General features: G+C 43.1%; 4 protein-coding genes across 4 annotated transcripts in view; 1 reads left to right on the plus strand and 3 right to left on the minus strand.

The window, feature by feature from the left end:
* Positions 1 to 7,688: 7,688 nt before the first annotated feature.
* On the minus strand, positions 7,689 to 52,644 carry aacs (acetoacetyl-CoA synthetase). Its single transcript, XM_035784811.2, has 18 exons — positions 52,344 to 52,644; positions 51,052 to 51,155; positions 50,529 to 50,649; positions 48,393 to 48,506; positions 39,085 to 39,182; positions 37,513 to 37,627; positions 37,338 to 37,419; positions 36,895 to 37,045; positions 31,644 to 31,724; positions 31,231 to 31,355; positions 21,686 to 21,750; positions 20,287 to 20,409; positions 10,981 to 11,094; positions 10,440 to 10,565; positions 9,132 to 9,201; positions 8,971 to 9,029; positions 8,431 to 8,633; positions 7,689 to 8,067 (listed from the first exon to the last, which is right to left on the minus strand). Exons 1-18 carry the CDS (start codon positions 52,474 to 52,476, stop codon positions 7,930 to 7,932), a joined length of 2,022 nt encoding a protein of 673 aa, XP_035640704.1. The 5' UTR covers positions 52,477 to 52,644; the 3' UTR covers positions 7,689 to 7,929.
* A 3,504-nt stretch (positions 52,645 to 56,148) lies between these two features.
* bri3bp (bri3 binding protein) lies at positions 56,149 to 62,835 on the minus strand. Its single transcript, XM_035784815.2, has 3 exons — positions 62,510 to 62,835; positions 60,376 to 60,478; positions 56,149 to 60,234 (listed from the first exon to the last, which is right to left on the minus strand). The coding sequence occupies exons 1-3, from the start codon at positions 62,687 to 62,689 to the stop codon at positions 59,813 to 59,815; spliced, it is 705 nt and encodes a 234-aa protein (XP_035640708.1). The 5' UTR covers positions 62,690 to 62,835; the 3' UTR covers positions 56,149 to 59,812.
* Positions 62,836 to 63,027: 192 nt separating this feature from the next.
* The window catches only part of lifra (LIF receptor subunit alpha a), a 42,401-nt gene continuing 33,339 nt past the window's right edge, over positions 63,028 to 72,089 (plus strand). Inside the window, exon 1 of the mRNA XM_035784812.2 lies at positions 63,028 to 63,161. Coding sequence (XP_035640705.2) covers positions 63,039 to 63,161 — 123 coding nt within the window. The 5' untranslated portion in view covers positions 63,028 to 63,038. The remainder of the gene's footprint in view (positions 63,162 to 72,089) is intronic.
* LOC118392846 (zinc finger protein 771-like) lies at positions 68,891 to 71,314 on the minus strand. Its single transcript, XM_035784814.2, has 2 exons — positions 70,531 to 71,314; positions 68,891 to 70,271 (listed from the first exon to the last, which is right to left on the minus strand). The coding sequence occupies exons 1-2, from the start codon at positions 70,724 to 70,726 to the stop codon at positions 69,055 to 69,057; spliced, it is 1,413 nt and encodes a 470-aa protein (XP_035640707.1). The 5' UTR covers positions 70,727 to 71,314; the 3' UTR covers positions 68,891 to 69,054.

Below are 72,089 nucleotides of genomic sequence, written 5' to 3' on the forward strand. Positions count from 1 at the left end.
ACCAGAGAAGAAGAAGACTATCCATGTAACATTATACCAGAGAAGAAGAATACATCCATGTAACATTATACCAGAGAAGAAGAAGACATGCATGTAACATTATACCAGAGAAGAAGAAGACATCCATGTAACATTATACCATAGAAGAAGACATCCATGTCAACATTATACCAGAGAAGAAGAAGACATCCATGTCAACATTATACCAGAGAAGAAGACATCCATGTAACATTATACCAGAGAAGAAGAAGACATCCATGTCAACATTATACCAGAGAAGAAGAAGACATCCATGTCAACATTATACCAGAGAAGAAGACATCCATGTAACATTATACCAGAGAAGAAGAAGACATCCATGTCAACATTATACCAGAGAAGAAGAAGACATCCATGTCAACATTATACCAGAGAAGAAGAAGACATCCATGTCAACATTATACCAGAGAAGAAGACATCCATGTAACATTATACCAGAGAAGAAGAAGACATCCATGTCAACATTATACCAGAGAAGAAGAATACATCCATGTCAACATTATACCAGAGAAGAAGAAGACATCCATGTAACATTATACCTGAGAAGAAGACATCCATGTAACATTATACCAGAGAAGAAGACATCCATGTCAATATTATACCAGAGAAGAAGAAGACATCCATGTCAACATTATACCAGAGAAGAAGACATCCATGTTAACATTATACCAGAGAAGAAGACATCCATGTCAACATTATACCAGAGAAGAAGAAGACATCCATGTCAACATTATACCAGAGAAGAAGAAGACATCCATGTAAAATTATACCAGAGAAGAAGAATACATCCATGTCAACATTATACCAGAGAAGAAGAAGACATCCATGTTAACATTATACCAGAGAAGAAGAATACATCCATGTCAACATTATACCAGAGAAGAAGAAGACATCCATGTAAAATTATACCAGAGAAGAAGAAGACATCCATGTTAACATTATACCAGAGAAGAAGAATACATCCATGTCAACATTATACCAGAGAAGAAGAAGACATCCATGTAAAATTATACCAGAGAAGAAGAATACATCCATGTCAACATTATACCAGAGAAGAAGAAGACATCCATGTTAACATTATACCAGAGAAGAAGAATACATCCATGTCAACATTATACCAGAGAAGAAGAAGACATCCATGTTAACATTATACCAGAGAAGAAGAATACATCCATGTCAACATTATACCAGAGAAGAAGAAGACATCCATGTTAACATTATACCAGAGAAGAAGAATACATCCACGTCAACATTATACCAGAGAAGAAGACATCCATGTAACATTATACCAGAGAAGAATAAGACATCCATGTCAACATTATACCAGAGAGGAATAAGACATCCATGTAACATTATACCAGAGAAGAAGAAGACATCCATGTAACATTATACCAGAGAAGAAGAAGACATCCATGTAACATTATACCATAGAAGAAGACATCCATGTCAACATTATACCAGAGAAGAAGAAGACATCCATGTCAACATTATACCAGAGAAGAAGACATCCATGTAACATTATACCAGAGAAGAAGAAGACATCCATGTCAACATTATACCAGAGAAGAAGAAGACATCCATGTAACATTATACCTGAGAAGAAGACATCCATGTAACATTATACCAGAGAAGAAGAAGACATCCATGTAACATTATACCAGAGAAGAAGAAGACATCCATGTCAACATTATACCAGAGAAGAAGACATCCATGTTAACATTATACCAGAGAAGAAGACATCCATGTAACATTATACCAGAGAAGAAGAAGACATCCATGTAACATTATACCAGAGAAGAAGACATCAATGTAAAATGAACAACTTCCCACTGTGCAGAGGCCTAGAACAGAGATTGCATGTTAAGCACGGGCAATTTACAGAAGAGCATGCGTTTAACATTTCAATCAGATTGGGATATTGGCGAGGCGATAGGAAAGCTTGACACACCGTATCTGCCAGTGGGTGACCCACACCCGCCTCCTCTCTTTCTCAATAGGGCACCGAGCTCCAAATGGAACGTGTGTATTTGCCTGTCCTACTGCTACAAATGACAGCATTAACATGGAGAGAGCATCCCCTGATCTTTTGAAGCCGATCCTGTTCATCCTGCCTTTTTGATCACCGTGTCTGTCAGGAGTGAAAAAACACACAAGCGAGAGGGAAAGAGGGGTAGATGAATCATATTTGAGATTGCACAGACAAGATGGGTTGAGCGTCACGATTCCTTCCAATTTATTTCCGGATGTGGTTGTGCTGTCACTGACATCGCCTTGTCGAGACTCATCCTGCACCTTTCAGTTGGAGCTCTGTGGGCGGCTTTCCAACCGCAATCTGAATCTCCTCGTTTCTCAATCTGTCGATTTAGAATTTTAAACAAATAGCGAAGATATCGGATCCCGCTGTGCACACAAAACGCCATTTCAAAAAACAACATGGATACTCGTGTGAAATGTGGCTAGTAAAAAGAGTCAGAGGCTTGTAAGAATGAAATAAACTAATAGCACAGGATAACATAATACCTTTCAATAATGTAATAACGTATTGTCTGATGTGTGTGTGGTGGTGTTTCAGGGGACTGGGTACTGTGACACCAAAACATTCCAGTTGGCCAAACAAAGATGTGTTTCTGTGAGGATTTTAATTTAAAAGAAATCTCTTTCCATTGGTATTGAACACATGTGTGAACGATGGTGTGTTATCAATGCTGGTCTATACCTCCTTCAAGTAAAGTGTTGCTTGGTGTTTGTTTGGTTTTAGTATCCTTGTGACGACCAAAAGTTCTCAAAGATAGTAAAACAAATCAAATTCAAGTGGTAACATTTCACCGGTCCCCACAAAGAAAAGGGCTCTTTTAGGGTTAGATTTAAGGTTTGGGGGTTAAGGTTTAGGTGTTGGTGGAAAATAGGATCTTCAATGAGAATCAATTGTTTGGTCCCCACTAGGATAGTAAAACAAACTTGTGTGTGTGTGTGTGTGTGTGTGTAAATGTAATTGCATTTCTGTCACCCAAAATCCTCATTACAATTGAGTGGCTATGTCATAATTAGGTACATTCTGAGACTTGCCTTGTTAAATAAAAGGTTCAATAAATAAAAATAAATTCTTTGAAAAGGAACTAATTATCCAATTCTATGGCATATACTCCTAATGTCATTATATATGAATGTGCATGATTGTGTGTGTGTGCGTGTGTGTGTGTGTGTGTGTGCGCATCTGTGTTTGTATGTGTGTGTGTTTCTATGCATTGGGCCCCACTGAACACAGCCCTGGCTGCTCCTGTGGAAAAGCTGGACATGTTGAGCTGGCACACGGAGTCACATGCTGCATCTACAGTCTCCCAGCAGGCTGCATCTACAGTCTCCCAGCAGGCTGCATCTACAGTCTCCCAGCAGGCTGCATCTACAGTCTCCCAGCAGGCTGCATCTACAGTCTCCCAGCAGGCTGCATCTACAGTATCCCAGCAGGCTGCATCTACAGTCTCCCAGTAGACTGCATCTACAGACTGCATCTAGTCTCCCAGCAGACTGCATCTACAGACTGCATCTACAGTCTCCCAGCAGACTGCATCTACAGACTGCATCTACAGTCTCCCAGCAGACTGCATCTACAGTCTCCCAATAGACTGCATCTAGTCTCCCAGCAGACTGCATCTACAGTCTCCCAGCAGACTGCATCTACAGACTGCATCTACAGTCTCCCAGCAGACTGCATCTACAGTCTCCCAATAGACTGCATCTAGTCTCCCAGCAGACTGCATCTACAGACTGCATCTACAGTCTCCCAGCAGACTGCATCTACAGACTATATCTACAGTCCCCCAGCAGACTGCATCTACAGACTGCATCTACAGTCTCCCAGCAGACTGCATCTACAGACTATATCTACAGTCTCCCAGCAGACTGCATCTACAGACTATATCTACAGTCCCCCAGCAGACTGCATCTACAGACTATATCTACAGTCCCCCAGCAGACTGCATCTACAGACTGCATCTACAGTCTCCCAGCAGACTGCATCTACAGACTATATCTACAGTCTCCCAGCAGACTGCATCTACAGACTATATCTACAGTCCCCCAGCAGACTGCATCTACAGACTATATCTACAGTCCCCCAGCAGACTGCATCTACAGACTACATCTACAGTCTCCCAGCAGACTGCATCTACAGACTACATCTACAGTCTCCCAGCAGACTATATCTACAGTCCCCCAGCAGACTGCATCTACAGACTGCATCTACAGACTATATCTACAGTCTCCCAGCAGACTGCATCTACAGACTGCATCTACAGTCTCCCAGCAGACTGCATCTACAGACTGCATCTACAGTCTCCCAGCAGACTGCATCTACAGTCTCCCAATAGACTGCATCTAGTCTCCCAGCAGACTGCATCTACAGACTGCATCTACAGTCTCCCAGCAGACTGCATCTACAGACTATATCTACAGTCCCCCAGCAGACTGCATCTACAGACTATATCTACAGTCTCCCAGCAGACTATATCTACAGTCCCCCAGCAGACTGCATCTACAGACTATATCTACAGTCCCCCAGCAGACTGCATCTACAGACTACATCTAGTCTCCCAGCAGACTATATCTACAGTCCCCCAGCAGACTGCATCTACAGACTGCATCTACAGACTATATCTACAGTCCCCCAGCAGACTGCATCTACAGACTATATCTACAGTCCCCCAGCAGACTGCATCTACAGACTACATCTACAGTCTCCCAGCAGACTGCATCTACAGACTACATCTACAGACTCCCAGCAGACTGCAGCAGAATCAAAGTGAACACCGTTTCATAATCAGTTAAAGATACAGAACATTGTTGCCTCAGCAAATAATGTACCGCCTCTTTAAATGGGTCCTTCCATGTCAATTCAACAAGCCAGTCCAAATGCCATTTATTTTTTTGTGTGTGTGTTCATTTACAATAGAATTGGGGGCATCTGGGGGTTGTATTGTTGACAGAGCTTTTCATCACAAAGCATGTATCACGCGTCGCAGCAATCAATCATGGGGTTGGACACTATATATAGATCCTCTGTGTAGCCGTGGCCTTTTCCTGCACTTCATCCCCCTCTGATATGACACTGAGGAAGGACTGAAGCAGGAACAGGCTTGTGGGGTAACAGCGCTCCTCCACAGACTCCATTGTCATCAGGATGTAAAGCAGTGGTCACCTTTGCCTTTTGATGAATCAACAATTATTTTGTTTCTAAAAATAAATAAATACAAATAAATCCTGCAAGACATTTCACCTTCTGCTATACATACATTTTTTTTTATATATATATTTTTTAAATCAGCTTTGATTCTTGGTGCCACGTCACCCTACTTCAACCTTCTAGGCCAAGGGGACCGAACCAGCATCAATCAGTCTACAACTCAAGTGTGCTTTAAGTGGCGGCATCGTAGCCTAGTGGTTAGAGCGTTGGACTAGTAACCGGAAGGTTGCAAGTTCAAACCCCCCGAGCTGACAAGGTACAAATCTGTCGTTCTGCCCCTGAACAGGCAGTACACACACTGTTCCTAGGCCGTCATTGAAAATAAGAATTTGCTCTTAAAGGTACATTTTTAAAAAAGTGCCTGGTCGGTGAATGACATGAATTCACCCATGAATTTCCAAAAGGAAAACTATTTTTGAAAAGGATCCCTCATTCTCAAGGATACCCCATATTGAAACTATATTGAAATACTGTTTTTCATTTGATATACCTGAATGAATACGATACGGTTTGTGCAGTTCTGGTGCCATTTTCCAAAAGTGGTGTTTGACAACAGTATTTGAAACAATCATTTTATTTAAAACTTCAGTTAAGAACATTATTTCCAATGACTGCCACAGCCAAACCGGGATGCTGCCGAGCGTGCGCAGCCCTATGGGACTCCCAAACCAATGCCAGGTATGATACAGCCTAGATTCAAACCAGGGTGTTTGTAGTGACGCCTCAGTGCTTAAGTCTGCTGCGCCACTTGGTAACCCGTGCAACGGTGATGAAATTAAGAGTTGTTACATTTTATTTGATCACCAACAGGTGCTGTATTGAATAGAATATGCAGCTTTGTCCATTTATTGGTTACAGGGACAATGCAAAGTAGTTCACGGTACAAGAACACATTACATATCTATCTATCTAGTATATGCATCTATATATCCATATACTGTATCACAGTCAATGACACATTCATCATACATGGACCAATATAATTGTTTACGCAAAAACACGTTAAATTTTTAAAAAGGCTGTACCTTAAAATATATGAATCAAAAACAGATGAGGAAATGAACGCATTCAAATAGACATGATATGTTTCTTGCAGGAAGGTACAGCAACAGAAGAGAAACCAGATGAAAGAAGACTAAAATGGAATATTCTCAGGAATGTGAATCTGACGGAGGGTTCTGTCCCAAATGGCACTCTAAACTCCCGGTCAAATGTAGAGCATTTAGGATGGCATTTGGGACGTAGACAAAGAGAATTCATGTTTTGTGACCTAAGTGCTTAGTTGATTCCCTAAACAGAGAATAAAACCCTGTAGTAAAACCATGAAAGCTCCCCCACCCTAAACACAATTTACGAGGGTCTTAAACCCAACTCAGTCTCCGTCGAGGTCACTTTGGAACAATGTCCATATCAGTAACTGTCGATGACGTTGTGGAACTTGTGGTGAAAATACGCTGACAAAGGAAAAACGTTTGTTGACGTGTGGCTTGATTGAAACGTGCTAAATGTGTGGTGATTGGTTGAAATGGCAAGCTTTATTTTTGTACTGCAGTGATGGGTCAGTTTTATAAAAGGAAAACAGATGATTTGACTATTTTATGTAGAATTAGTGTAGTGATTGGTCAACTGACTACAGCACAACACCACCATCAATAGTGTTTAACTGAGGTGATTTCATGGCTCACCACAAGAGATAAGTATAGCTGTTTGGAGACATGCATCTAAACACGAATTTTAATATAAACTGACGACACAACAAAAAAAACATTAAAATCAAAGAAAAAAAAAAAGATCAAGGAACATCTCAGTGCCAATGACTAGCATTCAGTAGTGTCTAAAAATATATTTTAGAGTTAAACAAAGCCTTACTCTATGGGAGGGGGGGGGGAACCCCATACAGTATAATACCAGCTCAGCTGTGATCGCCGTAATAACATAAAACCAGGAAGTCTCTAGGGGGCTTGTTAATTGGCTAAAATCTGCTGTGTATTCATCACAGCCATTTCATTGGTCATTTGGAAAAGAGTCTCTTCCACCCACTGAGGAGCTGCCATAAATAAGGGTGAATAGCCAGAGTAATAATAACAGAGTCCACGCTCTTCTTTGCAACAAACCTAACGACGTTTGTGTGGGTGGGACTAGCAGGTGGGCACGACTACAATGTGTTAAGTGGGACGGGATGCTATTTTTTTTTTAAACTCTGTTTTGAAGATTGACTGGCTGTGTTCATTTAAAAAAAGTTAACAGTAAAGTTAAAATGTGATCAAAATGATCTTTCAACACCACTCCCTCATCCCTTTATAGCAATAAAGCTATACAAACAAAAAGGCAACGTTCTTTTAAAACACCTGGGTCCCATTGGCAGGTCCATACTTACTCACCTCCGTTTTATCATAATAAGTTAGGATGTTAGTACGTCGCATTGTTCTGGATTCCTTTTTTATTGGTCAGTCCTGAACCCAGAGGGAGCCAATGGGATGGCCAGGTGAGGTCACTGAAGAGTTAGAGGCAGAAGAGAAACCAGGGCCACCATTCAATGGCCTGTACCCAATGACCCAGCTCCTCTCCTCTTCAACTGGACAAGAGTTTCTGGGGGAACTGTCTTTTTCTCTCTCCTCGTTGTTTGTTTTTCATGTGTACTGTAGAAGTTCTCAGAAGTTCTGGAGCTCTGGTAGGTTCTTGTAGAGGTCAAGGGAGTCCGGGTTGGAGAAGGCCCCTCGCTGGGTCACCTCCCTCCCAGCGATCACCTGCTTCACAGCCACCTCCACCTTCTTCCCACTGAGGGTGTACTGGACAGACAAGAGAAAGCGTAACGCAAAGGGTCAGGGGACATATACATGTACCAAGCTTCTCTGAGTAGGAGTGCTGATCTGGCATCAGTTCCCACTTATGTCCATGTAATCTTATTCACTGTGATCTCAAAAGGCCAAACTGATCCTAAATCATCACTCCTACTCTGAGACAGTCTGTGAATACAGCCCCAGGGATGCATAACAGCACTTACGGGCCTGTGTGTGTCCTGGTACACACGTGTACAATAATGGAAATATTAGCATTACTCTGCCCATCAACATTAGGGTTCTTCTTCTCTATTTAAAAGCTCTCTTTGGGTGTGACTACATAACACATTGAAAGAAGAAGAATGTCCTCACGGGAATGTCTCTGGTCTCCAGGAACAGCGCTGGTACATGGCGTGCGGAGAGGGCTTTCCGGATGGCTCCGCGAATTTTGTGTACCAGCTCCGGGCCGAAGGACTGGTTGGGCGTCATCTTCAGGAACAGGATCACTCGCTCCTCACCGTCCCCATTGTACTGTGGAACGCAAAGGCTGTCGGACACTTCCTCAAAGGCCTCCACTGGAGAGAAGATGAGAACAAAAGCATACACATTTAGAAAATATCTGACAGACCGGCTGACACTTCAGGATTGGTGGCAGATATCGGTATATTGGTTGCGTCCAAAATGTCAACCTATTCCCATAGGCCTCTGGTCAACAGTAGTGCACTACACAGGAAACAGGGTGCTATTTGGGATGTAGCCTAGGCCCGTTAGTATTCATAAGGACAACAAGAACAACACCAGAGAAAGAAGAGGGCTGTTACATTCCGTCATATCAATGATGACCAGCTAAATGAGACTAAACTGATGTTACCACAAACCATTGTAGGGGGGTAAGGAAAACCCATAGCTCACCAATGTTGTAGATCTCCGAGCTCCCAAAACGCACACCGTTGGGGTTCAAAGTTCCATCGCTGTGATCGAGACAAGAATGAGTTGAAGGTAACCAAACAAAAAACTATGGTGGCATAGTCGCTTATTGTCTCCTGAGGTAATTAGTAAGCCCGATGACTCACCTTCTGCCAAGCATGACAACTCCTCCTGTCTTTGGGTTGATTTTACAGTAGTCACCATGGGCCCAAACACCTGCAGAGGAGCAGGCCTGTTAGTAAACTGAGAGGGATATTGATCATGTACAGACTCCTTTACAATGGAAATAACCCTCAAAATGGTGCTGTACATGCCATCACAGAAGCAGCCATTGCAAAGAGAGATGTACTAGAGCGCTCATCTCCTATGGAAAGGAAAAGCTGTCTATCCATCTCTAATTTTTTATTTCACCTTTATTTAAACAGGTAGGTTAGTTGAGAACAAGTTCTCATTTACAACTGTGACCTGGACAAGATAAAGCAAAACGACAAACACAGAGTGACACATGGAATAAACAGACGTACAGTCAATAACACAATAGAAAAGTCTATATACAGTGTGCAAATGAGGTAAGATAAGGGAGGTAAGGCAATAAATAGGCCAGTGGCGAAATAATTACAATTTAGCATTTAAACATGGACAGTACTGACCGGAGAAGGAGCTCCATCTCTAATGGCCTGACCGGAGAAGGAGCTCCATCTCTAATGGCCTGACCGGAGAAGGAGCTCCATCTCTAATGGCCTGACCGGAGAAGGAGCTCCATCTCTAATGGCCTGACCGGAGAAGGAGCTCCATCTCTAATGGCCTGACCGGAGAAGGAGCTCCATCTCTAATGGCCTGACCGGAGAAGGAGCTCCATCTCTAATGGCCTGACCGGAGGAGAAGCTCCATCTCTAATGGCCTGACCGGAGAAGGAGGAGAAGCTCCATCTCTAATGGACTGACCGGAGAAGGAGGAGAAGCTCCATCTCTAATGGACTGACCGGAGAAGGAGGAGAAGCTCCATCTCTAATGGACTGACCGGAGAAGGAGGAGAAGCTCCATCTCTAATGGACTGACCGGAGAAGGAGGAGAAGCTCCATCTCTAATGGACTGACCGGAGAAGGAGGAGAAGCTCCATCTCTAATGGACTGACCGGAGAAGGAGGAGAAGCTCCATCTCTAATGGACTGACCGGAGAAGGAGGAGAAGCTCCATCTAATGGACTGACCGGAGAAGGAGGAGAAGCTCCATCTCTAATGGACTGACCGGAGAAGGAGGAGAAGCTCCATCTCTAATGGCCTGACCGGAGAAGGAGCTCCATCTCTAATGGCCTGACCGGAGAAGGAGCTCCATCTCTAATGGCCTGACCGGAGAAGGAGCTCCATCTCTAATGGACTGACCGGAGAAGGAGGAGAAGCTCCATCTCTAATGGACTGACCGGAGAAGGAGGAGAAGCTCCATCTAATGGACTGACCTGGGAAGGAAGAGAAGTAAGCCTTGTGGTATTTGCTCCCATTCTCGTCGTTCCAGAAGTGGGTGGGTTGACAGGGGATTGGCTTCAGACACACCAGCTCACCACTCTCCCCCCACACTGGCTTTCCTGAGGGAGGGAAACACACGTGTCATCATGCACGTCCTAGAGTGGGGATACCATTTACAAATGACACAAGGTGAATTACCATATAGAGCAGGGATCCCCAACTGGCGGTTTTGTGCACCAAATATGGCCCGCGGGTGATTTATTTAACCCCTCAAACACCAGCTCCAAGTGATTTTAACTTTGGAAATGTGTTCCAAAGTATTGCCATGCATAATAGAGACATATAGTACAGTATGTGATCCATACAAATGTACGCAAGGTTTGAAAGTATTATGTTTTAAAGTATTATATTCATTTGGGATTCTTGTGGTAATTACTTTCCAGCCCCCTGACCATCTGCACGATGAATTGAATTGAAATGAATGAAATGAATAAATAGGCCTGTTACTGAATTGAGTTGACCAACGACACTCACCGTCACAGCTCCAGGCCTCCACAGCCATGCCCAGGTTCCTGGTCTGAATCTCTCCTCTGTACACGGGGACCGTCACGTTCTGGCCCATAAAGCAGGACACAATATCTGTTCCACCTTTACACAAAAAAAAAAAAACATATTTTATTTCTTTCACGTTGGAAGATCAACATAGTTAATACGTTACGTGTAAAGAACAACGTAGCTAATAAGTTACGTTTTGATTTATTCCAACTTTATTTAACCAGGTAGGTTAGTTGAGAACAAGTTCTCATTTACAACTGCGACCTGGCCAAGATAAAGCAAAGCAGTTCGACACATACAACAGAGTTACACATGGAATAAACAAACAGTCAATAAACAAACATAGTCAATAGAGTAGAAAAGTCTATATACAGTTTGTGCAAATGAGGTAAGATAAGAGAGGTAAGGCAATAATAGGCCGTGGTGGCAAAGTAATTACAATATAGCAATTAAACACTGGAATGGTGGAATGTGCAAGTAGAGATACTGGGGTGCAAACGAGCAAAATATATAAATAAATACAGTACGGGGATGAGGTAGTTGGATGGGCTATTTACAGGTGCAGTTATCAGTGAGCCGCTCTGACAGCTGATGCTTAAAGCTAGTGAGGGAGATAAGTGCTTCCAGCTTCAGTGATTTTTGCAGTTCGTTCCAGTCATTGGCAGCAGAGAACTGGAAGGAAAGGCAGCCAAAGGAGGAATTTGCTTTGGGGGTGACCAATGAGATATACCTGCTGGAGCACGTGCTACAGGTGGGTGCTGCTCACTGCTATGGACCAGTGAGCTGAGAAGGCGGGGCTTTACCTAGCAGAGACCTGTAGATGACCTGGAGCCAGTGGGTTTGGCGACGAGTATGAGGCGAGGGCCAACCAACGAGAGCATACAGGTTGCAGTGGTGGGTAGTATATGGGGCTTTGGCGACAAAACAGATGGCACTGTGATAGACTACATCCAAGTCGCTGATTAGAGTGTTGGAGGCTATTTTGTAAATGACGTCGCCAAAGTCGAGGATCGGTAGTATGGTCAGTTTTACGAGGGTATGTTTGGCAGCATGAGTGAAGGATGCTTTGTTGCAAAATAGGAAGCAGATTCTAGATTTAATTTTGGATTGGAGATGCTTAATGAGAGTCTGGAAGGAGAGCTTACAGTCTAACCAGACACCTAGGTATTTGTAGTTGTCCACATATTCTAAGTCAGAACCTTCCAGAGTAGTGATGCTGGACGGGCAGCGATCGGTTGAAGAACATGCATTTAGTTTTACTTGCATTTAAGAGCAGTTGAGTCCACGGAAGGTGAGTTGTATGGCATTGATGCTCGTCTGGAGGTTAGTTAACACAGTGTCCAAAGAAGGGCCAGAGGTATACAGAATGGTGTAGTCTACGTAGAGGTGGATCAGAGAATCACCAGCAGCAAGAGCAACATCATTGATGTATACAGAGAAGAGAGTCGGTCCGAGAATTGAACCCTGTGGCACCCCCATAGAGACTGCCAGAGGTCCGGACAACAGGCCCTCCGATTTGACACACTGAACTCTCAGAGAAATAGTTGGTGAATCAGGCGAGGCAGTCATTTGAGAAACCAAGTCAAAAGCCTTGGCCAGGTTGATGAATACAGATGCACAGTATTGTCTCTTATCGATGGCGGTTATGATATCGTTTAGGACCTTGAGTGTGGCTGAGGTGCACCCATGACCAGCTCGGAAACCAGATTGCATAGCTGAGAAGGTACGGTGGGATTCGAAATGGTCAGTAATCTGTTTGTTGACTTGGCTTTCGAAGACCTTAGAAAGGCAGGGTAGGATAGATATAAGTCTATAGCAGTTTGGGTCTAGAGCGTCTCCCCCTTTGAAGAGGGGGATGACCGCGGAAGCTTTCCAATCTTTGGGAATCTCAGACGATACGAAAGAGAGGTTGAGCAGGCTAGTAATAGGGGTTGCAACAATTTCGGTAGATAGTTTTTTTTAGAAAGAGGGTCCAGATTGTCTAGCCCGGCTGATTTGTAGGGGTCCAGATTTTGCAGCTCTTTCAGAACATCAGCCATCTGGATTTGGGTGAAGGAGAAATGGGGAGGCTTGGGCAAGTTGCTGTGGGGAGTGCAGGGCTGTTGATCGGGGTAGGGGTAGCCAGGTGGAAAGCATGGCCAGCCGTAGAAAAATGCTTATTGAAATTCTCAATTATAGTGGCTTTATCGGTGGTGACAGTGTTTCCTAGCCTCAGTGCAGTGGGCAGCTGGGAGGAGGTGCTCTTATTCTCCATGGACTTTACAGTGTCCCAGAACTTTGGAGTTTGTGCTACAGGATGCAAATTTCTGCTTGAAAAAGCTAGCCTTAGGAACCTATATACACAGGCAGTTAGGAAAGCTAACTTCCCTGAAAAGGTTGCATATCACGGGGGCTATTCGATGCTAAAGCAGAACGCCACAGGATGTTTTTGTGCTGGTCAAGGGCAATCAGGTCTGGAGTGAACCAAGGGCTATATCTCTTCCTGGTTCTACATGTTTTGAATGGGACATGCTTATTTAAGATGGTGAGGAAGGCACAATTAAAGAATAACCAGGCAACCTCTACAGGCGGAATGAGGTCAATATCCTTCCAGGAATCCCGGGCCAGGTCGATTAGAAAGGCCTGCTCGCTGAAGTGTTTTAGGGAGCGTTTGACAGTGATGAGGGGTGTAGTGATCAACGTAGAGAATACGGTCATGGTTAGGTGTAGGGAATTCAGTAAGGTGATGTGCGACAGACATCGTATTGTAAAGTGTGATATGGTGTGGGATAGTGTTGTGGTGCAGGCTTGTTATTCTACATTAGTACAGTTACGCAACATGGAGCCAACATGGAGCTATTCCCACCCCCTCTTTATCTGTGGGTGATACCTCTCTATCCACCTCTTAAATCTGCTGTTTCTGACAGATGTTCTATTCATCTCTCCTCCCACCTTTCCATTCATCCATCCATCCATCCAGCCACCCCTCCACCTATCAGTCACTTCGTCGCATCCCCAAATTCTGCCTGGCTCTTTAGTGGAGCTTAATTGGATCCGTGGGGAAAATACCATGCCTGCCTCTCAGTTTAGGCACACTTCAGTATCACTACAGCAGCCAGTCACAATTGTTTTGTTCTCCCCCCCCCCCACATTCCTGACATCCTTATTGGTTACCTCTTACTCTTATGAATATTCCAATTTTTGCTGAGGAAAACTTTGAACATCCTCTGGTGCGCTTTAAAGTCAGAGGGGTTTGTTCTGTTCCAAAAATAAACTCCCCGTTGAGGAGTGGCACCCAGCGAGCGCACATACACAAACTACACAGGAAACCAGGGCAGAGAAATAAGACACCAGAAACCAGATCTGATCAGGAGAGCAGCAGCAAGAGGTGGGAGACAAAGGAGGAAGAGAACGGGATGGAGACTATGAAAACACAGAGAAAGAGAGAACACAAAGTCAAACTTTCTATACTTAAACATCATCCTCTCCTCTGGCATCTTCCCCAATATTTGGAACCAAGGACTGATCACCCCAAGCCACAAATTTGACAATAACTACAAGTCAACAGCAACCTTGGGATAATTCTCTGTATTATCATTAACAGCAGACTTGTACATTTCCTCAGCGAAAAACAATGTACTGAGCAAATGTCAAATTGGCTTTTTACCAAATTACCATACGACAGACCGTGTTCACCCTGCACTCCCTAATTGACAAACAAACAAAAACAAAAGCAAAGTCTCCTCAAGCGGTTAAAATTGACAAAAAATACACATTTCTTTCCACAGTGCTGTGGATAAGACCGGGATGCAGCCTACTAGAATCTAATGTAAAATGTCTGTTTGCTGATGATCTGGTGCTTCTGTCACCAACCAAGGACGGCCTACAGCAGCACCGAGATCTTCTGCACAGATTCTATCAGACCTGGGCCTTGACAGTAAATCTCAGTAAGACCAAAATAATGGCTTCAAAAAAAAAGTCCAGTTGCCAGGACCCACGAATACAAATTCCATCTAGACAGCATTACCCAAGAGCACAAACTATACATACCTCGGCCTAAATATCAGCACCACAGGTAACTTCCAAAGCTGTGAACGATCTGAGACACAAGGCAAGAAGAGCCTTCTATGCCATCAAAAGGAACATACCAATTAGGATCTGGCTAAAAATACTTGAATCAGTGACAGAACCCATTGCCCTTTATGTTTGTGAGGTCTGGGGTCCGCTCACCAACCAAGATTTGACAAAATGGGACAAACACTAACTTGAGAGACAGCATACAGAATTCCGCAAGAAATATCCTCTGTGTACAATGTAAAACACTGAATAATGCATGCAGAGCAGAATTAGGCCAATACCTGCCAATTATCAAAATCCAGTAAAGAGCTGTTACATTTTACAACCACCTAAAAGGAAGCAATTCCCAAACCTTCCATAACAAATCCATCACCTACAGAGAGATGAACCTGGAGAAAAGTCCCCTAAGCAAGCTGGTCCTGGGGCTCTGTTCACAAACACAAACAGATCCCACAGAGTCCCAGGACAGCAACACAATTAGACTCAACCAAATCAGGAGAAAACAAAAAGATAATTTCTTGACACATTGGAAAGAATTAACAAAAAAAACTGAGGAAACTAGAATGCTATTTGGCCCTTAACAGAGAGTACACAGTGGCAGAAAACCTGACCAGTGACTGACCCAAACTTAAGGAAAGCTTTGACTATGTACAGACTCAGTGAGCATAGCCTTGCTATTGAGAAAGGACGTTGTAGGCAGACCTGGCTCTGTGCACACTGTCCACATCATCTGGGGAAAACGGAGCTGCACTTCTGAACCTCATGCTTTCCTAACCAAATGTATGACCATAGAGACACATATTTCCCTCAGATTACACAGTCCAACAAAGAATTTGAAAACAAATCCAATTTTGATTGCCTCCCATACCTATTGGGTGAAATACCAGTGTGCCATCACAGCAGCAACACTTGTGTGACCTGTTGCCACGAGAAAAGGGCAACCACAGAAGAATAAACACCATTGTAGTAAATACAATACCACACACACACACGTGGGGGGATCAGTAGAGAAGGGGCCATGTGGCAGTCAGCTGGAAGTATAGAGTTGGGAGTCTTAGCCGTGAATGTCATTTTATTTTATTTTTATTTCACCTTTATTTAACCAGGTAGGCAAGTTGAGAACAAGTTCTCATTTACAACTGCGACCTGGCCAAGATAAAGCAAAGCAGTTCGACAGATACAACGACAGAGTTACACATGGAGTAAAACAAACATACAGTCAATAATACAGTATAAACAAGTCTATATACAATGTGAGCGAATTAGGTGAGAAGGGAGGTAAAGGCAAAAAAGGCCATGGTGGCAAAGTAAATACAATATAGCAAGTAAAACAGTGGAATGGTAGTTTTCCAATGGAAGAATGTGCAAAGTAGAAATAAAAATGGGGTGCAAAGGAGCAAAATAAATTAATTAAATACAGTTGGGAAAGAGGTAGTTTGGGCTAAATTATAGTGCTTAAAGCTAGTGAGGGAGATAAGCGTTTCCAGTTGAGATTTTTTGATGTGTGTGTTGTGTTAAAGTCTACAGGGATCCGGCTAGCAGGGGGACAGGAGGAGCAGAAGGAAGTGAACACTGCACACATGTGCTAAGGCAGACCCCTGTCAGACCCCTGTCGGGGTGGCCTCCCCGTGGTCCTGGCTGCTAAAAAGGTTGACTGAATCAGGCACTGCTGTCCTATGCTAAGACCCATGCACACACACACACACACGGCCATAAGTTGAGAATGACAAATATTTTCACAAAGCTTCCAGCTTCAGTGTCTTTAGATATTTTTTGTCAGGTGTTACTATGGAATACTGAAGCTTTTGACAATTACATGAAGTTGATGCAGAGAGTCAATATTTGCAGTGTTGACCCTTCCTTCCACACCCTGGCATGCTGTCAATGAACTTCTGGGCCACATCCTGACTGAGGGCAGCCCATTCTTGGGGAATGGCCCTAGCCCAGATGTGCTCAATGGGATTGAGATGCGGGCTCTTCACTGGCAAAACACTGACATTCCTGTCTTGCAGGAAATCACGCACAGAACGAGCAGTATGGCTGGTGGCATTGTCATGCTGGAGGGTAATGTCAGGATGAGGCTGCAGGAAGGGTACCACGAGGGAGGAGGATGTAACGATCATGTGCAGATGTTGTTTCACATGGTCTGCCCTGCCACTGCAAGGACGAACAGCTGTCGTCTCCCTGTAGCGCTGTCTTAGCCGTCTCACAGTACAGACATTGCAATGTATTGCCCTGGCCATATCTGCAGTTCTCATGCCTCCTTGCAGCTTGCCTAAGGCACATTCACGCAGATGAGCAGGGACCCTGGGCATCTTTCTTTTGGTGTTTTTCAGAGTCAGTAGAAAGGCCTCTTTAGTGTCCTAAGTTTTCATAACTCTCATGTGACATTAGCTGTTAGTGTCTTAACAACCTTTCCACAGGGGCATATTCATTAGTTGCTTCAAGCATGGGAAACAGTGATTAAACCCTTTACATTGAAGATCTATTTAGATTTCTAAAAATTATTTTTGAAAGACCGGGTCCTGAAAAGGGGACGTTTCTTTTTTTGCTGAGTTTACATGCGCAGACAGACCAGCGTAGGTATTTAACCAGGACTTGGGGCAAGAATTTAGCTCAGGTGCATCCTGGTTTTCAAGAACCCCATGGTCACTTTGGCAGAGCTGCAGAGTTCCTCTGTGGCGATGGGAGAACCTTCCAGAATGACAACCATCTCTGCAGCACTCCACCAAATCAGGCCTTTACGGTAGAGTGGCCAGACGGAACCCAATCCTTAGTAAAAGGCATATGACAGCCCGCTTGGAGTTTGCGTAAAGGCATCTAAAGGAATGACCAGAAACAAGATTCTCTGGTCTGATGAAACCAAGATTGAACTCTTTGGCCTGAATACCAAGCGTCAAGTCTGGAGGAAACCGGTACCATCCCTACGGTGAAGCATGGTGGTGGCAGCATCAAGCTGTGGGGATGTTTCTAAGCGGCAGGGACTGTGAGACTAGTCAGGACCGAGGGAAAGATGAACGGAGCAAAGTACAGATATCCCTGATGAAAACCTGCTCCAGAGCGCTCTGGACCTCGGAAGGGGAACTTTCGCCCCAGTCTAACAGGACAATGACGCTAAGCACACAAACAAGACGCAGGAGTGCTTTTGGGACAAGTTTCTGAATTTCCTTGAGTGGCCCAGCCAGAGCCTGGACTTGAACCTGATCGAACATCTCAAGACCTGAAAATAGCTGTGCCCGCAACATTCCACATCCAACCTGACAGAGCTTGAGAGGATCTGCAGAGAAGAAATGGGACAGGTGTGCCAAGCTTGTAGCATCATACCCAAGAAGACTTGAGGCTGTAATCGCTGCCAAAGGTGCTTCAACAATGTTCTGAGTAAATTGTCTGAATACTTAAGCAAATGTGATTTCATTTTGTTATTAGCAAAAATTTATACAATACTGGTTTTTGCTTTGTCATTAATGGAGTATTGTGTGATGAGGGTAAGTAAAGAAAAAAATAAAATTCAATTTTAGAATAAGCGTTTGGAAAAAGTCAAGGGTCTGAATACTTTCCGAATGCATCGTACGTTCACATTGTAAAAACACACAGTCATGCGTTCAGTCACACACACAAGATTCCTCAGTCTGCTTTGCTTGTGTGTGTTCCTTTCAGGCAGCAGACACTTGTGCCTGCGGCAGCTGACATTTTGATGAAAGACACATGGCGTCCACTGCCACGAAACGTCGCTCAAATCCATCTTGTAAATGTTAAGTGCCGAGTGGTGCTAAGGGTGTCAGAGACTTCTCTGAAAGCCCGTCTGTCAACCGAGCACAAAGCACTGTAGAAAGCTGAACCTTTCTCTCTACTGAAGAAATACTCCCACCACCAATGACATGTTTGTCCTAAATGCCACTATTACCTACATAGTGCACTACTTTAGACCAGACCCCATAGGATCACATGGCCATAAGGTGGAAAAGTAGTGCACTATCTAGGGAATAGAATGTCATTTGGGATGCAGGCAGACTCCTGGAACAGGGCTCACACCCACACTCATTTACATTAATGTCAAGGCTTAGATGATGGAAGTGTGGTAGGAAAAACTGTACACTTTAACTCACTGGTAGGGTACATGGTAGTGTGTAACAGGCCAGTCGGTCTGCATCGGGACAAACGGACAGTGTAGAACAGGCCAGTCGGTCTGCATCGGGACAAACGGACAGTGTAGAACAGGCCAGTCGGTCTGCATCGGGACAAACGGACAGTGTGTAACAGGCCAGTCGGTCTGCATCGGGACAAACGGACAGTGTGTAACAGGCCAGTCGGTCTGCATCGGGACAAACGGATAGTGTAGAACAGGCCAGTCGGTCTGCATTGGGACAAACGGACAGTGTGTAACAGGCCAGTCGGTCTGCATTGGGACAAACGGACAGTGTAGAACAGGCCAGTCGGTTATACAGATCTGCGTGGGTATAAATGCAACCGGAGTGCCAAAATGTGCCACTTGAAGACTGGAGTCTTTGGGTCCTGGCTGCCTTGAGAATAAACTTTTTCTAAGACAGAACTAATCTTGCAGGAAGTTGTTCCCACTGTCAGATGCACACGGTGGACTTGAGTGGCAGCAGCTTCAAGTGATAATGTTATTTTAGGAGTGCTGTTGAGCGGATCAGACGTGCCCAACGGCATAGCTTACTGTGTTAATTCTCATTCCTTTGTGCCCGCCGCCCCCGATGGGAAAGTGACACAGACAGCACGCATACAGGGACATCACAAGGTGTCGTTTCCTTCAGGAGTGAATGATTGAGTCGTGGACTCCACCTGACCTCAGATACACACCTGACGCTTTTATATGGGGTGCAACGTCCAATTAAATGGTGCAGTTAAAATCGGGACGAACGGACAGGCAACCAGTCGTCTGGCAGTACTGAGAATCTTCTAGATAAAAAGGCTGCATGTTCCTTTACCTGGCAAACATAATGCCATTACAGTGTATTGAGTCGAGCGTACCCGCTGTGATTTGTTCAGAGCCGGTCGTCTAGTGGTAAGGATGATCTCTCACACACATATATATATATATATAATACTCCCCAACGGAGACCGGGGGTTCAAGACCCTCAATCCACCCTTCCCACTTGACTCCCTCTCCCTCCCCCTCGGTTTGGTACCGTGTCAAATGTAAAACACATATATGAGTGTGAGTCGTCAGATGCTTTGTGTTGTACGGTGTCATGGTGTGCGTCTCACCTGAGATGGAGCCCAGCAGCACATTGTTCTTGATGCAGCGGTAGACATACTCATAGCTCTGGGGCTTCAGGGGAGAGCCCGTGGACAGGATGGTGTGCAGGGTCTGCAGCGCGTGTGTGTTCGCTGCAACGAAAGAAAGGAGAGAGACATGAGACGACAGACCAGTACTCAACAGAGGAGAGTCTAGCCTTTTAAATCTCTAGGACACTTCATGAATATAGGCCCAGATCTCTCAGAGACATCTAGAACAACACAGAACAGACTACATACAGCACAGAACTACAACTGACTGGGATGAACAGGGCAAGGCGGGGACGGCGTACACACAGAAGTTGGGCTATGTGCCAGTGTTCCCCGCTGGGCTGGTTGGGAGGGGTGTACCTCCCAGATCTGAGCCCACCACAGGAGTCGCCACACCCCACCAGGCCACCAGGTGTCAGTCAAAAATGTCAACCCAGGCACAGGACCTCCGGAGGGGCCAGGAAGCATCCCCCATCCCCTAAAATATCAGCGACTCACCAGGAGCATATGCCAACACACCAACTCCCCACTGAGATAGCCACTAGGCCTACACACACACTGAATAAAGATGGGGTTGTGATTAGTGGAGCCGCTAGAGCCGACTGTAGAATACATCTCCGCTATTAAAGCTCATCTGCATGTTTAAACGAGGGAGGAGGAGAGATGGGCCTCTCCACTAATTTAGTTCATCATCATTCCTCTTCCAACGCACTCACCCAGCGTCTGAAGAGCAGAGGGGAGTTTTAAATGAATGAATACTTGGAGAGGTGACAAGGAGCGCAGACCTTGCTTTTAACAAGCATCCCACTGGGCCACACTCAAGGTGAAGCTTCTAAGAGCTACAGGTAACTGTCAAAAATAACGGAAGCCTGTAAGTAAACGAGGGATACAAAGTACAGTATATTGAAAGCAGGTGCATCCACACAGGTGTGGTTCCTGAGTTAATGAAGCAGTTAACATCCCATCATGCTTAGGTTCATGTCGGAAAAATGCTGGGCAGGCCATTATTTTGACTACCGTGGCTATGCCACCATAGGATGACAATGCCTCCATCCACAGGGCACGAGTGGTCACTGAATGGTTTGATTAGCATGAAGATGTAAGCCATACGACATATTTCTCAGTCTCAGATCTCAGTGCAATGTTCTGGCTTGTGGTGACCCAACGCCCTATTAAGACTCTTTATATGGGCATTTACTTTATTCTGGCAGTTACCTGGAGACGGTAGGTTCAGATGAGCTGCTATACAGGATGTCATTTAGCAGCAGTTTGGAACTTGTGACCCTGGAGTTAAGCGCCGTGCCTTTAACAACGGAGTCACATAAAACCGTTGCTGTACCTGTCCACTAGTCTTGCGGGTCTCTGTCGGTCTACTCACCAGGCTTTAGATCCCTCTCCTCCAGAACGGCCAGCCATTTTGCACCGGTCCCAAAAATAGTGATGCTAAAGAAGAGAAAAACAAAACAAGGTGGGGAAAATAAGACAACGGATAAGAACAAAGGATAAGAGGATAATAAGAACAAAGGATAAGAGGATAATAAGAACAAAGGCTAAGACACTCAAAATCAAATTCATTGGTCACATACACATGTTTAGCAGATGTTATTGGTCACATACACATGTTTAGCAGATGTTATTGGTCACATACACATGTTTAGCAGATGTTATTGGTCACATACACATGTTTAGCAGATGTTATTGGTCACATACACATGTTTAGCAGATGTTATTGGTCACATACACGTGTTTAGCAGATGTTATTGGTCACATACACGTGTTTAGCAGATGTTATTGGTCACATACACATGTTTAACAGATGTTATTGGTCACATACACATGTTTAACAGATGTTATTGGTCACATACACATGTTTAGCAGATGTTATTGGTCACATACACATGTTATTGCGGGTGTAGCGAAATGCTTGTGCTTCTAGTTCCGACATTGCAGTAATATCTAACAAGTAACAGTTTCGTAACATACTTCGATTTACGTCTACGTTGGGTGTAAGGAATGGATTAAGTTCTCCAACAGACCGCACCCTCTGGAGAGCTTTGCGGTTGTGGGCGGTGCAGTTGCTGTACCAGGCGGTGATACAGCCTGACAGATGCTCTCAATTGTGCATCTGTAAAAGTTTGTGAGAGTTTTAGGTGCCAAGCCAAATTTCTTCAGCCTCCTGTTGCGCCGTTTAGCCTCCTTTTGCGCTGTTTAGCCTTCTTCACCACACTGTCTGTGTGGGTGGACCCTTTCAGTTTGTCAGTGATGTGTACGCCGAGGAACTTGAAGCTTTCCACCATCTCCACTGCTGTCCCGTCGATGTGGATGGGGGGGGATGCTCCCTCTGCGGTTTCCTGAAGTCCACGAGCATCTCTTTTGTTTTGTTGACGTTGAGAGAGAGCATCAGGAAGTCCAGGAACCATTTGCACAGGGCAGGGTTCAGACCCAGGGCCTCGAGCTTGATGAGCTTGAAGGGTACTATGGTGTTGAATGCTAAGCTGTAGTCAATGAACTTCTGTAGCTCAGTTGATAGAGCATGGCGCTTGTAACGCCAGGGTAGTGGGTTCGATTCCCGGGACCACCCATACGTAGAATGTATGCACACATGACTGTAAGTCGCTTTGGATAAAAGCGTCTGCTAAATGGCATATATTATTATTATATTATTATTCTTACATAGGTATTCCTCTTGTCCAGATGGGACAGAGGAGTGTGGTGGCGATTGCATCGTCTGTGCACCTATTGGGACGGTAAGCAAATTGGAGTGGGTCTAGGGTGTCAGGTAGGGTGGAGGTGATATGATCCTTGACTAGTCTCTCAAAGCACTTCATGATGACATAGAGGTGAGTGCTACAGTGTGATAGTCAGTTCAATTAACTTTGCTTTCTTAGGTACAGGGACAATGGTGGCCATCTTGAAACATGTGGGGACAGACTGGGATAGTGAGAGATTGAATATATATCTGTAACCACACCAGTCAGCTGGTCAGCGCATGCTCCGAGGACGCGGCTAGGGATACCATCTGGGCCGGCAGCCTTGCGAGGGTTAACACGCTTAAACTGTCTTACTCACCGGCCACGGAGAAGGAGAGCCCACAGTCCCTGATAGCGGACCGCGTCGATGACTCTGTATTATCCTCAAAGCCAGCGAAGAAGATGTTAAACATGTCCGGAAGCCAGACGGTGTCCGTGACGCGGTCGGATTTCCCTCTCTAAGCCGTGACGCGGTCGGATTTCCCTCTCTAAGCCGTGACGCGGTCGGATTTCCCTCTCTAAGCCGTGACGCGGTCGGATTTCCCTCTCTAAGCCGTGACGCGGTCGGATTTCCCTCTCTAAGCCGTGACGCGGTCGGATTTCCCTCTCTAAGCCGTGACGCGGTCGGATTTCCCTTTCTAAGCCGTGACGCGGTCGGATTTCCCTTTCTAAGCCGTGACGCGGTCGGATTTCCCTTTCTAAGCCGTGACGCGGTCGGATTTCCCTTTCTAAGCCGTGACGCGGTCGGATTTCCCTTTCTAAGCAGTGACGCGGTCGGATTTCCCTTTCTAAGCCGTGACGCGGTCGGATTTCCCTTTCTAAGCAGTGATTCCACTGACATTACAGAATAGTGTGCAGGCCAGTGACAAAATGTAAATGTAATCCATTTTAAATTCAGGTTGTTGCAACAAAATGTGGAAAAAGGTCCAGGGGAGTGCAACATTTCTGAATGCGTAAATAAAAATGCTCTGAATCGACAAAACTACTCAATCTGGACGACAACCACCTGACCAAATCAACAAATGTATACAGTTTCTATTGTGACAGTAAGAGACACAAAATAATATAAAATGGTCCTTGTTCTGTTCAGGTGGACCACATAACGACCCGCAGCAATAAGCAGACATTGATTGGTGACCGTGATTGTCCTGTCTTGATGGCGATCGATAACCCGTAAATGGAAGCCCACAACCAAGGCCGTGAGAGGGTCACACGATTGGGGGGGGGGGGCCTCAGATGGAGCCTGTTCATGACAAAGCAATATTGTAGTATGGATGAGGTGACGAGGTCCCACCCCTGTCCTGTTGCCCCGCCCACCACAGCCCCGATAAAATAAATGAGCAGCTGAGTTTTCCCCCAAATGGTACCCTATTCCCTATATATAGTACTTTAGACCAGGGTCCATAGGGATGCATGCATTGAAAAGGTTGAGTGGCCTTAAGACAAGCGACAGCTCGTTACTCATTTCAACCACACATCGTCAAAATCAGAACTGTGCTTTAAAAAAGGCCCAGTGCAGTGAAAAGTGATTTTCCTGTGTTTTACATATATTTATACTTCCACAATATGGAGGTTGAAACAATACTGTGAAAATTATGAAAATACCCCTTTAGTGTAAGAGCTGTTTGCAAAACACCACCTGAATTGTCAGCCTGTATTTGGTTGGACAGTTTTCCCCTTCCATGGTGACGTCACCAGACAGTAAATTAGTCAATAGACCAATAAGGAGTTCCAAACCTTTCGGTCAATAACAGCACCATTTCAGTTGTCCCTCCCCCTCAGACCACTCAGACAGTCCAAGCTAAATTGATGCTTGAGAAATTGCTCTTTGCTGAGAAGTTGTTCCTTTTTGACCATTTTAATTGAAAACAATCACTATGAATGCCAGTCTCTCTTGGTTAAGTGGAGAGTGACTGCATCACTTCTTTTTATAAGAAACATTGTGTTGCAAATCCGAAATTGTTTGCATAGTCAACTACACACGTCCCACCAGCGGTCTTTTCACAATCCCCAAATCCAGATCAAATTCAAGAAAGCGTACAGTACTATATAGAGCCATTATAGCATGGAACTCCATCTCATATTGCTCAAGTGAACAGCAAACCTGGTTTAAAAAGACAGACCAAGCAACACCTCACCACAACGTCTCTCCCCTATTTGACCTAGATAGTTTGTATTGATATGTAGGCTGTGTTTTTGTCACTTTCCAAAATGTACGTAGTTCTGTCCTTGAGCTGTTGTCTATTAATGTTCTGTATTATGGTTCATGTTTTGTGTGGACCCCAGGAAGAGTAGCTGATGGGGATCCTAATGAAATACCAAATACAGTACGGTACTTAAAATCGTTACCAAGAAATGATTTGATATCGAGATAAAAACGGCTGCATTGGACCTTTAATGCTTTTCCTACAATGTCTCATGTGACTGTTCATTTGTATCATTAGACCAGCCAGTCTGAGCAGCTAACCGATCGCTGCAGCTGTACACAGTCCATCGGTAAATAGCCCGCCCAATTTACCTACCTCATCCCCATACCTACCTACCTCATTAGACCAGCCAGTATCACACATTGAGGGGCCAGAAATGATTGACACTTGATAAAAGAGCAAAAATTAATGTATAAAATACTGAGCTATATTGTATGAAAAAAGCTTGAGATTATTTTAACTTGTACTAATATAATTGTTTAATGTTTTTGGTTTAACAAGTAATTGTTTTTTTCAACAATAAAAACGAAAAAATTGGGGTAAACATTTGACACCCGTTTTCAATTCCTCTCCTTGCGAGGATAATGGCACAGCCCTTTTCTATAATGTGTTATTAGTTGGAAAACATTGTGAAGGATCTTAGACCGTTCCTCCATACAGACAGGATTGGGGAGTAACTGACTACATGTAATCTGATAACAAAATCTAACTAATCAGGTACAATACCAGCAAAAATATTGTAATCAGATTCATCTAGTTTTCCAAAAATATCTGCCCCTATTTTGGTAAAAAGCTGAGGGATGGGGATGGACAAAATGTAACCACTCAAATTCATAGACAGAGCTATGGATGCAAGAACTGATCATCCATGATATCAACAGTATAGGTACCCCTTGACTTATTCCACAATTTATTATGTTACAGCCTGAATTCAAAATGGATGAAACAGAGTTTCCCCCCCCCCCTCAACCATCTACCAGCCACATAATGACAAAGGGAAAATGTTACAAAACAAAGACAAATCAAATGTGTTGGTCACATACACGTGTTCAGCAGATGTGTAGCAATATGCTTCCAACTCCGACAGTGCAGTAATATCAAACAGTTTTAACAACATGTACATAAGGAATGGATTAAGACATATGTCAGAGTGGACCTTAGAGCTGGGGTAGTTAATATAAAACTGTTACATCACTATTATGACAATGGTTAAGAAAATGTTTACTGAACTTATTTTGGCTTGCCATAACAAAAGGGGTTGAATACTTAAGACATTTCAGCTTTTCATTTTTTATTAAATTTGTAAAAAAAAATAATAATCTTGAAACATAATTCCACTTTGACATGAGGTATTGTGTGGAAACCAGTGAAGAAAACAAAAATCTCAAATTTAATTTACTTTTAAATCAGGAACAACAAAATGTGGCAAAAGTCAAGGGCTCTGAATACCCCCCGAAGGCACTGAATATAGTAATATTAGCTAAAAGCAGCGATACATTATCAAACATTTATTTGGATATTTTATGGGCAGAAGGTAGTTCTTTTTTTTCTTTTTTTATGGCAGAATAATGATATAAAGCCAGCTGTGTTTGGGCCGGACCTTTCACCTGTAACCTTTAGATGGCGCTGTTCGCTTCACTAAACACCCAGCTGTACACATCAATAATAATATTTAAAATGTGTAGAGTGCATTTCGCACACTCACTGCACATCAATGCCCCTGGGAGAGCTATGAGCCATGATGTTTAAACAACAAACCATCAATAGAACAAACTATATTGAGCCCTTAATATTGGCCAAATAGTTGCCTTAAGCAGTAAGACTCAAATGGATTTTTTAAATTGTGTGTATTTAAATATCATTACTAGCTTACACTCAATTTTAAGACCATGCAGTGTATATGCCAACAACACACCTGTCACCTCATTAGGACATGATACGGTTTTTGCTCCTCTAAAAGTTGAGGCGTAGCTGGACCAGTGCCGCAGAATTCTATGGCACGTTATTTACGGCGTGAACCACCGGTACCATTAATGCTAGTGAGTGCTAGTTTGACCACCAGAGGGCATCTTTGAAAAGCATTTGGTAGCCTTCGATAATGGCTGTAATAAGGATTGCGAGCACACGGGAGACCGGGGCTCAATTTACCAACGGAGGGGGGACTAGGCTGTCCTTGTAAATAGGAATTTGTTCTTAACTGATTCCATATTTGTAAATGAGAACTTCTTCTCAACTTAACGACCTGGTTAAATAAAGGTGAAATAAATATGTCATAGTTTTGATGTCTTTACTATTATTTAGACGATGTAGAATGTAGTTAAATAAATCATATTGCTTCTGACTTCAATATGCTCTTTAATTAAATAAGACCTACACCACTTTTAACAGCACATTACGCAACACTAGAGAGACTCGTCTCACCTACGGTAGGCCTACAGTATATCGAAAAATATGACTTGACTCTCCGCCAATAATTACATAGAGGATTGGAGGATATTTCTGTAATTCAGTGCTGTTTATTCCCATAGTAATTCATTATGGATCCATAACTAAATAAACATCAGCATTTTGAAAGACTATTTTTATCATTATTTTATTAAAGCATAAAGATGCCATTATTAGTTATATTGTTTTAGTTTGAATGTGCAGACTGGCACTAAGAACAGAGGGAACGTTTCCTTAGTCAGCGCCATTATTAATGCCCTTTAAAGCGTTGCTATTGTGGCGGGGTGGGGGTCCTTCCCCATGGGCTAGGTACGTCTTCTGTGCGCGGCTCTGAAGACCATCCCGTGCCCTGAACCTTGAGCACTTTCAGTGGATACAGCTGGAGAACTGCAAGGCAATCCCATTGTGCGCCACTCGGGAGCCATGACCAATACATATTGTTCTGCTAATAACAGATCTGTGAGAATATCCAACAGGCTTTTATATAATTCTAAATGAATAATAAATCTTTGTTTAAAAAATATATTTTTGGAGATGATTTGGTTTTCAACTAACATACAACGAGTGAGAAAAAGGCCATTTTTGACATGGTTACTAATTTGTAAATATAGCCCGTTTGTTATTTAGAATAATTTTTGTTTTTAGAGGGAGAGAAACCAAAAATCGACAGTCTCATGGGTTTCCCGGTCAAGGCCAGCACGGTATTGAACCAGCATCTGTAGCAAGACACTGTTATGCATTTCTCTTAGACCGTTGGGCCACTCAGGCACTGTACAACATGACTGATCGGGAGTGGGCTACAGTACTACAGTAAAACCAAAATTAAAGAATAAAAACCTTAGTGTAACAGTTTCAGTAAGTAATACTGAAGTCGTGCACAATTATCAGTTTCTATTTAGGCGTATGTCGCCCATTCATAGTCAGAGACACAATAGGACCCAAAGTCTTCGGACTCTGCCGAAGAGGAACAACTCTCCTTTGTCCTCGACTACACGCTCCCGCCCTTCTTTTCTCATTCAGGTAGAATACAAGAGGAAGACAATCGCATGTATCGACCCTGTTTTACCATCTACTTCCACCATTCAATGGGAGAGATATTAAAAAAGGGGATTGTTTTTAGAGTGGGCTGCCTGAATGAGTGCTTCATCAGGATCTTTTTGCACAGCTGAACAGTCTCTGTCCACAGTCTCTGTCCACAGTCTCTGTCCACAGTCTCTGTCCACAGTCTCTGTCCACAGTCTCTGTCCATGTTTCTTCCATAGGGAATCGATGATCAGCCATTTATGTAGTGTGAGCTCCTCCTAGAGGTCTCCTCCTGCTCTCTCAATTCCTCAGACAAGCACCATGTATCAGAGAACCCATTGACAACCTTCAGACAATCCCCAAACAACCTTCTACCAGCAGGTCACAAAGCAGGATGGGGAGAACAGGGAGGGAACAGAGCGAGAGAGCTAACATTTGGGATTCGACTCGAGATCAACTTTGCTCGTGAAAGTAACTCAACGATAAGGTTAGTAGAATGTTAGTCAAAAAAGATGACACGTTGTGATTTCATCTGCAAGGAAAACGTGGCTCTCACATGCCAGCCACCAATACAGATTGTTGGTAGAGGACCTAATTGCTGATGGTCTTGTCATGCAAGAGCGTTGGGCCAGTAACCGAAAGGTTGCTAGATCAAATCCCCGAGCTGACAAGTTAAAAATCTGTCCTTCTGCCCCTGAACAAGGCAGTTAACCCACTGTTCCTAGGCCATTGTAAATAAGAATGTGTTCTTAAGACTTGCCTAGTTAATATTTTAAACCATTTGCTCCCTTGAAAAATAGACATTGGTCTCAATGAGTCACCCTGCCTAAATAAAAAAGGTTATTTTTTCATTTTTGTTGTTGTTAAAATGCTGGAAAGCAGCAGCAAGATTGAGTGTTGAACACTCAGACGACCACAATGTGAGATACCTCTTTGGACAACCATAATCAGGAAAACACAACACACTCATGAGGAATATAGATGGATGCAGAAGAGAAAGAACAGAGGAAGGTGGGATGAAGAGCAGCCAAAATGTCTGGATTAACCCCACAGAGTCTAGTGGTCCCTCACTAAAGAAGTCTGGATTAACCCCCAGAGTCTAGTGGTCCCTCACTAAAGAAGTCTGGATTAACCCCCAGAGTCTAGTGGTCCCTCACTAAAGAAGTCTGGATTAACCCCCAGAGTCTAGTGGTCCCTCACTAAAGAAGTCTGGATTAACCCCCAGAGTCTAGTGGTCCCTCACTAAAGAAGTCTGGATTAACCCCCAGAGTCTAGTGGTCCCTCACTAAAGAAGTCTGGATTAACCCCCAGAGTCTAGTGGTCCCTCACTAAAGATACAGCAGACTAGGGATTAATTTGATATGTATAATAATGATGTATAAACTACGAGTGTGAGGATGTTTCATACAGGCTGTATGTACATCAAATAGGTTTGTGTGCATCGGCCTGAACGTCCTGCAGTACACCAGTGGCTGCTACAACTAGATATTTTTATGACAGTTTTTTTTGTCCCACAGTGGTGGGAACACAATGAGAAAACAAGGGGCCGCTTCATCCCAGCCAAGACACAGGATTAGGTGTGTACACACACACACACACACACGTGTTCTGAGGAGTCTCAACAGGCGACTACTATTACATATACCTAGACGAGGAATGATTCCCAAGGATGAATCGATAAAACCCAAAATAATCTTGCCTGCAGCCTAGTGGAATCCAAGTTGTTTTCATCCCACTCTTAACATCGTTTAAATAAATGTCACCCACCACACCTCCCATTTGGTTTACAGGCTTGTCAGTCTCCACGGTAACTGCCAGCTAACAGCCCACCTTCCCTCTTCGCTCCAGGGTGAAGTTTGCCCTAGATTGCAGAGCATGGTCAGTTGAATCATTTCCCTACTAATGGTTAAAGTTAGGATTGGGGAAGCTCAACCTAGAGGGCACTGGTGCAGACACTGGGGACCTGAGTGGACTGCTACATGCAGTAAGTTAGTGCTTACCAACGTCACGCCCCCCGAGCCATTCCCCCTATGGGCCTTTTCAGCATGATCACACCCAATTTATCTAATCAACTAAATCATGAATCAAGTGAGCTTGTGGCAGAATAGAACTAACAGAACAGACATTTGTACATCATTGAAATCTTGTTGAATGTTGGGCAGGCCCTGAGGACTGGGTTGGGAAACACTGGTCTAGGTAATGCCATCCTTAAAACAGTCATCCTTCCTCCCCCAATCTCTGAACGGCTACTGGATTTGGTTCAGGGTGGGAAGTGTTGAGATGTTTGATATAATGCGAATGGCAAGGCCCTGCTATGTGGATTGTTAATCGTCTCTTGCCCTATGGGCCTGATGAACCCTATCCATAATGTGATAGATGCCAGGTGCAGACCTCCCCGTGGAAAAAAAACACAGCACATCAGAAGAATTGTTCGCTCGTATCCCCTATTTTCCCAACAGACGTATTTAGTTAGGGAAGTTGGTAAAGATTAGACTCACCCCAATTGGTCCACAAGGTCCCAGAGGACGTTGGGTGTGGGCATGAGAGGTGAGCCGTCGTACAGAACCACAGAGGCCCCTATGGCCAGCGACGTCACCAGCCAGTTCCACATCATCCAGCCCGTCTGTTGGAAACAAGAGGGGAAGGGACCGTCAGGAAACATCCAGGCTTCCCACCCTCATAGGCCCATGGTAGGAATGCAAAAGAGAGCATATTTGTGGTGTGTGTGACGTACGTGAATGAGCCTGTTCTGTAAAAGAAACATTTGCTACCCTTCTATGTTTTTTTTTTTTGGGGGGGGGTCATTGGGACGTTTTGTGTTGACAACTTGATCAGGTTATAATGGGATGTTTTGTCAACTTGTGGTTTTAGCGACGACAGGAAGACGTTTTGAGCTGACAAGATGACTCACCGTGGTGTAGTAGATGACGACATCACTGCTGGTCACGTTGCCATGGAGAACGTGCTCTTTTAGATGCTGGATAAGCGTCCCCTACGGGGGAGGAGAGAGACAGAGTTAACATGACGAGCGACAGAGAGATATATTTTCCCCCCCTTCTGGTTATCTTGACCTCTGGCTCCCGAGTCATGTTTGTCTTAGTTATTTTAATCAAACAGTGAGGTCCTGATTGCTCTGGAGCAGCTTTTCATCAAGGATCTCTGTACTTTGCTTCGTTCATCTTACCCTGGATCCTGGTCACCCAGTCCCTTCCGCAGAAAAACATCCCCACAGCATGATGCTTCACTGTAGGGATGTGCCTCGGCACAATCCTGTCTCTGAGCTCTACGGACAATTCCTTTGACCTCATGGTTGTGTGCCTTTCCAATCAATTAAATTTAACACAGGTGGATTGAAAGCAAGCTAAATAAACATCTGATCAATGTAAACAGGATGCAACTGAGCTCAGGGTCAGAATAGTTAAGTCAAACATGTCTAAAAACCTGTTTTCGCTTTGTCATTATGGGGTATTGGATGTATATTGACGAGGACATATATATATATATATATTAGAATAAGGCTGTAACGTAACAAATGTGGAAAAAATGGGTCTGAATTTAGGAATGAACTGTATGGAAAAATACACATTTGAAAATTGTTCTCTCAACCAATCAATTGGTCAGACTGTCGGTTGATTAATATATAGATTTTTAAAGTCAGGTACAGCCCTAAGCTAAATAACAAACTAAAGAAGCTTGCCAGCTACCTAACCCTGTTGCCCCAAGCTAACGTTATAAGCAGCTGGCTAGCTTCATCTGACTACTGTGGCTGGACCGGAACAGGTCCGTCCATCATCAACCAAATACGCACACGATTTTAGATGACACCTACAGTTGAAGTCGGAAGTTTACATAGATTAGAGTCATTAAAACTCATTTTTCAAACATTCCACAAAATTCTTGTTAACAAACTATAGTTTTGGAAAGTCGGTTAGGACATCTACTTTGTGCATGACAAGTAATTTTTCCAATAATTTTTTACAGACAGATTATTACACTTATAATTTGCTGTATCACAATTCCAGTGAGTCAGATGTTTACATACACTAAGTTGACTGTGCCTTTAAACAGCTTGGAAATGTCCAGAAAATTGTCACAGCTTTAGAAGCTTCTGAAAGGCTAACTGTCAATTGGAGGTGTACCTGTGGATGTATTTCAAGGCCTACCTTCAAACTCAGTGCCTCTTTGCTTGACGTCATGGGAAAATCAAAAGAAAAATCAGCCAAGACCTCAAAAAAAAAAATTGTGAGACCTCCACAAGTCTGGTTCATCCTTGGGAGCAATTTCCAAACGCCTGAAGGTACCACATTCATCTGTACAAACAATAGTACGCAAGTATAAACACCATGGGACCACGCAGCTGTCATACCGCTCAGGAAGGAGACACGTTGTCTCCTGGAGATGAATGTACTTTGGTGCGAAAAGTGCAAATCAATCCGAGAACAACAGCAAAGGACCTTGAGAAGATGCTGGAGGAAACCGGTACAAAAGTATCACAATACACAGTAAAAACGAGTCCTATTTCGACATAACCTGAAAGGCCGCTCAGCAAGGAAGAAACCACTGCTCCAAAACTGCCATAACAAAGCCAGAATACATTTTGCAACTGCACATGGGGGCAAAGATTGTACTTTTTGGGGAATTGTCCTCTGGTTTGATGAAACAAAAATAGAACTGTTTGGCCATAATGACCATCGTTATGTTTGGAGGAAAAGTGGGGAGGCTCGCAAGCCAAAGAACACCATCCCAACTGTTGCGTCTTTGGCTATGCCGGATTAAGTGATATGACATGCTATTCTATAAAATAATTTCTCTGTAATTAATATTAACCGATTGAGCTAATCATGTAAATGTAATTAACTAGAGTCGGGGCACACCGAAATATTTAGAGCTGTTATCTTCCGAATAAACTTAAAGACGTAGTAATATTTTACATCAATAGCAGTCGATATTAATCGTCATCTTAATTCAGTCTCAACTAAGAATTTACAACTTTCAGATATCTGCACGAACCCTGGCTAACAAGTTGAATCAGCAATACAAAATTGGGTTTAATTATTTGCTAAATACCTAACTAAACACACATACAAATAATTAATCATAACTTGATTACAAATTACGTCATAAAGGAAAACGTCCCTAGCGGGCGTAACAGATATGACAGCTTGGTACACAAAAGAAAAGGGGCTGGGTTTGAGTGAAAGAGCGGGAAGACTGAGTAACAAAGGAAGAAGCTGTGCTTTCGTAAATACAGTATCTTATGCATTCTAAATTACCGCCCATTTGGAAAAGGAAGATGCAATAAATATTTACTCTGAGCTGCGCTTCAGTAGGTTGGTGGTAGATGGAAGGTCGTATTGCCAAACCGAGTACTTTGAAGAATGTCTCTGGTGGTCAATTGGATACGTTGTACTAACATTGTTGTGTGATAGATGGGATACTCTTGTCTGTTCCTTCCTAACCCTCATTTGCAGCTGCTGTTGCTTACTCAACGGCTGGGAGGTATCACTTCTGTAGTGAATAAGAGTTCAAAGTTCATACCATTCACAACCAAAGCTCACGCTGATGTTGGCTTCGTTCTGTAGTTATCATCTGAACCATTCTGGCATTAGACCGTCATCCTCGGAGGTTTATTGTCGTCAAGGCTTTATATAGGAAGGGAGAGGAGGGCGTGTTTGAAAAGTTAACCCATGTCTCTTCACAGGGGCGGGCCACTGATTGAGCAGAGCCCTAAACTTATGAAAACCCAAATCTCTCATTTGGAAGCTAAAATTAAATCTCTTCACCAATTGAACAACAATTCCATGTGAACCCAATAAATACAATGTGCAGACTGTCCACTGTAGAGTTTATGTCATCCTATCATTGATGAGAATGTCTCAGATGACAACCGAACTGACATTATATTCATTAAGTACCACCGCATATGTTCAATTGGTCGGATTACCAGAATATTGTTCATTTCCCCCCACCTTCTGATGTTCCCAGAATCCCTATATTAACCAAAGGGTTTGAAAATGTAACCTCAGTAGGGTAGAGAGAGGACGGGGGGGATATTTACGACTGTCATAAACCTACCGCCAGGCCAACGTCATGACACAACTGTGAAGCAAGGGGGTGGCAGCAACATGTTGTGGGTTGCTTTTCTGCAGGAGGGACTGGTGTATTTCACAAAATAGATTGTGGATATTTTGAAGCAACATCCCAAGACATAAGGCAGGAAGTTAAATCTTGATCGCAAAATGAGTCTTCCAAATGGACAATGACCCCAAGCATACTTCCAAAGTTGTGGCAAAATGGCTTAAGGACAACAAAGTCAAGGTATTGGAGTGGCCATAACAAAGCCCTGACCTAAATTATATTGAACTTGTGGGCAGAACTGAAAAAGTGTGTGCGAGCAAGGAGGCCTACAAACATGACTCAGTTACACCAGCTCTGTAAGGAGGAATAGGCCAAAATTAACCCAACTTATTGTGGGAAGCTTGTGGAAGGCTACCCAAAACATTTGACCCAAGTAAAACAATTTAAAGGCAATGCTACCAAATACTAATTGCAAGTATGTAAACTTATGACCCACTGGGAATGTGAAGAAATAATCTAGAATGAGGTATCTCTTGTCCATATCATCTGGTTCATTATGATCTAAAAGGCTAAACTGACCCTACAGTAGATCAGCCCTCTACAGGCCCAGCTTGGCTCAGCTCACGACGTGCCTCTCAGTCCAGGGCCTCCCTCAGCTAAAATGCTAGTTCACTTCTCCACTACAAAAAACATACCACGTGCGTCCAACCGAGATGGCCGGAGTGTTTTGACATGTTGATTGTCCTTTCCTGAACATCCATATATCTTTTTTGACAAACACTTCAAAGCCTTTTCCTTAAAACAAAGATTGTTGTTTAAACAGCGTTGTCAAATTATGGACATTTTGATTTTTTATTTTTTTTAATTATATTTTTCAGTGTGTGTAGCCTAAATGTCCCAGTCTGGGAAAATAGGCTAGCTAATCATTTGTCAGTGCAGCCCTCAACATTGTCCTTATGTCTGAGGAAGAAAAAAATAAAGAAAAAAAGTTGACATCCCTGACACAACGGGACCCCTCTGTCTCTAATCTAAGTGTGCATTGGCAGAGGGACTTTTGGCGTTTAAGTGACTGAGTGCCAGGGCCGTTGGAGCCGGGGGGGGGGGTTAAGTAATTACGAGATGAGGAGAGCGGGATGAGAAGTGTATGCGGAGAGCGTGCTCCGATGGCTGATTTGTGAGAGAGATGCCATGCCTCTTCCCTTGTTTCCATAGCGGGCGATGTTTGGGTTTGACAGCATTCCTAACAAAGCCTAACAAGGTGCCTCTAGTGCCAGTTTAATTGCCTGTGCTGGCGGGCACCACCAGAGTCGAATGCCGCATCACTATCTAATTATCCGGAGAAGGAGTGGAGAGGAGGGAAAGAGAGCGAGAGAGAACGAAGAGGAAATTGTACAATGGAAGAAAAGACGCAGAGAGAGGGAGACCGAGAGAAGCTAAAAGTGGTGTCGAAACCCTCAAACACACACACACACGGATGTCTGAACTAACAAGTGAACTTAGTGGGGGGGGTAGGAAATGTCAATTGTTTTGCCCCTTGAAGGCTAAATGATTGTGAATTAGACATACAGTACACTCCAGTGTTTTTAAACAGCTCACCATAACTAAAAACATCCACATTAATGTGCTCAAGCCTTATTTCATCCATTTAAAATGGTGGTCTACAATTTATTTCCCTAATAAAAACATAGATTAATACACCTCTATAAAAACAGGCCTTTATGTGACAAACATACCAAAAAAAATAAAAAAGGGAAAAGTTTGTCTGATGGACAGTTGCTGCCATCTGGTGGAAGAAAACAGGGCAGTGTTGTGGCCTAATTTGTAGCAAGGATGTTGTTTGAATGTTGTTTTAATTTAGAAATAATAACGGTTTTAAAAAGTAACACTGTGATGCACCCAACAATGCAGGATAGTTTCTTTGGTTTGGCATTTCTGCTGGAATGTTAATTATTTTCGGAATCCTACTTTGTGTTCCAATGTCTGTTGGAGTTCAGTGTGATGTGGGTGACAGAAGTGTGTACAGATGAGGTCTGACCCAGCAGCCATATGTGTGCGTGGGTATCAGAGAGACAGCTGTATCTTACCCCTGCCGAGTGCACCATACACTTGGGGGATCCAGTGGTCCCAGAGGAGTACATGATAAACAGGGGGTGAGAGAAGGGCAGCTGCTCAAACTCTAGCTGAGGGGCCTGGTCCCCCTCCTTCCCTGTGGCCAAAAAGTCATCCAGATACACACTGGGAGGGAGGGAGGGAGGGAGGGAAAAAGAAGAGATGTAGACATGGTAAAAGAGTAAAAACAGGAAGAGGTTAAAAAGAGACAACTCAGATAAATGTTTAGCCAAAGTAGGAGAGACTGCAAGAGTATTAGTTATATTGAAGGAAATTAACATACCACAAACACTTCACATTAGGTAAACGAGAAAACACAGAAAGTACGTCCCAAACTGCACCTCGTGTCCTATATTAGAGCACTACGTTTGACCAGCGCCCATAAAAGGGTCAAACTGACTCAGTCAGAAATACACACCTATTAGGGATCCTGGAAAGATCAGTGTCTTGTTTGCTTCGTACGTAGGGAATGACAACCACCTTCTGGAGATCGGGCAGTCCTATGAACAGACCGTGGTAGTGACATTATACACACCCCAATACTAACTAACCACACACACACAAAAGGACCCAGAAACAAGGTATTGCGCTACCTTTGACCACACTGTGTAGTTTCTCCATGTGGTCGTGCTGTTTGCCGTTGTACACCACCGCTGCAACTGAGAAGATGAGTTTTGGCTGGATCTGAGAGAACCTGTCCAACACACCCTGAGAGACAGAGAGAGCACAGAGACAATGGATACACTTTTGGGAAAAACTATTCATACAGTTAAACGTAAAATGAAAAAAGAATCCCAGAGGATGACATTGATTACACTGGTTTCTACTAGTTTCTAATGTGGACTTTACAGTCACACTGAGTTTAATGTGGTCCTCAGTATGGACATTAGTCACAAAGGGTTTCTAATGAGCACGGAGCATACATACAGTACCAACTGAGCCGTAGATACATGAGGAAATAAGTCTGGTTTTCAACTTCCTGTTGACAGTTAGAATAGTAGAATACACAACGTGCACCAGTATTTCCCCACGTGTTATCTGTCACTCAAAGAAAAGTCACCCCAATTAGATAGTAAAAAAAAGAACTTTTTTTTTTTAAATGTAGATTGGTCAAATTAGTCTAGCCAGCTATCATGGAAAAATTCATAACTCGGCACGGGGTGCCCCTTGACCTCCAGGGTGCCCCCACAGATTTATTAGTTACTCTCACTCAGCTTATGCCATGTTAAGATATTATCTACGGCAAAATGTGCAGAAATATTAGCTGTAGAACTAGTAAATGAAAAAAAAGTTTTGCAATTAAAACTTTTTTTTAAAACTGCTAACAGATCCCTGTGAACTTATTCAATTATAGTTTTTAATCCTGGTGCAGAGTTAATGGGTAGCGGCTAATCGTATAGCTAATAGGCTGTGTGTTTGTAGATCGCCTGAGGTGACCGAAGCTACAGCAACCAATGTGATAATGACTGGGGCCATTTCTACTGTTCTCGACAAAGCATGACGTTTTTAAAATTATAAATTTAAAGTAAATTAGCTTAAACTATTTTGAAATAAGATTTTAAAATGTTCTCCTCAGAGAAGGCCAACTAGACATTCTCTGCTCCTGTGTGGGATATTGTTCTCCCTGTTTGCAAACTAGTAATTTCTTCTTGATATTATCAACAAGTTCTCTTCCTTGTTCACCTGGAAATTCCTATTCCACAGTCAGCTTGGGAACTGTGATCCAAATAATCAGAAACGGCAGTGCAACACTACAAATAGACAAGACTCTCTCTTTAGTATTACATACAAGCCATATCTAACGTGCATTTTGACGATGCTGATGTGCTACACTGCTTGGTGTTGAAATAATCTCTTTTTGCCACAAGGGGGCAGTAAAAGATCATTCAGAGACAGTCCCAAAAGTACTGTATATCCAACTAGGGGCCATGACAGAGCTAACACCCCTCCCCCCCCCAGGAGCCATTAGCAAGACGAACAAAGTACTAATCCTAAATTAGAGGAAACCCTCACCTGCCCATTAACCATGACTGCTGACCTAGACCCTCTTATACCCCCTCCCTCACTTCCGTGGTCAAAAGTGGTGGACTGGATGGGGAATAGGGTGTCGTGGTGGACTACATGGGGATTAGGGTGTCATAAGATGCAGTCGAGGTCATCCTTACGTTGACTCCAAAGTCCACAGATGTGGACGACCAGATGGCCCCGATGCTGGCCGCAGCCAACATGGCCTCCACCGCATGGATCCCATTGGGTAGATAGCCTGAGAGAGTGACAGAGAGAGGGGAGAAAGAAAGGAGAGAGGAAAAAGAGATGGTTTATTGTGGAGGGCATTCAAATGATCAATATCACAATAACTCATGAATCCTTTCTCCGTCAGGACGCCATCTCCCTTGTGACTCACCGGGACACAAATCTAATTTCATAGGGTGGAGAGAAACCAGCAGCTTACGGAACTGGAACAGGTCGTGGTACAGAGAGCAGGATAAAAGGACAGGTCGTGGTACAGAGAGCAGGATAAAAGGACAGGTCGTGGTACAGAGAGCAGGATAAAAGGACAGGTCGTGGTACAGAGAGCAGGATAAAAGGACAGGTCGTGGTACAGAGAGCAGGATAAAGGACAGGTCGTGGTACAGAGAGCAGGATAAAGGACAGGTCGTGGTACAGAGAGCAGGATAAAAGGACAGGTCGTGGTACAGAGAGCAGGATAAAGGACAGGTCGTGGTACAGAGAGCAGGATAAAGGACAGGTCGTGGTACAGAGAGCAGGATAAAGGACAGGTCGTGGTACAGAGAGCAGGATAAAGGACAGGTCGTGGTACAGAGAGCAGGATAAAGGACAGGTCGTGGTACAGAGAGCAGGATAAAGGACAGGTCGTGGTACAGAGAGCAGGATAAAGGACAGGTCGTGGTACAGAGAGCAGGATAAAAGGACAGGTCGTGGTACAGAGAGCAGGATAAAGGACAGGTCGTGGTACAGAGAGCAGGATAAAGGACAGGTCGTGGTACAGAGAGCAGGATAAAGGACAGGTCGTGGTACAGAGAGCAGGATAAAGGACAGGTCGTGGTACAGAGAGCAGGATAAAGGACAGGTCGTGGTACAGAGAGCAGGATAAAGGACAGGTCGTGGTACAGAGAGCAGGATAAAGGACAGGTCGTGGTACAGAGAGCAGGATAAAGGACAGGTCGTGGTACAGAGAGCAGGATAAAGGACAGGTCGTGGTACAGAGAGCAGGATAAAGGACAGGTCGTGGTACAGAGAGCAGGATAAAGGACAGGTCGTGGTACAGAGAGCAGGATAAAGGACAGGTCGTGGTACAGAGAGCAGGATAAAGGACAGGTCGTGGTACAGAGAGCAGGATAAAGGACAGGTCGTGGTACAGAGAGCAGGATAAAGGACAGGTCGTGGTACAGAGAGCAGGATAAAGGACAGGTCGTGGTACAGAGAGCAGGATAAAGGACAGGTCGTGGTACAGAGAGCAGGATAAAGGACAGGTCGTGGTACAGAGAGCAGGATAAAAGGACAGGTCGTGGTACAGAGAGCAGGATAAAGGACAGGTCGTGGTACAGAGAGCAGGATAAAAGGACAGGTCGTGGTACAGAGAGCAGGATAAAGGACAGGTCGTGGTACAGAGAGCAGGATAAAGGACAGGTCGTGGTACAGAGAGCAGGATAAAGGACAGGTCGTGGTACAGAGAGCAGGATAAAGGACAGGTCGTGGAACAGAGAGCAGGATAATAATGAGTATAACACTGTGGGGAGTTCATTCTAGGAACAGGGAGTCATCCCCGGAAGAAACCAGTAAGAGTGAAAATCAGAGAGCATCCCAAATGGCACCCTTTCCCCTATATAGTGCACTACTTTGGACCAGAGCTCAGTAAGGGATAGGGTGCCATTTGGGACGCAAGCCCTAGTTGAGTCCTACACGGCTCCAGCAGCTTGAGTGCTGCCTCAGGTCAGGAGTCAGGTATCAGCAGTGATATGTACGCTGTCTAAAGAAGGTGTCCACATACATAGGTTCAGTTTGCTCCTAGCAGAACTGGGCTAGGTGAAGTGCAAGTCCGTGTTTCTCATACTCCCCAAAACACCTCTTGAAAAACAAGGGGAAAAAATGCAATATTACTAATTTGTCCCTCTTGAGACACCGTATCAACAGCGTACCCACTAACACTTCTTCAAAAGTCAAAACCAATCTAAGATAAATCAAGAAATCTGTCCTAAACGTACATTTTTGCAGAGACAAAGACTTGATTGAAGATTCCCTACAGTCGACCAATCACCGATAAAGGGGCATCGACAGGCCTTCCGAGTGGAGCAGCGGTCTAAGGCAGTGCATCGCTGTGCAAGAGGCGTCACTACAGACCCAGACTTCGGTTCCCAGCTGGATGGCGTTTCCTCCGACACATTGGTGCAGCGAGTAGTGTGTCAAGAAACAGTCGTGTTTCGGAGGACACATGACTCTCGACTTTCGCCTCTCCCATGTCCGTACGGATTTGCAGCAATGGGACAAGACTAACTACCAATTGGATATCACAAAATTGGGGAGATGGTGTTTAATGTACAAGTACGTTCGGCTACCGAACGTCAGCTTGCCTCCGGAAAGAAATGTGCTCAAACAGCACCCCCCAAAAAAAAAAAAAAAAAAAAAAAAAAACCTGCCAAACACCAAAACAAACCTAAAATAAAATGTTGTCTGGGAAGCATATGCTAACTTAGGTGAACAACAGCCTGTTTAGGTGGCAAAACAAGTATGCCAGCAATGTCAAGCATCGGCCTGCAACCATAACCCTGTCACAAATCACACTTTCGCTGGCTATTGTGTGTTCTGCACTTGTCTGTTTCTTATTACTCGGACTGATTTAGCCGATAGCTGCTTTATTGAAAAACAAATATGGACTTACATGAACTGTGCCGTGTAGTTTTACCTAGTGCCTTACAGTAAGAGTGTCTGATAAATCAGATAACCGGTATGTGTGTGTGTGTGTGTCTCAGGTAGGTTAATCCAGGTAGTCGGTGTGGCAAACGGGCTGACCTGATATCCTGGTGATCAGGTAATCCCCTAACTGGTTTAGAGGCACACAGAGGGGGTAGGGAGAAAGGACACAATCCAAGCTTTAAAAAAAAAATAAAACAAATGTAGAAGCCTTCATGACTGTCTGTAGAGTTGTGACACACACACACCTTGCACTTACGCGGTGGAAACCTTCAACAGCAAGAGCCACACCTATAGGCTGTCAGACTCGCAATCCTGTTCCTGGGACGCCAAGAACTCATTGTTGTTTTGGTCCTCGTACAAACACATTAATCAACTCATCACCAACCCTTTGATTATTTGAAATCAGGTGTGAAAAAATAAATAAACTGTGCAACCCTTTGGGTCCCCAGGACCAGGACCCACTGGGCCAATTAATGTAGCCTACAACACTGGACAGCCCCCAGGACCAGGACCCACTGGGCCAATTAATGTAGCCTACAACACTGGACAGCCCCCAGGACCAGGACCCACTGGGCCAATTAATGTAGCCTACAACACTGGACAGCCCCCAGGACCAGGACCCACTGGGCCAATTAATGTAGCCTACAACACTGGACAGCCCCCAGGACCAGGACCCACTGGGCCAATTAATGTAGCCTACAACACTGGACAGCCCCCCTGGACCAGGACCCACTGGGCCAATTAATGTAGCCTACAACACTGGACAGCCCCCAGGACCAGGACCCACTGGGCCAATTAATGTAGCCTACAACACTGGACAGCCCCCAGGACCAGGACCCACTGGGACAATTAATGTAGCCTACAACACTGGACAGCCCCCAGGACCAGGACCCACTGGGCCAATTAATGTAGCCTACAACACTGGACTCCATTACGACTAGCTGCCGCCACTGGCAATAGCTTATGGTGATCCTAAAAATTAAAAATAACTTTAATTATATCGTGTAACCTACTTCCTCCATCCACAAACTAGATGGAACTAGGTGTGGTAGAGAGAAACTGACTATGATAAAGTTGAGTGTAAAACCATGTTAATGAGCCTGGGGTAATAAGGAAGTGCTAAGAGGATACAGTATCAGTCTGAACAATGAGGAAGGCCCGGGAGATAGTCAAGCGGAGATTGGTTGGTCTTCAACAGAAAAGCATGTTGTAGGTATTGCTTAGTTGGGGCATTGATCATATGGTTTAGATAAAAGCCTGGTCAAAGTATTAGTGTCTAACTAAACTCAGGAACAAAAAAAAAAAAGAAACTCCCTTTTTCAGGACCCTGTCTTTCAAAGATTATTTCTAAAAATCCAAATAACTTCACAGATCATTGTAAAGGGTTTAAACACTGTTTCCCCATGCTTGTTCAATGAACCATAAACAACTAATGAACATGCACCTGTGGAACGGTTGTTAAGACACTAACAGCTTCCAGACACTAGGCAATTAAGATCACAGTAATGAAAACTTAGGACACTAAAAAGAGGCCTTTCTACAGACTGTGAAAAACACCAAACGAAAGATGCCCAGGGTCCATGCTAATCTGCGTGAACATGCCTTAGGCATGCTGTAAGGAGGCATGAGGACTGTAGATGTGGCCAGGGCAATAAATTGCAATGTCCGTAGTGTGAGATGCCTAAGATGGTACAGGGAGACAGGAAGGACAGCTGATCGTCCTCGCAGTGGCAGACCACATGTACCAATCCTGTGCAGGTGTTGTTACACCTGAACGCCACACCTGCTGGACAGGTACAGGATGGCAACAACTCCGAGTTACACCAGCAACGCACAATCCCTCCATGAGTGCCCAGACTGTCCGCAATAGGCCGAGAGAGGCTGGACTGAGGGCTTGTAGGCCTGTTGTAAGGCAGGTCCTCACCAGATATCACCGGCAACAACGTCACCTATGGGCACAAACCCACCATTGCTGGACCAGACAGGACTGGCAAAAGGTGCTCTTCACAGTTGTCTCACCAGGGATGATGGTTGGATTTGCGTTAATTGTCGAAGGAATGAGCGTTACAGCGAGGCCTGTACTCTGGAGCGGGATCAACTTGGAGGTGGAGGGTCCGTCATGGTCTGTGTGTCACAGCATCAGACTGAGCTGGTTGTCATTGCAGGCAATATCAACGCTGTGCGTTACAAAGAAGACATCCTCCTCCCTCATGTGGTACCCTTCCTGCAGGCTCATCCTGACATGACAATGCCACAAGCCATACTGCTTGTTCTGTGCATGATTTCCTGCAAGACCGTAATGTCAGTGTTCTGCCTTGGCCAGCGAAGAACCCGGATCTCAATCCCATTGAGCACGTCTGGGACCTGTAGGATCTGAGGGTGAGGGCTAGGGCCATTCCCCCAGGAAATTGCAGGTGCCTTGGTGGAAGAGTGGAGTAACATCTCACAGCAAGAACTGGCAAATCTGGTGCAGTCCATGAGGAGATACACTGCAGTACATTGCAGCCACACAAGATACTGACTGTTACTTTTGATTTTGACCCCCCCCTCTTTGTTCAGGGACACATTATTCCATTTCTGTTAGTCACGTCTGTGGAACTTGTCCAGTTTATGTCTCAGTTGGTCAATCTTGTTATGTCCATACAAATATTTACACATGTTAAGTTTGCTGAAAATAAAAACGCAGTTGACAGTGAGAGGACGTTTATTTTTGTTTTGCTGAGTTTACATGTCCATCTTCCAAAAGCTTCTGACAGAAACACATTTAACTGGAACTTACTCAGCAATACACGTATTCATGTTTCTCTTACCAAATTAATTGATCTGCAGTTTACATGTGATATTAATAGACGGACATAGGTCAAGCAGCACACCACAGAACTAGAATGACATTTCTATGTAATACACACAAGGTTAAATGAAGGAAAGAACCGTGAGAACCAGCAGTCTGCAGCTGAAGGGTTAATTTCTAGAAGGATAGATGGAGAGGTGTGTTTTGACTGCAGCCATAAACCTTGACTGGTTTCATCTGCTGAGTGGTTATATTTCTCTCCCCCCCACACTGAAAAGGAAGTCCACACTATCAAACCGAGTGGGACAAGGACACGTAGCACACACACAGAGATACACCTAGTATTACAGAACGCACACACCCATACACAGATACACCTAGTATTACAGCACGTAGACGCACACACACAGATACACCTAGTATTACAGAACGCACACACCCATACACCTAGTATTACAGAACGCACACACCCATACACAGATACACCTAGTATTACAAAACGCACACACCCATACACCTAGTATTACAGCAAGCACACACCCACACCTAGTATTACAGAACATACATATCACCAACTATGGTTTACCGTACACTGTGCAGATACAGTGCACCTACAGGTTGAGTAAGGTTATGATATACTGCTTCCGCCATCTTTAGGTTTGCACCGGACAATTTGAAAACATGATTGAAGACTGTTATGCACAAATTGAAAACCCAAAATGACAACACACAACAGCAGGGAGAGTCCATCTCTAAAAATAATCATACAAGTCACAGTCGTTGGTCTTTCTGTGATTCAAAAGGTTTGTTCAGCTCTCCTACTGAAGCTACCATAGAACTAGCAGACTAGCCCATGTCGGTCATCTTGCCTTGTTATGTGGTGAAACTGCCCCTACACTAATTGGTGATATGTGGGTGTGCTGTAATACAAGGTGTATCTCTGTGTGGGTGTGTGCGTTCTGTAATACAAAAGTATCTATATCCACAGTAAAATGAAAGGCCACTCAGCAAGGAAGAATCCACTGCTCCAAAACTGCCATACAAAAGGCCAGACTACGGTTTGCAACTGCACATGGGGACAAATATCGTACTTTTTGGAGAAATGTCCTCTGGTTTGATGCAACAAAAATAGAACTGTTTGGCCATAATGACCATCGTTATGTTTGGAGGAAAGGGGGAGGCTTGCAAGCCAAAGAACACCATCCCAACCGTGAAGCACAGGGGTGGCAGAATCATGTTGTGGGGTTGCTTTGCTGCAGGAGGGACTGGTGCACTTCACAAAATAGATGGCATCATGAGGAACGAAATATGATGTGGCTATATTGAAGTAACATCAGTAAAGCTTGGTCGTAAATGGGTCTTCCAAATGGACAATGACCCCAGGCATACTTCCAAAGTTGTGGCAAAATGGCTTAAGGACAACAAAGTCAAGGTATTGGAATGGCCATCACAAAGCCCTGACCTCAATCCCATAGAAAATGTGTGGGCAGAACTGAAAAAGCATGTGCGAGCAAGAAAGCCTACAAACCTGACTCAGTTACACCAGCTCTGTCAGGAGGAATGGGCCAAAATTCACCCAACTTATTGTGGGAAGCTTGTGGAAGGCTACCCAAAACATTCGACCCAAGTTAAACAATTTAAAGGCAATGCTACCAAATACTAATTGCAGGTACGTAAACTTCTGACCCACTGGGAATGTGATGAAAGAAATAAAAGCTGAAATAAATAATTCTCTACTATTATTTTGACATTTCACATTCTTAAAATAAAGTGGTGATCCTAACTGACCTAAGACAGGGAATTTGTACTAGGATTAAATGTCAGGAACTGTGAAAAACAGATTGTAAATGTATTTTGCTAAGGTGTATGTAAACTTCCAACTTCAACTGTATATATATAATAAACTGTCCTATATATATTTTTTTTTACCTTTATTTAACTAGGCAAGTCAGTTAACAAATTCTTATTTTCAATGACTGCCTAGGAACAGTGGGTTAACTGCGGGTTTGAACTTGCAACCTTCCGGTTACTAGTCCAACGCTCTAACCACTAGGCTACCCTGCCGCCCCTATGTAGCCTACCTGACCCTGCATGATTTGAGTTGTCTTCGCGCGCTGTTCCAGAGTGAATAGAAAGTGGTTGTGCATAAAACCCATCTATTAACGCCAAATAATACAGTCAGTGCACCATCAAAACACTGGCTTTTTTTTCTTCACATGGTTTCATTATGCAGGGTAGCCTACATCTATAGATGTATGCAGTATTTAGCTGCAATTTATAAACTTGAATAAAAATTACACATCAAAATAGGGGGTGTAGTCAGCTTGAGGATAAATGTAGCCTCTATTTATAGTTGAACTCAGCAGGTTGTCTGGCTAAAAGCCGACACAAATATGCCGCAATTAAGGTAAACTTGAGAAGTCCTCCTGGCTGTTTCTCTGCGTGTCTCTTTTTTTTCCTAATTATGTCTGTTAAAAAGCTCTCGGTCGGTGGTTGTCCCTCTGTTGTCTATGTAAAAGGGCTATTTTGAAGCACACCTCCCTTCCGTACAGTTTCTCCTGATGTTCTTACGGCAACCAAGCTGTTTTTAACCACCCCTGTAACTGCCGCTTCTGTGGAGAGAGAATTTTCTAAACTAAAGCTCATAACTACATAAGAAGCATTAGGCTGTCGGTCTGATATGAGCTTTTGAACACTGGCGCCTTCGTAGCCTTGACCACAGCATTTGTTCACCCATATCCCTCAACTTTGATCAGTCACATTCCTGAAGCCCCTCAAAAATAAATCCTTAGTTTTCTGATACATATGGAAATTAAAAAAAGGTTTGTGAATGACTTTGAGTGTTAGTGTCAAAATGATTTATATATTATTTTTAAATCAAATAGATGTCGATGACAAGTGCATGACAGGCCCCTAGAGCTTGAGCCCCGCCCCCACTGGCGTACTGGACGCCCCCGCAAGGCGGATTAACAGTAACTGAATAAAAGTACTACTCCTGGAAGCAGCGTCTTTAATAAATACTAGTGTCTTGTGAAGAGGGAAGATGGTCCGGTCTGCCTCAGTTGGTACAACATGGGGCTTGCAACACCTGGATACTGTGTTTGAGTCCCATACCAAAACATATTGCTGCCACACCAGGATACTGGGTTCGAGTCAAGTACCAAAACATATGGCTTTGGATCAAATCAAAGTAAACCAGCTCTTCAAGTAGGACTAGTCGGGTGAAACATGTTAGATGGCCTGCGTTATATTACAGTGTTCTACTGTGGTGGGGAGTAGGGATGGATGAATAGGGCCATTTAGAATTTGCTGCAGTTACCCCATGCCAACAAAGGCCTCTATATAGACAGAGGCCAGCGGGGGGGGGGGGTTAAAATCTGCACCAATCACAGGTCAGGATGAAGCAGGCTGGGGTGTTCCTTGACCAATTGCAGAAGAGAAGGTCTGACAAGCTCCGTGCAGGGGGCCCAGAGTGAGGGAAAAGGGGAGATGATAGTAAGACTCTACAGAGGTGGAAGATTATGGTAGGACTCTCCCTATGGACCCTGGTCGGTCAAAAGTAGTGCACTCGGTGTAGGGAGTAGGGTGCCATTTCAGATGCAGAGCCTAGTGCTTGACGAAACGTCGGGGTGATTTGTGGTGTGCATGTTTCTAGCTGGACTGTCACACTGTCGTCAGACAGAGAGCCTCTCCTCTTGACCTTTGTGAGTGTAGGGGGTTTGGTGGTAATGCAACATGGTGACTCACCTACGACTCTGTCGCCTGTCCCGACACCCATCTTCCTCATGGCGGCGGCGAACAGCGCCACATCGCGCCTCAGCTCCCCGAAAGTCACCTTGGTGATCTCGTCATTTTCCTCGGCTTAAAGAGAGAGAGGAGGGAGAAACCGTGAGAGAAAATGAGAGGTTGACAGAAACTAAAGCCCTATTCGCACTGGATTAGATTTGCTGGTGGAGACAATTACATAACCTAGGTGCATGACCACAAATCAGCACATCCATAAGTTAAAACCAAACCCGTCCGAATCGACTAATTCTAAGGTCCTCTGATAATATTAGTCCCGTGCGAAGAGAAATGAGAGAAATGTTTGACAGGTGTTTATCGCAGTTTCAGCATGAAAAAAAAAAGTGATTTGATAAATGGAGTTTAAAAACAAAGTGCAGTGCCACCAGAGACTCGGTGTTCGCACCCAGGCTCTGTCGTAACCGGGAGGTCCATGGGGCGACGCACAATCGGCCTAGCGTTGTCCGGGTTAGGGAGGGTTTGGCCGGTAGGGATATCCTTCTCTCATCGCGCACTAGCGACTCCTGTGGCGGGCCGGGCACAGTGCACGCTGACCAGGTCGCTAGGTGTACGGTGTTTCCTCCGACACATTGGTGCGGCTGGCTTCCGGGTTGGACGCGCGCTGTGTTAAGAAGCAGTGCGGCTTGGTTGGGTCGTTTTTGGAGAGGGGGTAAAAAAATAAAAATAACAAAGTGCTGCGCATAGCCAATATATGAAGAGCGTTTCAGTGAATGCTTGTGTTTATAGGTTGTGCGCCAATGAATTGCACATCGCCAAATGAGTTCGTATAAAAACCATTACGGCCATTTAACTCAACCCTTGTTAATACATCGTAAAGCAGCAAAACTGCATCTGCAGGCATGGGGCCATTTAGGAAGTCTTGTACTGCAGAGCACTAAACTATCCTAATGATTAAACTTCCTCAATCCAGACATTGTGGCGACACTACACCGAGGATGCTTTGGTATGGTTCTAGAACGTTGGGAGCCAAACTGGAGTGATCAGCGTTGCCTGTTTGTCACCTAGACATGGTGAAATATCTTCACGTCTACATGACAAATCTCCAGGCTTCAGTCATAACTGTCAATTTAATTAAAAATAAATCAATGAACGTTAATTACAGTGGGTCAGTTTGGTAACAACACAAATCCAGGCCGAATCGCCCTCTGGAATAATGGACATTCTGGGGTAATAAATACATAACCAACATTCTCTTGTAATACTAGTCCTGTGCTTTACCAGACCAAATTACAGAGAATAGGGCTATAGTTAGTGTATGCAAAGCTATCCAAGTAATAACCTGCTCTGACATACAGGGCCGATACAGGAACCTGCTCTGACCTACAGGGCCGATACAGGAACCTGCTCTGACCTACAGGGCCGATACAGGAACCTGCTCTGACCTACAGGGCCGATACAGGACACATTAAGCCGTAGTGCACTGCCACCTGAGTAATAGCGCTCCTCTCCTAATCAACTTACAGGAGGTGGGCGGGCGGTGGGTGGGGTGGAGACCGCATTGAATGATAACAAGAGGATCCCCATCAGGATATTAAAAACCCAAGGAGCGAGCAGGAGCCTGAAAACCCTGTGGCTCCTAATGAAATCACACTTCCCTGCATACCGTATGGACCCGTCGTCGGCCAAAAACATGTTGAATTAGGAGAACTTATTGGGGGAAATAAAACAGCAGAATTACAGGTACTATTTTGGACGGGGTTGTCAAGGTGACCTTTGGAATAATCTTCTCAGTGCTTCAGAAAATGATCTATATATGTGTAAGATATGCCATTTAGCAGACATTTTTATCCAAAGAAATGTACAGTCTGCGTGGCCCCAGCAGGAATTAAGCTAAGGAATTATAATGGCCATTAAGAATATCATTGTGACCCTTTATTTCATAGTTGACACACTAGCTATAAATATATATTTTTTAAGCACAATAATTATAGTATAAAAACATGTCTGGAAGCACAGGGTGCTGGTGCTGATTTAGGACATTTAATCAACTGCAGATGAATGGGATCTTGGAAACTGACCAATAAAACTGGAGGGAAAAAAAGCCTAATAAATGGACTGAATTGCCTCAGCAGTACTTACTAGCAGCATAGAGGGCCACCTTGTCCTGGTCTTTGTGCTTTAGCAGGTTCTCAGCATAGTTCATGCGGCTTCCTTTGAACCACTCTGGGACGTCCGATATCCTCTTGGAGATATCCACCACCTGAGGAAGAGGGGAAATGGCTAATGTTCTACATGGTTCAAACCTGGGGTAAGGGAATAACGACTACAACGTAATACTGCTCTGCTCTAAGCACAAGGGCACCGATAAGTAACTGACTGAATAGATAAATCGATTGGACCCCTCAAAGAACTTTATAGACTCTACCTAATCATAATGACACAAATTGAGAGAGATCACATTGTAGAAGGTGTTACTGCACTAGATGGATGAAAAAGCACAGTAAAAAAGGCAATGTCTGTGTCCCAAACAGCTGTCAGAGTCCTATGGACCATGGTCAAAAGAAGTGCACTACTATAGAGATTAGGGTGGCATTTAGGATGCACCCATCCACTTATTCAATGTTATGTACATAAGAGAGCAGGAAACAGTGGGTAGACACACCTCCTCATACATCCTGGAGCTTACTACCCCACAGAAACGCCACACCTCAGCCCAGAACTCAGGGTAGCTCTCCACAGACCACTGGTACAGGTCATTGTAGTTGGCTGCAAGGGGGAATGACATCAGAGAGATCAATCATGAGGTTTGTCCTCCAGCTGCTACACATTTTAGACAAAAAATAACTACAGGAACGTACCGTTTACCCTATTTTGTAAATGGTTTGGTTTTGCACCTTGGTAAAGTTAGTTTTATATTTGGATGTTCAGTTCCCTCGTCAATAGCTATTGAACCAATCAAGCAAAACAACATATTTACAGATTTAAATCTTCTGAAGAATATAAGTCACAATAAAAAAAAGTGTTGATTGTTCGCCATCCTCCCCTGATTCAGAATATACCATTGTCATGGCATGCTTGGTTAAATAACTATAGAGAACCACAGTATGTTTCATAATACCCATAAAACCTAGCGGTCATACAAGGAAATGGTTCAAATCGATTTTCCACTATTCAATTTTCCCCATAGGGGATTTTAAACACTTAAAATAAGTTGTGTTTTGTGTAGGCTTACCCTGGCGTGATGTTTTGATAACTGTCAATCTCTCTAGGACAAGGTGACATCAATATATTAACCACACCCCGGCAAAATGAAATGTTAAACTGCTAATGTGGCTATCATAAAGAACTACAAATGCCATGCTTTGGACGAGAGTGCCGAATCGAGCCGAATGTCAGAATTACTGGATTAACCAATTAGTCATTAATAAAGTATTTTTTTTAACTGGACAATTCTGAAAGCGGTCTTGTGCAAGTTTTAAATTGACACAATACCGGTTTGCAAAGGTGTCGGCTAGAGATAGCTTGCAGGGATTTGTTGTTTTGTATTCCGACTACTTTGACGCTAATTAAACATTTTCGAATCAGAGTGCGAATACAGCTGAGCAGGATATATTGATAAGGCAACTTGTCCGAGAGACATTTACATGTTTATGAAAACACGCCACGGTAAACCTACACGAAACAGTGTTTCTAAAATTCCCTATGGGGAAAAGCATGTATGGTGGAAAAACGATTGGAAATGATGACAGCTCCATCGTGGGACAACTACAGTACTTAGGCTAGCAATATAGCAATATTAGGAAATGTGCACACAGCTACATTTGCTAATGATGCAGTGTGTTGATTCTCCCCAGCAAAATGAATCGATTGGTACCGAATGTATAACGTTAAATTAGAGGTGACTAGCATGACTGTCCTCCGTCTGAAAAGCTGCTCCCTCGCCGGGTCACTCACCTAGATTAAGCCCAAAGTCTCTGTTCACCTGTGTCCTGAATCTGTCCATCTGTGTGTTCTTCTTTGAGTCTGGGTACCATAATACCTTCGACTCCATTATCTTCTCGCTCATACGTTCGGTGTCTTTTGACATTGTTGTTGCCTTTGTTGTCGCCTCCGTTAAAAAATGAGTCTGTCGTCCTTTATAGCAAGCTAGCTAGCTACTGTAGCAAAAACAGGCAGCACACTTCCAAGAATGACTATGAGACAGAAGGCCAGATTGGACTGTCATTCCATGCGGACAAACTGCAAGGATAAAGCCAGTAAAGATCCCTCCCACCGTGAGGTGACGCGGCTGTCACAATAACCCAAGTATCCTTCCGCTTAAAGACGCAATCTATTTCTTCCATAATAAATCAATTTAGTGTTAAACCAGTGTGATATCTAACCAATATCCTCGAATTGTGCATGATTATTACATACAAACTGTAAAAAAAAATACGAGTAAATTGCATTACAAAAGTACTTTCCCTCAATCACTGGTGGCAAGGGACGGTGGGGACCTGTCGTTTCTCATCAGAATTATTGACCTACTGTTCCAAAGGGATTTTAATGGCATGCTGTTTTTTGAGAGAGCAAAATGCATGCGTGACATGTGCACTGAGGCCTCTGCCAATAGGTCTGGACCTTTTTAGCACAGATGGTATTGTGCGGACCCCTGACCATCGGGTTTGGTTCAAGTCCTGTTTAAACTGTCCCACCTCAACCTCATTTCTTTCACAAAACATGCACTTGGGGCATAAACGGGTGTTGTGCATTGTTATGAATATTTTTTGAGTAAATTTCTTTTTTAAATACAAACAAGCACACTTTTCTATAAAATCATGACAATACGCTGTTAACTTTGTAGAATGGTTGCAATTGCATAATATGTTCAAGGTACAAAATATGTTTGATCAAAATACATGTAAAAGACTGTGATCTTTGGGGGTCAGAACGTTCAAGCGGAATAATATCACGCGGGGGCACGCCACCAGTTTGTCTGCAACCTGATTGGTCGAATAAAAACTGGCTCCACATCAGCCGAGACACGTCGTATGCAAAAGAGTGGGTCGACCGTTGTTGACTGGCGGCACTGATGTCCAATGAAATTTACAATCTTGATCAGAACTAGAGAGCGTTTTAGAGGTGTTCCCAATCAAATTGCTATATGTCATGCCCCTCCTCAGTCACTTTCACTGTCCAGAACCGTGAAAGAGAAGATCAGTTGTTTATTTTCAGAAAATAAACTATATCAAATGCTTACATTCAATAAATAATTTCACTGTTTTTCTTGATACTCTCAGACTGCTACAGCATGAGGTAGACAAATATGCGTTGTTGTTTCACAGTGAAAGAGAAAATAGTTTTGAAAAGCAAAGAGTTTTGAAAGACCTAGATCATTATTTCTAAAGCAGCAGTCCAGCTTACGAAAAAAAAGAGCTGAGTGGATGGATTTTCATTACTCTTGAATGCCAAATCAAAGTCTGATTATGGATCGGAGCGATGATGCAAGTGAAAAGAGAGCGAGAACTTGTGTTGTGAAAGATCAATGAGAGGGAGCCTGTAGATCAGTGTGTCTAACGCAACATGCCATATTATAGCTCTGGTCCAGGTCATGGTGTGATTACGAGTGGAGGAAAATGCACTACGCCCTGGACTTAGAACTGAGACCTGTGTAGCTAGTTGATGGACCAGCAACATAAAGCCCAGTGCAGGTCAGATAACATCCGTTGCCACCTTCTACCCAAGTAAGAAAAACTGAAATAGTTCAAACTTTTGTTTATATCAGATTGTGAAACCCACAATAAAAGATCCCTGCACCTTGTACAGTAGATGCTGTACCTGTGCCCTGTTCATCGACTACAGTAAAAGTAGCACTGAACACGGTCAACTTTTATTTAGCACATATCTCATGTTCTTGATTGTTAATATTAGCATACAGTGTTTGATACTATTCCATTTTTAACAGTGAGTGAGTGAACTAGTTAATACACATGAAAAGTGTTATCTCATCACCAGCTTCCTCTAACAGGATGTGTAGATATCACTCATTTGTTACAGTTAAAGACACCATCCTTAATTTGTTTTCCAGTCGTACAGCAACCCCACCACTTGGTTTGATACAAAGCTTAGGGGTATTCCGCCAAATTGACAGAATTATGAACACAAGGACTGACAGTCCAGGACTTCAATCAACATGACAGTTCTAAACCACATGTCCAACTCATTCCACGGAGGGCCGAGTGTCTGTGGGGTTTCACACTCCTCCCTTGTACTAGATTGATGAATAAAGGGCACTAATTAGTAAGGAACTCCCCTTACCTGGTTGTCTAGGTCCTAATTGAAAGAAAACCCGCAGAATCTCAGGCCTTCCCGGGGAATGAGTTTGACACCCCTGTTCGAAACATATAACACATTGAACCTATAAATGACTTGTTTTTAAAGGCATTGCTTGCTTATGACACTTGAGACCGTTGTAAAGCTCATTGGGAATTTATAAATTATATTCTTCAGCAATGGGTATAGGTTATGAATTGAAATGACCATTCAAGAGCACTATATATTGCAGATTGCACCTTTTAAGAGAGCAATTCATAAATTGGTATGTTTTTGACTTACCAACATGAGTATTAGTGAGGCCAGAAAAATGTAAGCCCACTGTCAATCTGTTTGCATGACCATTAGTGTATGGAAGCATTCTTTGGATATGAGAAATCCTAAATAATAGTGCAAATAAAGCAAGAATGAACAACTCAGCCTAATGAAAGAATAGACCTTGATTCACTGATGAGTAAGTAAGTCAAGCCTAATTAGCCTATAGATGTGAATCAATAGGTTGAGGGCATCAATGCCATCTGTACCAACACATTCTCATTATACACTGTGTAAGACAAAACAATAGGAACACCTGTTCTTTCCATGACATAGACTGACCAGGTGAATCCAGGTGAAAGCTGTGATCCCTTATTGATGTCACTTGTTAAATCCACTTCCATCAATGTAAATGAAGGGGAGGAGACAGGTTAAAGAAGGATTTTTAAGCCTTGAGACATGTATTTTGTATGTGTGCCATTCAGAGAGTGAATAGGCAAGACAAAATATTTAAGTGCCTTTGAATGGGGTATGGTAGTAGGTGCCAGGCGCACCGTTTTGAGTGTGTCAAGAACTGCAACACTGCTGTGTTTTTCCCATGTGTATCAAGAATGGCCCACCACCCAAAGGACATCCAGCCAACTTGACACAACTGCGGGAAGCATTGGAGTACACTCAGCCTATGCAGTGAGAAGACAAACAAGCTGGCTTGAAGTGCAGCAATTGGGAAAGATCTTTGTACATGGCTTGGGAAGATGTGAAAGACCTGTTCCACCTGCCAAAAACGCCAGGTTTGGTGGGACTGGCTGAAATATGAACGAAGGGAGAGCCAAAGTAAAAGTTTGGAAAAGGCTCCTGTAACAGTGGCCTAAGGTCATTGTCAAGGCCACAATTGCTGGGAGTGAGTGAGTGTACTCCTGTGTCCACATCACAATTACATCACTTGAAAGATAGCCACTGCCAATTTTGAGCAATGATGTGATGTGCAAGATGTCTCTTTACTTTTTTTGTCTGTACTTTACAAATCAGTTACACTTATGTGGAAACCAAACCCTTCTAGTTATTCAGCATTCGTTACGCAAAACACAAAGAGAGTGAAGAGAACATGTACTTAGTGGTCACGTCACTCAAATTATGTTTTGAATCGCTTATGTTTTTGACTTTGTGCAAAGCAAACAGTCAAGCCTTAATGTGGTGATAAAGTTGATTTATTCAAATCTTGGGACCTCAATTTCACTTCAAAATGACTCCTCTCGAAGACTCATTTCCACAACACTTTTCAATACATGACACGGTTCAACAGCAGGCAGTAGGGTAGAAGAACATCCCCACAAAGGAAAACAGAGGTAGAAAAACAAGATATGAACACATAAGGAAATGCTAAAGAACTACAGGGAAATATACTCAAGTTTCACAAGACTAAGTGCTTCAAACAGAAAGACGGAGAACGTTCATTTTGGCACAGCACATGTGGGGACTACATAGACAGAAAAGAACGGATGTTCAGTTGGAATGAATATGGGTCTTATTGACCGTTATAGTTATTACTCTACTCAGTGAGAGATTTAAAGTTCATCAAGTCTAGACATTCTGCTGCCATTTTACTGTGTCAACATCATCAAGGTGATGGATAGTAAAGATCTGACTAAATCTGCTGCAGTGTCAAGGCCAAAGAGGCACGAGAGAGACAGACAGCGTGAGACAGAGAGAGACAGAGAGACAGAGAGCAAAAGAGAGAGACAGAGAGAGAGAGACAGAGAGAGCGAAAGGGAAAGAGAGAGAGATGCAGAGAGATGCAGAGAGCGAAAGAGAGAGAGAAAGATAGACAGAGACAGTGAGAGAGACAGAGAGAGAAAGAGACAGAGAATGTATAAGGAGTTGGGACCTCATACACCATCATTCAATATTGGTCCTAGTCCTTTCTCAAACCTGAAATAAAGATCAAATGCTGAGAATTCTATTATTGAGGATTTGTATGACAACTCAGCAGCAGACTACATCTTACAGTTGTCGCAAATACTCAAGGCTACCCTCTGCTGTGATGAACCTATGGATGACAGCATGATGTGTGTTGGCTGGAAAATACATGGTTGTCTCTATAGTACATGAATCAGTACAAAATGATCCAAGATGACCTATTTTACAAATCAATACACATTTAATACTCATTAAATTCTTAAATATTTCCAACGTTTACAATGTTAAAATACTGCCTTAAACAAATACAACATTGTAACATTTTGCTATAGAATAGCACATACGCTATACAGTACATAATCAAAACTACATTTGTGTAGACAAGTTCACTTCTGGAGGGGCGGGGCTGGAGAGATGGTATGGTAGCCAATGACAACATTTGAACTGGCACCAACTAAACCAAACTTACTTACTGAACACCCGCCCAACAAAATGGACTTCTATGGGACTATATATATATATATATTCTAATGAAAACACATTCAAAATGTAGCACAAAAGTAGATTAGAGTTAAATGATAAAATTCCCTTTTTAAGAAATTACACACTATGGCCCTATAAAAATGTACACTTTGCGATGTACAATTATGCAAAGCAGGAATGACCAAAAAGTGCATCCAAATTCACAACAAATACAGATATAGTCTAGGCATGCATAATGTGCCATCCACTGAAACAGGGAGGACTTGTCACACGGCAAATAGAATTATGTTTTTATGGGAACTACTAATACGCTTCCATTATAACTATACTTTATTATGGTATTTCTACCATTAACACCCTTATCTCAATGTGGATGATGAGCCCGAGTATAAAGGTAGACCTTCCCATCCTTCTGCAGATGGCTGGCCACGATTCAAACACGGCTGTGCAACAAAATCAGTGTCACTGTAACATAGTAGGCCTTTACACTGACAACTATAATACGGGTTGAAAATGACAGATTTGGGCACTGATAAACGCCTAAATTGGAACACAGTGGCTGTAGAGTAACATGCTATACATGACATCATAGCTCAGTGACTGTACAGTAACATGCTATACATGACATCATAGCTCAGTGACTGTACAGTAACATGCTATACATGACATCATAGCTCAGTGACTGTACAGTAACATGCTACAGATGACATCATAGCTCAGTGACTACAGTAACATGCTATAAATGACATCATAGCTCAGTGTCTATACAGTAACATGCTATAAATGACATCATAGCTCAGTGACTGTACAGTAACATGCTATACATGACATCATAGCTCAGTGTCTGTACTGTAACATGCTATACATGACATCATAGCTCAGTGACTGTACAGTAACATGCTATACATGACATCATAGCTCAGTGTCTGTACTGTAACATGCTATACATGACATCAGAGCTCAGTGACTGTACAGTAACATGCTATACATGACATCATAGCTCAGTGTCTGTACAGTAACATGTTATATATGACATCATAGCTCAGGCTCTGCGCTTCACAGCTCTGTATGGGTTTTGACTGACAGATGTTCTGAACTTGAGCACCTCAAGCGACAAGAAGTGGTCACCATCCCTCCCACTAATTTGGCAACTTCTGCTTTTTCTGTTGTCAGAGGGAAATGCTGAAAATTAAGAGGACTCTATGTATTTTCAAAGATGAGACATTGAGGATCAGAATAAATATCACTGATGTGATACAAGCCAAACACCTGTGAGTCCAAATGTGCACTTCACATTTCCATATCAATAAACTAATATATACAGTGTCACCGTTTATGATCACTTTGTTTGATGTATAGTTACAAGATGACATGGCGTCATACCCTGGGTTGTTTTAAACAAAATGAGCCCGTTTGTCTATTGTGAAGAAAAAAAATATCGCTGAAGAACACACACATGACTCTTTTCTATGTGCACCAAAAATATGATCTGTTTCCCTGGTCAAAAGACCTATTAGTGAGAGGATTCTTTATTTATTTTTAATCCAGGAATATTCTCATCGTGTTACTGAATGTATCCAGAGTATTTTCAGATTTCGTTATCAACAAATGGGGTGAAAAGTACAGTCAATGTAAAATGCACATAATATCGACAGTGTAATGTTTGGATTCAGTCGTGTGAACTATTGTGTCCTCAACTTGTCTTAATCATTTTCCCCTAATCTCCAAACTGTTCCCTTTCAATTGCTACCAATTTAGCCCTATCCATATAGGTCAATTCCCATGAGTGTAAAGGGTTAAGTTGATATTGATGTGGGGTATATTCACATAATTGTTCTTGATATTCTTGACAAATGTCTCCCTGAGATTTTCGTGCCTGCCCAGGTTTCGCCAGTCTTAACTTTTATTCCCCCAGTGCTTTTCAAATGATTCACATGCATGAAACGCACACGCTTGCACACACACACACACACACACACACACACAGTATGTCCATTATATAGAAAGAGAGGTCCTGAAATACGCCAGGAATGACCTACTGCTAAAATGGAATGGTGACATTATTTTTGACTATACATCTCAGTGTCAGGACAGAACAAATGCAATAAGTAAAAACTGCCATTGGTCTACTAACTACTGAGCTAACTGGGATGAAATACTGACAGTTGTGTCTGGTCCCGCTATGACACCATCACATACCCAAAACAAACATCCATCCCATTTTTTCATTGAACACAATTTCCAAAAAGAGCAACCATCAGCAGTTGTTAAACAATATAACAAAATATCAACAAGTCAGGATAAAAATACAAATAAAAAAAACACACTAAAAAAACAAGCTCTTTCTCATAACAGAAAGCCTCGATCTGCTTAAGATTTTCCTGCCCTTATACACCCAAACCTCCAGCCACCCTATGGATACAGCTGTTGTCAGCAGTGGGGGTGTGGGGTCAGCTCTACTTCTCCCCGGCGCGCTCCAGGCTGTCGATGACCCTGCTCAGCCGGATGTTGAGCAAGCGGATCTGGGTGTCCAGGTGATTGATCTTCTCCTCCAGAGAGGCAGTACCCCCACCTCTACGCCAGTACGCCCCCACAGGCCCCGTCATGAAGTACACGGCCATTACGAAGCAGAGAGGAAGCACAGCACGCTCTGGGTCCCCCTCAAACTTCTGCAAGATATACAGGCAAGAGAGGGCAAAGAGTGTAACTCGGGCCAGCCAGAAGAAGCGGCCAAATACGATGTGCAGCAGGTAGAAGAATCCCCCCAGAAACAGGGAGAGGAACCAGTAAGCCACCAACACAGCAGCCACTAGGAGCAGGGCACGAGCCGGGGAGTTTGTCAAAGACGTTGGGCTGAAGTAGTGGCTCAGGTTGGAGGCTGGGGAGAGAGAAAAGAATGAGCAACAGTACATGGATAACAGAGGACAATAGACAAACTTCCCAGGCACAGTCATAATTTACAACATATCACAGACATGTCCCGACATCGAACATACCCACTAAATAAAAATCCACTTACCATCAATGCCCATCACATCCAACAGATCTGTCCACATCTTCCAAACAGTGTCCAGGAAAGAGTCGACACCATGGACAAAGCGTTCCGTCGTCTTGGAGAAGAACTGTAAACAAAGAGGTGACATTTTGGGGAAATCCATTTGACTTCAATCACTTCTTGACAGCATCCCTTTTGATTTGAACGAAACCTTTCAGATGTATTTGCCCGTTGTAAAATGTACTTTTTGGAACTGAATGCCAAAACACTGAAGAGGTGCTTAAAGTTTACCCATTTTGCAACGAGCCAGCGGCCCAAACTGCTGCATATACCCTGACTTTGCTTGTTCAGAACGCAAGAGAAGTGACCATTTCCCTAGTTAATATTGGCTGCTAACATGAATTTCTTTTAACTAATGCAGGTTTTAAAAAATATACTTGTGTATTGATTTTAAGAAAGGCATTGATGTTCATGGTTAGGTGCATTGGTGCAACGACAGTGCTTTTTTCACAAATACACTTGTTAAATCATCACCAGTTTTTCGAAGTAGGCTGTGATTCGACGAGAAATTAGCAGGCACCATATTGATTATTTGCAACGCAGGACAAGCTAGTTAAACTAGTAATATCATCAACCATGTGTTGATCAACTAGTGATTATGTTCAGATTGATTGTTTTTTTATGAGGTAAGTTTAATGCTAGCTGGCAACTTACCTTCACCTCCTTGCTGCTCTCGCGTAACAGGTGGTCAGGCTGCCACGCAGTCTCCTCATGGAGTGCAATGGAATCGGCGTCCAAAATGTCTGATTATTATGAAAACTTGGAAATCGGCCCTAATCAAATTGGCCATGCCGATTAGTCGGGCGACCTCTAATCAAGATGCTTGATAGTGTCGTGGCAATTAAACAAAAATAATTTTACTTCTTTAGGCAAACAGCCCTAATATTGGAAACAAACATCATTATGTTTTCATCTAGATTAAATTGTATTTATTTCCAAGATATAGCACACATTATTTTGCATACAGCAGGTTTATAAAAGGACCAAAGAGTTTGCTATGTGGTTTCATTTTATCCATGGGGAGAAAAAAACATAGTGATACTGATATCTTCACAGCCCGAACTAAAATGAAAATATAAATAAATTCAAAAATGTAAACTTTCAAATGATACCACAAAGATAGTTGGTGCGCACATCAGAGAATGTTGACCTGAATGGGCATATCTGTTTTAAATTATACAGTCAAATCCAGTGTGTGTGAGATACATAGATATATATGGTCCTTCTGTGGCTCAGTTGGTAGAGCATGGTGCTTGTTACGCCAGGGTAGTGGGTTCGATTCCCGGGACCACCCATACGTAGAATGTATGCACACATGACTGTAAGTCGCTTTGGATAAAGGCGTCAGCTAAATGGCATATATTATATTATTATTATATATAAAATGTGACGTCAACCAACGGTATTCAATGGAGAGGGAGACGCTATGCTAACCTCATGTCTCGAATTTCAACAGGGACAACTCAAATAGGCTTTCATTTTTTTTAAAGATGCGATTCCAGGAGAACACTGAAATGTTGCCAAGGCAGATGAGTGGCCGAAACCGAGACACAGCGTTGGGTCAGTAACCGAAAGGTTGTTGGATCGAATCCCCGAGCTGACAAGGTAAAAATCTGTCGTTCTGCGCCTGAGCAAGGAAGTGAACTCACGTTTCCCGATCACGTGGATATCGATTAAGGCAGCTCCCCTCACCGCTCCGATTCAGAGGGGTTGGGTTAAATGCGGAAGATGCATTCAGTTGTACAACGGACTAGGTATTCCCCTTTCCTCTCTGAGGCTAGGTCAGGTGCATGAAGTCTGTGTCTGGTCAGGATTCAATGCGTTAGTTTCTTCTACCTATAAATAGTCATGAAAATGTGTCGTGCCACATTAAAAATGATATCTAAATATATTACTTATTGGCTTGTCCATCTTATCTTGCTAGCAAGACTATTTTCAAAATGGCAACCATTTATGCATTTAATGTCTAGGCGCCCTTGGTTAGCAAGCTCTCTACCTGCCCGTTAGCTACTACCACCATTTCTTTGTACACCTCTTGTCATATAACATTAGCTTAGATCAGACGGAACACTTGGTTTGCTGATCAATCATTACTAACCTTGTAAAGACCTCTGATGTTGTCCTCTCCAAAAATATTGCTTAACATTTGGTAGAATCCGTTAGCCGCCCTTCTGAAACTATTCTGGTTGGTGGAATCTTTCCGGCTTCTGGCCGTCTCTGCACAAAGCAAAGACGCGAAGAGCAGCAACAGAATGAGGTGCGGTTTCATTCCCTTCATATTTCAGATGTGCAATACTACTCCAGTCGTGAATTGTATAAAATTAGGTCCGTTTAAATACAGATTAACAATTAGCTGCCAGTAAGGACACCTCCGTAGCGGAGTGATGACGGTGATCCCGGAAGAAACACCGTTATGAAGTCAGCAAGAATAATGCCGCATTCACGTGCTAGTCGCAAATAGAAAACTCGGAAATGTCCGACATGCTGATTTGAACGCAGCACGTGTATACCTACAACCAGTTAGCAAGTCTGACATTTCCAAGTGAAGTATTTCCGACTAGTACATGAACGCGGCATAGTTAAACCCCTACCGGGTCACTAAATTAATACCAGTAATTAAGGCGCAAATGATGGAAAATATTCACAATGGCTTTACAAGTGGGATGCACAGGTTGAGCGCTACATCTCGAGGGGTTCGTGCTGATTGTACGGAGATTGTGACAGCCAGTAAAATCGCGTCCCTTGAGAGGGTAAGAACAAGATGTTTGTCAGGAGAAGTTCAGTATTATCATAATAAGGAGACGTATATTTGGAATATGGAGGAAGAATTTGGGGGGGGCAGTTTTGAATGTACGTATGTATGTACAGGTGAAGTCGGAAGTTTACATACACTTAGATTGGAGCCATTAAAACTCGTTTTTCAACCACTCCACAAATGTATTGTTAACAAACTATAGTTTTCGCAAGTTGGTTAGGACATCTACTTTGTGCATGACACAAGTCATTTTTCCAACAATTGTTTACAGATTATTTCACGTATCACAATTCGTGTTCCAAATGGACAATGACCCCAAGCATACTTCCAAAGTTATGGCAAAATGGATTAAGGACAACAAAGTCAAGGTATTGGAGTGGCCATCAATACCTGACCTCAATCCCATAGAACATTTGTGGGCAGAACAAAAAGGTGTGTGTGAGCAAGGAGGCTTACGGATGGGCCAAAATGAACCCAATTTATTGTGGAAGGCTACCTGAAAACCCAAGTTTGACCCAAGTTAAACAATTTAAAGACAATGCTACTAAATACTAATTGAGTGTATGTAAACTTCTGACCTACTGGGAATGTGATGAAAGAAATAAAAGCTGAAATAAATCAGTCTCTCTACTATTATTCTGACATTTCACATTCTTAAAATAAATTGGTGATCCTAACTGACCTAAAACAGGGAATATTTACTAGGATTAAATGTCAGGAATTGTGGAAAAACTGAGTTTAAATATATTTGGCTCATGTGTATGTAAACATCTGACTTAAAAAAAGAATATATATATATATATATATACAGTTTTTTTGGGGGGGGGGGGTTGCCCGTTTAGCATGTTATTTTGGCATTAATATGTGTCACATCAGCAGACAAACATACTAATATATATATATATACACTGCTCAAAATAATTAAGGGAACACTAAAATAACACATCCTAGATCTGAATTAATTAAATATTCTTATTAAATACTTTTTTCTTTACATAGTTGACGTCCATCCTAGCTCGCTCATTAATTTCTTAATCGAAATTACGCTTATCTGCTTGTCGTCCCCTTATGCCATAGTTTATACAGCTCAATTGTTATTAGAAACCACGTTTTTTTTTTAAAGGCAGTAAATGAACTGTTTCAAGCCAGGTGTAGCAGCGGTAAGATGTTGGGACAGCTTTATGTAGGCCCTAACAGTTTGTGGGCACAGTTTGGCACCGTTATAGTGCAATTAATGTATTGTTGTGTAGTGGCTTTGCTGGCATGCATCCCACTTTTCTGGGGCAAGAGATGTGAATTGTTTTGCTCGCAAGGAAATTTAGTTGGCATTTCGGTATTTTTTACATTTATTTTACCTTTTATTTAACTAGGCAAGTCAGTTAAGAACAAATTCTTATTTTCAATGGTGGCCTAGGAACAGTGGGTTAACTGCCTGTTCAGGGGCAGAACAACAGATTTGTACCTTGTGTCACGGTTTTCTAATGGTGAAGGAGAGTCGGACCAAACTGCAGCGTGTATATTGTGATCCATGTTTATTTACACAACGTAACACGAATCCAAAACACAAACTCTACAAAACAATAAACGTAGTGAAAACCGAAACAGCCTTAACTGGTGCAAACTAACACAGACTAAGGACATCAAGACAATCACACAGACTAAGGACATCAAGACAATCACCCACACCAAACTCAAAGAATATGGCTGCCTAAATATGGTTCCCAATCAGAGACAACGATAAGCACCTGCCTCTGATTGAGAACCACTCCAGACAGCCATAGACTTTGCTAGATAACCCCACTAGCTACAATCCCAAATACATACACACCAAAACCCCAAGACAAAACACACCACAATACAAAAACTCCATGCCACACCCTGGCCTGACCCAATACATGAAGAAAAACACAAAATACTTAGACCAGGGCGTGACACCTTGTCAGCTCGGGGGTTTGAACTTGCAACCTTCCGGATACTAGTCCAACGCTCTAACCACTAGGCTACCCTGCCGCCCCATGGTATGTCCCCATTACCAGTAAAACATAATCAAAACCTCTTTCTTTCACCTACTTGCTGTGCTGTTTCAGTGTTAATTTGTTCAGTCTCAACCAGGATTGAATCATACATGTCAAGCAGCGAAATTTCAGCTCTATCTGTTCGTGGTCTCTCTTCCTCTGTGCTTCACTGTCACTGTGTCCATTTCCATCTTGTCCAGCTGTGTCTAAAATTTCACGTAAACCCTGTTTCTTGTCTGCATCGAAGTAACGGTCCTTGTACCTAGCATCGAGCATGGTGGCGACACAGTAGAGAGGCTCAGAGAGAATGCCTGTTAAAGAAGTAACGGTCCTTGTACCTAGCATCGAGCATGGTGGCGACACAGTAGAGAGGCTCAGAGAGAATGCCTGTTAAAGAAGTAACGGTCCTTGTACCTAGCATCGAGCATGGTGGCGACACAGTAGAGAGGCTCAGAGAGAATGCCACCGAATCGCTTGTTCACAGCCTCTAATACAGTACTTTTGCAAGTGTTAACCCCATGGTCTGTGTCGGCAGTTTTGTTGAGCAGGCGTTTCAATACCATGACAGAGGGTATCACGTCTGCTGCAGGCACAGTTGATGAGCTTATTTCTCCAGTCAGTTGTTCGAATGGAGCTAGTTGTGTGTTCATCTTTCCAAGTTTCAAACATGTTCTCAAATGCCATTGAAATGGCAGCAGTGGTATGAGAACCAGAACATTCTTGAGCATGCAATACGGCTTTCCTCAGTACGAGATCCTCGTCGACCCACTGTGCTGTCAGACTCAGCATGGTCATGGGGCTGACATCGCTGGTCCTAATGTCAGTCGTGAAGCTAATAGCAGTGACGCCCATAGCAAGTAGCTCAAATACTGTGTAACTCCGGTAGGGCAACATCGGAAAAATAGCGCCTATTTGGCATTGTGTGCCAGGGCTCGAGGTGCTCGACCAGTCGGCGAAAGCCAACATCATCCACAACAGATAATGGTTGATTGTCAAGGGCAATAAATTCCATTATCTTGGCATTAATGGATTTCACCTTTTGAGTTGTCTCGCTGAAATGTTCTTACTCTTTCAAATGACTGCTGGACTTGAACTTGTTTATTTGGATGTGTGCGCCTAGTATTTTTCTGCTTTTGTTCTGTGTAGCGCTGTATTTGTGCAAAAAAAAAAGAGGCAGGTTGAGGTTTCCAGGGTTAGAGTCGTGCAGAAGTTGTCATATGCTGAGGCAGTGAAGAAAGTAGAGGAAGATGGGTCAAGGGGAAGGGATCCTGCGAGGAGTGGTGTGAGTAATAGATCTGTACCAGTACAGAGGTATAAACCAACAATATGTTTCAGTAAGATTGGATTTTTAGCACTTGGTTATCAACTGTACATCCCTTTTACCCACGAGATTCTTTAAAATAAAAAAGCTGTGCAATATTCAGCATGTTTATGAATATACACTACCGTTCAAGAGTTTGGGGTCACTTAGAAATGTCATCGTTTTTGAAAGAAAAGCTTTTTGTTTGTCCATTAAAATAACGAATTGATCATAAATACAGTGTAGACATGGTTAATGTTTTAAAGGCCTATTGTAGCTGGAAACGGGTGATTTTTAATGGAATATCTATAGACCCATTATCAGCAACCATCACTCCTGTGTTCCAATGTCACGTTATGTTAGCTTATCCAAGTTGTGAGAAATTGCCAATAAACTGAAGATCTTGTACAACGCTGTGTACTACTACCTTCACAGAACAGGGCAAACTGCCTCTAACCAGAATAGAAAGGAGGAGTGGGAGGCCCCGGTGCACAACTGAGAAAGAGGACAAGTACATTAGAATCTAGTTTGATAAACAGACGCCTCAGAAGTCCTCAACTGGCAGCTTCATTAAATAGTACCAGCAAAACACCAGTCTCAACGTCAACAGTGAAGAGGCGACTCCGGGAGGCTGGACAAAGAAAAAAAGCCATATCTCAAGACTGGCCAATAAAATTAAAAGATTAAGATGGGCAAAAGAACACAGACACTGAACAGAGGAAGATTGGAAAAAAGTGTTATGGACAGACAAATCTAAGTTTGAGGTGTTCGGATCACAAAGAACATTCCTGAGACACAGAAAAAATTAAAAGATGCTAGAGGAGTGCTTGATGCCAACTGTCAAACATGGTGGAGGCAATGTGATGGTCTGGGGGTGCTTTGTTGGTGGTAAAGTGGGAGATTTGTGCAGGGTAAAAGGGATCTTGAAGGGATCTTCATTCCATTTTGCAACGCCATGCCACACCCTGTGGATGGCGCTTAATTGGAGCCTACAACAGGAAAATGACCCAAAGTACAGCTCCAAACTAGGCAATAACTATTTAAGGAAGAAGCAGTCAGCTGGTATTCAGTCTATAATGGAGTGGCCAGCACAGTCACCGGATCTCAACCCTATTGAGCTGTTATGGGAGCAGCTTGACCGTATGGTTCGAAAGAAGTGCCCATCAAGCCAATTCAAATTGTGGGAGGTGCTTCAGGAAGCATGGGGTGAAATCTCTTCAGATTACCTCAACAAATTGACAACTAGAATGCCAAAGGTATGCAAGGCTATAATTGCCCCCACCAATTGTTTTTCCAACAAAAATGGGGATAGGGAAATGTAACCCCCTTACATTCATAGACAGCACTCTATATACAAAGACTGACAGCCATAACATCCACATGATATTAACATTTTGAAGATATTGATTGTTTACATTCTTCTTGTTAGTAAACAACAGATTAATATAATATTATATTCTGAGTTTCAGTTGTGCATTACAAAGTTACATATGTTAGAAATGAATAGGGTAGGCTGTATTAATTCAAATGACCATTGAACAGATTCCAAGATTGCAGGCTGTTCTTTTAACCAAGAGCAGTGACCTACCTGATGGGTATGTCCTCTTGATAGTTGTCTCTTCGATCTTCGAACAAACCCATTTTACACAAAAGGCATTGTTACGTGTTCTCAGACATTAACATTAGCAGACGGTCTTCTCCAGAGTGACTTACAGTTAGTGCATTCGACTTAAAGCTCAAGTCCTTCGTTGCTACATCCATTTTTGGATTTAGAAATTATTTAGAAATACCCATTGATTCTTGAAGAATATAAAACTTTAAATGCGTCATTATAAGGATCCTGAGTGGTGCAGCGGTCTAAGGCACTGCATCTCAGTACTAGAGGCGTCAGTACAGACCCTGGTTCGATCCCGGGCCTGTATCACAACCAGATGTGATCGGGAGTCCCATAGGGTGAGGCACAATTGGCCCAGCGTCGTCCGGGTTAATAGAGGGTTTGGCCGTCATTGTAAAATACATTTTTTTCTTAACTGACTTGCCCAGTTAAAAAAAGGTTAAATAAATATAATAGCTTAGTTCAACTGTCATACCACTTCAGAACCCAAAATATAAGCTTGTTTTACTCCAATGTTTGTAAACAACTTAAATATGAACACTGCATAGACTCAAAACATGGTTAAAACTTGCATCCATAACTCGGTCTATGAATCTGACTGGTTACATTTCTCCAGGCCCTTCCCTCAGTTGTTTACCAAAACAGTGGTAGGGTGACGCTTTGTTAATGTTTCAACTGCTGATTATAGCTTTAAGACAGCTCAGTGAGACAACCACATATCAGTCTTAGTAAGTACATTTTACCTCAAAGTAGTCAGCAAGGTCAGTGCTAGAAACGACAAGTGCAAATGCTTGTTTGTAGTTTTTATTTAAAAAATGTTGGGGGGGATGTGGGATTTAGTCAAGATATTTAGTGAAGAAGTAGGTTTTCAGTCATTTTCATTTGGGGGAAGCTTGTTCCACCATTTGGGTGCCAGGGAAGAAAAGAGCTTTGACTGGTATGAGCGGGGGCCAGCCCCTCATAGGGATGGGTGGGCCACATAGGGATGGGGGGGCCAAGAGACCAGAGGTGGCAGAATGGAATGCTCGGATTGGGGTGTAGGGTTTGAGCATAGCCTGAAGGTAGGGAGGGGCAGTTCCCCTTGTTGCTCTGTAGGCAAGCACCATGGTATTGAAGAGGATGTACACTTCGACTGGGAACCAGGGGAGAGTGAGTTATTGTTAATATTCCTTCTGTGAGTTTGTAGATGTCTTTTCAGACTTGATGCTAATTTCAAGTGAGTTCCACACATATGACAGTGAACCCCCTCCCCTGTGTGGGTCCTCATATGCACTGTCAGGTTTCCCTTCAGACCGAAGCATCTGCCACATTTGTTGCAGCGATGTGGTTTCTCCTCTGTGTGAGTCATCATATGCTTTGTCAGCGTTCCCTTCTCCACGAAGCATCTGCCACATTCTTTGCACCGGAACGGTTTCTCCCCAGTGTGAGTTCTCGTGTGCTTTATCAAGTCTGACTCACGGTAGAAGGCTTTGTCACATTCTTTGCACGGATGCGATTTCTCCCCAGTGTGAATTCGCCGATGCAGTTTCAGACTTGCTTTTGTCGTCACACATTTTCCACAAAAATCACATTTAAAAACTAGCCCTTTATGAGTATCCATGTGATTTTTCAGGCTTTTCTTGTGAAAAAAACGCTTGCCACATTCGGTGCAGCCATGTTGTCTCTCCTCCATGTGAATCTTCATGTGCCTCCTCAGGGAGCAGTTCATGGCAAAACAGTGTCCACATGTGTCACACATGTACGGTCTGTCTTTACTGTGCCGGCTTTGCCGATGCCTTTTCAGACTACGCTCATTAGCCAAGCATTTCCCGCACACGTCACATATCAGATCAGGCAACTCACTGGTTTCTTTTCTTGGCCGACCTCTTCTTCGCTTTGATTGAAGAGGCTTTAAACCTGACAGTGATATTCTCTTCTCCACTCCATCCCTTTTTCCTTTATGACTTCCACTGTTGTCACCGTCTGCATTTACTTCAGAGGGGGGCTCATAATCACTGGTTAATTCGGACTCACCGTAGCTCTCGCCATCAGATTCTGTTTGGTTCTCTTCAGTTATGATGTTGAAAGAGTCCCATATAGACTCTTCTGCATCAGACTCCACTGGACCCAGACCAGGGTTCCATTCCTGCTGCTCTGGGTTAATCTCCTCTTCAGTGAGACTGAGCTGCTGGAGGACTGGAGGGAACGAGAAAGGATGACATTTGATTAAACCGTAAACACTGAAAAGAGACAAGAAATAGGTCTAGTGACTTCCACTAAAAATAGGGAGTTACTTCAATTTCTGCTTTACTTCCGGTATCCAGTACCACAGTTTTGAAAATGCTTCAAAATATCATGAAATTCATGAATAACGCGGTCATATATGATATACATCTAAAATGTGAATGACGACAATTAGGCTACAAGGCATAATGAATGCCAAAAAGACACAAACCTGCTACTCTATGCAACTTTATCTCTGGTTTAAAAACCAAATCCAGCAGTTTTCGTAGACGTGCATTCGCCCGTTTCAAACGGATGATTTCTTCTAGGTACTCTGCCATCGTTTTTTGGACTGCCACTGATATCTCCAAAGGGACTGAAGTTAATTTTTCTTTGAGAATCACATTAAGCAGCTGTAGTTTAGACATATTGAAGGTGGAAGAAGTTATAAATACTGGCGATACCGTTGTGAAGACTGATGAATCCAGACTGGATCAGCGTCTCGTCAGTAACACTTAAAAATTACTTCCGGGTAACGGAATTTCGAATAGTAGAGAAGTATCAGTAGTAGAGAAGTATCACTAAACATTAAAGGAGAAATACACTCATTCATATACTCTACAGTGTTACATAACACTAATATATGAGAACAATATTTTTTATTTTGTCGTTATAATAAGGTTGGTAGCAACATGTGAAAATCGTTGCTGAAATATGTTGCAGCTGAAGTCGACAACAAAACCCAGAATGTAATGTTCTCTCTATGGGCTGGTTGGCTAGCTTTTTATGAGTCTACAATCTCATCACGTTCAACTTGCAGGTCGATGTGGCTCAAAGAGTGGAGTCTGTCTGACCTTCGTGACGGCACTATGCAATGCACAAATATATGTGTTAGACCCTCTGTTAAGTTACACATTTCTAGAGGTAGGAATATCGCAGAAAAATATGACCAATGTCTCATTCGAGAGAAGACAACCTCCCGCTTTATGACATCGACCAGTATTGAAATCTGACATGTTTGATGGACGTTTTCGCGATCTAATGTCCAGTGTACTGAAGACATGACTCTGTCGTTGTGCTGGAGATTTTGTGGATTTTGTCTCTTGTATAATAAATTATATAGATCGGTTTATAATGGATTAAGCGTACCCTTTCTTAAACTAATTTGTTAGTAAAATTCCAACTCCCTCAAATTTGTGCCAACGGGGCAGTGGCGACCAATCAGAGCAGTGCCCCACCTTTCTAGCAAGCTATAAAAACAAAAACATGCCTGTTTTGCATTTTGGCATTAATACGTGTCACATCAGTTTGTAATAAATATATATACAACAATTTAGTTAATAAAGCAGCATACAAACTAAGATCTCCTTTTTGCTTTCTTGCGTAAGGCAGCTCCAAAATGCAGGTGTTTCAGCCTAGCTCAGTGCTTTCTGTGGTGGTGGGGCAGCCAGTGGAAATACGGAGTGTTTGGGTTGGTAATGTTCTCTAGTAGCTTGGGGACACTACGTCTTCACCAAATCTAAGGGTAGAGCTTGAAAATCAAATTGTATTAGTCACATACACATGGTTAGCAGATGTTAATGCGAGTGTAGCGACATGCCTGTGCTTCTAGTTCCAACAGTGCAGTAATGTCTAACAAGTAATCTAACAATTCCTCAACAACTACCTAATACACACAAATCTAAAGCGGTGAATGAGAATATGTACATATGTATATGGATGAGCGAGCGGCGTAGACAAGGTGCAATAGATGGTATAAAATACAGTATATACATGTGATGTGAGTAATGT

This window comes from Oncorhynchus keta, chromosome 14, assembly GCF_023373465.1.
Source record: "Oncorhynchus keta strain PuntledgeMale-10-30-2019 chromosome 14, Oket_V2, whole genome shotgun sequence".
In the NCBI taxonomy this organism is placed as follows: domain Eukaryota; kingdom Metazoa; phylum Chordata; class Actinopteri; order Salmoniformes; family Salmonidae; genus Oncorhynchus; species Oncorhynchus keta.

Excerpts from the sequence above, each read along its gene's own strand:
- aacs (XM_035784811.2), bottom strand. The coding sequence starts at position 52,476 with ATGTCAAAAGACACCGAACGTATGAGCGAGAAGATAATGGAGTCGAAG. Across the intron at positions 37,420-37,512 it reads ACTACACAGTGTGGTCAAAG|GACTGCCCGATCTCCAGAAG; the intron begins GTAGCGCAATAC and ends GTCTGTTCATAG. Across the intron at positions 9,202-10,439 it reads TTACTTCTCTTCCTTCCCAG|GTGTTTGGGCCCATGGTGAC; the intron begins GTCAGTCCATTA and ends GCTCCTCTGCAG.
- bri3bp (XM_035784815.2), bottom strand. The coding sequence starts at position 62,689 with ATGAAGGGAATGAAACCGCACCTCATTCTGTTGCTGCTCTTCGCGTCT. Across the intron at positions 60,479-62,509 it reads ACATCAGAGGTCTTTACAAG|TTCTTCTCCAAGACGACGGA; the intron begins GTTAGTAATGAT and ends CTTTGTTTACAG. Across the intron at positions 60,235-60,375 it reads GGATGTGATGGGCATTGATG|CCTCCAACCTGAGCCACTAC; the intron begins GTAAGTGGATTT and ends CTCTCTCCCCAG.
- LOC118392846 (XM_035784814.2), bottom strand. The coding sequence starts at position 70,726 with ATGTCTAAACTACAGCTGCTTAATGTGATTCTCAAAGAAAAATTAACT. Across the intron at positions 70,272-70,530 it reads AAAGTTGCATAGAGTAGCAG|TCCTCCAGCAGCTCAGTCTC; the intron begins GTTTGTGTCTTT and ends CGTTCCCTCCAG.